This window comes from Oncorhynchus keta, chromosome 21, assembly GCF_023373465.1.
Source record: "Oncorhynchus keta strain PuntledgeMale-10-30-2019 chromosome 21, Oket_V2, whole genome shotgun sequence".
Lineage (NCBI taxonomy): Eukaryota > Metazoa > Chordata > Actinopteri > Salmoniformes > Salmonidae > Oncorhynchus > Oncorhynchus keta.
The window spans coordinates 12,104,036-12,164,983 of NC_068441.1; the positions used below are offsets into that span (position 1 = coordinate 12,104,036).

Below are 60,948 nucleotides of genomic sequence, written 5' to 3' on the forward strand. Positions count from 1 at the left end.
TGGACACATATGGTGCTCTATTTAAAGTCAATTGGGAGAAAACTGAAATAATGCCCATTTCTAATTATACTTCTCAAGCTTAGAAAGTACATTTAAGTGGAAATAGACAAAGACACATATGAAATACCTGGATGTCCTGATGCCATGCAATCTGGAGGAGGCATATAAAATCAATTACTTTCCTTTAATAGATAAGATTGAATTCAATGTTCAGAGATGGAGATCTCTCTCAATATCTATGTTACATGTAGGTAGAGTCAACACAATAAAAATGTCTATATTACCAAGATTGATATATTTATTCCATGCCCTGACAGTTTCAATTTCATCCAACCTTTTGAATAAATGAAATGGCCTGGGGGTCCTGGACTACCTCATATGAACATGTATTACTGTGCTACACATCTGCATTCACTTAAACAATGGACAGCAGACTATCCTGGTGCATGGAGGAGTATTGTAACAAAACATGTAATAACTTGTGATTATTTAAGATAATTCATAGGACTGTAATGTAATGTCACATTTTGGTCAGAGATGCAGAAAGCTCAAAGGAACCGTTTTATTGCACATGCTGTGGTCCTGTCATAAACGGACACCATTGTGGGATCATGTATGAGCTGTCATTTCCTTGTGTCTAGGAATTTATATCCATTTCTGTCCGTTGGGAAATGTAAATATTGGTGATCAATATCAGAGAAGGTTTTGTAATCTAGGTCTAATTGCTGCAAAGAAAATGTATATCCATGAAATAGTAAGCCTCATATTCACCCTCAATAAGAAACTGGAGGACTGAACTATCTGGCTACATACTGTTGGATTTTGTATATTATAAAGCGAAATAAAAACCAGATGTGTTTGACGAAATTTGGAAACCATATGTTGATCACCTCGGGGAATGTGTTGTATAGTGTGCGTTTTGTTTTTGTGTTTTTGTGTTTTTGTGTTGTGAGGTGCTGTGGAAAAACATATATTTTTTTAAACTGATACTCTTGGTTTAGGTTGAATGAGATATCCTGTGCTGTAGCTGTGTGTGTATTGAGCTACAGTAACTGCCTGTGTATTATTCAGTATGCATTTGCATGTATTGTATCTCTGCAGTACTGCTCACATAGATGACTACAGTAAAACCCCAGAATGGTCAACTGTTTATATTTTACACCATTGCTATCGGATACTGGGAGCTTCACGCAGTGACGGGACATTGTGTCTGTGTGATTATGTGCAGGTGACTATGCCCAGCTGAGACTGAGGATTCCCTACCTGGATGCAGGGGTGTATGAGGTTCCCATCATAGTGTCGGACTCTGGGAACCCGCCCCTCTCTAACAGGTCTATGATAAAGGTCAAGGTGTGTCCGTGTGACGACAACGGAGACTGTACTACCACCGGAGCTGTAGCTGCCGCTGGACTGGGGACCGGAGCGATCATAGCCATACTCATCTGTATCATCATACTGCTTAGTGAGTATAATACACACTTATACACACACACACACACACACACCTGTGCTGTAGGTGTCGTTGACTGTGTCAACATACTACTCCCAGCCCTCCTCTGTCTACCCTGCTGATGTGCTGTGTGTGTTGCAGCAATGGTACTGGTGTTTGTGATGTGGATGAAGCGGAGGGAGAAGGAGCGTCAGGCCAAGCCCCTGTTGATTGACCCAGAGGACGACGTCAGAGACAACATCCTGAAATACGATGAGGAGGGAGGAGGAGAGGAGGACCAGGTCAGTGATATACACATGCACTAGGACTTCGTTTAACAACGCAGCCATACTTATAGCCTGATGATGACCACACCGAGGATGATGAAGCCAACGATGATGATGACGACAACGATGATGAAGATGTAATGTTTAAAAAATACTGTGATTGGACTCAGACACTTTCTCCACCATTCTTACACTTACACTGAGTTGTCTGGGGTTGCAGGACTATGACCTAAGCCAGCTGCAGCAGCCCGAGGCTCTGGACCACATCATCTGTAAACCAACGGGGGTGCGCAGGGTGGACGAGAGGCCTGTCATCGCTGAGTCCCAGTACCCCATCAGACCTAGCCTGCCTCATCCCGGAGATATTGGAGACTTCATCAACGACGTATGTTAACTATTAGACATTGTTCATCTCAAAAGATCATACAAGTGTGTTAATGTTCACGTCCCTGTACTTAACAGTGATATATTTTCAAAAGTTTTCAAACACAGTAGCAAGGCACAGTAGAAGTATTTTGCCTTCCTCTCCTCAGTATTAACTAACCCTCTATGTGTTTCTCTCTCAGGGTCTGAGGGCAGCAGACAACGACCCCACAGCCCCGCCCTATGACTCCCTGCTGGTGTTTGACTATGAGGGCAGCGGCTCCACGGCCGGCTCTGTCAGCTCCCTCAACTCCTCAAGCTCAGGGGACCAGGACTACGACTACCTGAACGACTGGGGCCCCCGCTTCAAGAAGCTGGCTGACCTCTACGGCGGAGGAGACGACGACTGAGAAAGGGGTGGGGTACGGAGGGGGTCCGGGGGGAGGGTTTGGGGTCAGATGCTCCTCGAAACCACAGGCAGGGCCCAAGCAGTACCACATTAGATATTTCCATAGTAGACCAGTGAGGACAGAACGGACGTTAGAGACTGTTCTAGAACACGGCCTGTGACCTCACCAGGTTCTGCTGCTACTCTATTCTGGCTTTTTTAGTGGCAAGTTTTTAGTGTGTTTTGTTTCTCACTCTACTGAATTTCAAGCTATCTGGGGACACAAGGCACTTCTGAGAAACAGGAGTGATGACGCTCGTTTGGCTTGGATGGTAAAAAGGAACAGGACAAACCCGTCTCTTTTTGGCCTAACACTGAACAGAGTGTACAGAAAGACACTTTCTCTCTCAACTTGAATTTCATTAGAACAGAAGCACTGTCGTTTTATAAAGTGCCTTTTGTGGTGTGTTTTGTATTGGACTCCTGCTATCTCAGGGTTGTTTGCCATTGGAGTGGTTTCGAGCGGCACACTCCCTTGTAACCTCCATGCCCCCAACCTTCATGTGGCTCCCTCTCCTCTTCTCTCTGGTGTAGAAAGAACTACTGTACCCAGCAGCAACACAGAGAAGTGAACCTCACAACGAGGGCTGGCTGCAGGTTAAGATCAGTTGAACTCTGACCTTTTGGAGCATTTTGGGGAAGTACTACTAAAGCAACCCTCTGTCAGTGAGACCTGATACACACTAGGGTGATCGAAGACTTTCCCAAGCATCATCCGGTCAACACAACAACACACTGACATTGGGTGTGTGAGTGTATGTGGTTGTTTTTATAAATGTGGGGGTTTTCTAACAAACAGAGAATGCCTGCCTTTCCTCTGTGAACTCAGTCTAGGAGCATTTACGTTTGGACGCTTGCCTGCCCTGTACGGTTTTGTGTTGCTTTCCACACTGTAAAACTTATATAGGCATGATGTGAGTAGTGAGACAGTATGAGACAGTACGACTTTAAATGGCTTGGAAAGAAGGCACTGAAAAAGAAGTGTTTAATAAGGATATTTTTGCCCTGAACATTCCCATTTTTTAGGTCAACTAAACTATTAAAAGGTGCATGATTTTTTTCCAAAATGTTTGACTCGACGCACTTGTTCTTATGTGGTGAGAATGTTAAAAAAAAATAGTAAGCTGAAAATATATGAATATACTCTGTAAAAAGACATTCAAAAAAGAAAATGCTGTAAGATACCTATTTTTTGAAGTATTAACAACCAAAAGGTTGATGCTCTTCAATGGGCTGAATGACATTTTGGCCCGGCCATTTCAAATGTGTGCGCGTGTTTCTTTTCTAATTTTGGTCAAGATGCTGTATGTAGGTTTCTTTCAGTTTATCTTTTTTTCACACACAAAAAAATTGATGGTTCTTTTTTAAGAATTAAGAAAGCTTTGTTATAGTTCCGTTTTTTTAATATGTCAAATGCAGCCCTCCCTCTTCTCATGTGTCTTTGACGCATTCCTGTCGGCCTCTGAAGTTGGAACTGTTCAAGGGGTTAAACAGCCATGCCTGCTGATAGTTGTTCTATTATTCAGTGTATCTGAATTATTTTCTTCATTGATCTGGATATGTGCTTTAGAAAATAAATGAGACATGTTTTAAAAATGTGGCACCTTACTTATTTCTACCCTGTTCAACCATCAGTGTTCTTCACTCCCGACTTTCTGAGTTTACACCCTCCTGGAATATACTCTTGATACTATTTTTATCTTAAACTTGGCCATTGGTTATTTTGCACCCTCGCTGAATGACCGACTGTACTATTCTCTGTTTGTGTTTTTGCTGGATGACAAGGCCTGACGGTTCTAACTCCCTGTACACTGCAGAGCTGGGTCACAACGTGTATTTGTGTCCATCCCTGTGATTTCAATTAGTCAGCTGAGGCCCCAAAAAGTGGCGGGGGAATGGAAGGATTTTAATCCTCCCCGGCTGTGTGTCTATCAATTAGCCACACCATTAATCCCCAGGACCTAATCTCATTAGATAGAGAGCCTTTAATGAGACACCCAGAGAGAGAAATGATATATATATTTATATATTTTTTTTGTTTTAACCTGTTTTAGACCCAGGTCCACTCAGAACCAACCCTGGAGAAAGAGAGAGAGAAATTTAATAAGGATTTCCTTCCATTCATACGGTGAAGCACAGCAACCATACTAACAAGAAGATTCCATCACCTATGAATGGCATTGCTTTTGCACAAGTAACTATTAAAAAGTAATAATTGTCTTCAGATGATGATGCAAATGGAGAGTTACTTCGGTTTCTTCAAGGGTCAAGCTACTTTGATATATTGGCAAACAGTTCCTGTGGCCCTGTCCTGCACACTTTGAGTCCCACAATCACACCGGCGTGATTTAGTGCTTTCAACCCCTTAAACAGTGTGTGTTTGAGTTACAGACTTATTTTTTTTTGTATTGGTTTTGTCTATTTGTGTTCTTCTGCTTCAGCTGATACCAACCATTAGTATGTGTGATTAACAGGGGGTGAGCTGGAGCGGATTGTGAGATAAGGGCGGATCTCGAAAACGCTTCTTCTCACAAAAATGTCTGTAAAATCCATACGGTTTGAGCGACATACTATTATGAGCCCACTATGAATAGCGGAGACTCTCACAAATGCGCATGTTTGCTCAATGTTTTGTTCGAGGACGTTCACAAGTCAAACAAGTCATTAGAAAGTAAGGTTTCTTCTACATAGAATATCATAGGAAATCCCAGGACATAGTGTCTACAATGCTGACGTAGTTTCTGTCACAAACACCACACAGTTGTCACTAAGTAGTTGGATATTCATTTTCTACTGAGCAAACCATTTCTGTACTTACAGCATTCTTATAAATTCATTTTCTATTTGGTTTTTGCTCGACGTTTGTGACTCGTTTCAAGAAAATAGGTGTATGTCGCAGGTCACTACTTCACAGGAGAGCCGTTTTTTTATAAAAATGCATGTGACCTTTCATGTGCCTTAATAACAAACTAGTATGGCATATGTAAATACTAATACAATTGTTAAATTACGAGCCTAGTTGGTTTAGCCACAGAAAAGTCAGCAACCTTCCCCCTCGCCATGATTGGCTGAGATAATGAGTGGAGTGGACATGCCGAGAGATGAGTTTGGATTGGTCTGCCATAGAGCATACTTCTGTCTATTTTAGCTGGTCAGTATGTGTAGGAACTCCTGTTTAACGCAACTTTTTATAAAAATGTATCACGTAGTAAAACTGGATAAGTGTTGCTCTCCACTTTCTGGAGGAATCTGAAATCTGTGGAATTTGAGTATCATAGCTAAGGAGATGGAGAAAACACCTGTCTCTGGATTACATCTTCAAACTAAGGGCAACCATGGCATCCGTGACAGGGAGATGCGTCCACCCTTGATGTATATGTGTAAGATAGTCTAGCTAGCTACATTTTCAGATATTACATGCTTCTAATTTTGACAGAAAGTGGTTTAATTTCAAGTTAAAGTGTACTGGTAGCTAGCTAACGTTATCTGGCTGGCTCGCTAGCTAACGTTACATGTATGATCTTATTATTCGTATTGCAGAGCCATTTGCTTTGCTAGTTTTAGTCTAATGTTAGCTAGCTAACATTGAACCTGGTTGGTTAGCTACCTGCAGATTCATGCAGGGTAGTAACATCATGAGTTGGGATGATGGTAAATTGTTTACCTAGCTAGCTCGCTACATGTCTTAACAAAAGACTCCACTATGCAAGTAACCATTTCAGGTTTGTTCGTAAATTCAGTCTGGCCATCTACTCCGATTTCAGAGCACTCTCATCTGAGTGTGCCAGAGTGCAGAATAACTGATGAATTTACGAATGCTCAACACCCATTGAATATGGCCGGTGTCAGCGAACGCCGTCAAAAAAGCATAATGAAATTGCTGCCAGCAGCACAGTTAGTCACTAGGACAAGTAAAATGGTCAGAGTTTGGGTGGGGGCTGAAGCTTAAGAGGGTGTGAACGATGCTGAATGGGTGTGGGCAAAAAGCTCTCCAGTAGGTGTACCAAAAATTCAAAGGCCATTTTCTCGAAAGTGAGGTTACAAGTTTGTCAACTTTCAAAGCAGAATTACTTTCCCATTATTCCTCAAATGTAGTGTATGATATACCATTTTGTAGCTCTGTGTGTCTGCTTTTATCCAATGTAAAAAAACACCATTTCAAATTTTGCTACATAAGACCAAATCAAGGCAGTCGGTCACATTTGTCAATAAAACTCATGAATGCCACTGTTAATGTTAAATTGTTTCGTGTTCTACTTTTAGCCCTAGTTGTCCTGAAAATAAAATGGTAAAACACTTCATTGTGAGGCTAAATATAATGGCTAGACATGCAGATAAATTAATGTAGTGAAAGAAATCAGATTTTTTTATTGGGAGTCCCTATGACTAATAAGGTTTAAAGAGTTAAAGAGAGAGTAAAGCAAACTTGATGTGGCTTATTGATCAATTGTGTATAGGCTACTGAGCAATAGTTTAGCAGTTGGCCATCGGCCAGCCCCTTATGTGTTGTAAATAAAGTTTTCCTTTTCAAATGCGCTCAGCCCAGCTCTTTAATTTCCTCCCCATAAAGGCCTCGTCTCTTGGGCCGGCAGAGGGAACAATCCAATCTGAGAAAGACCTGGACCGCTGGGTGTTGGTGGTGCCCTGGTAACTGACTGTTTACAATTTAGTGCTGATGGGGCTGCTCCGGTCCCTTGTATACCGGGTCTGTTGTGCTGACACAGTGGGGCACTCCTGCTATTTTAAGATCAGGTCGTGAATGAGATCAAGGCTGCGATTCAATCAGATTAAGCGTTAATCGACAATAGCAGACACCCGCATAGCTGGTGTTTTGGCGGTGTCGGCGGTGTAACTGCATTAAGAGCTGTCAAATCGGTGAGCGGCTGCTCGTGTGTTTATCACGAAGCTACACCCCTCCCACTCGTGTTAGAAGTTCGGAACGAGAAAGTGTAGGCTGTATAGCCTATCGAAATAATGACAGTCAAGTTTAAAATCATTAAACGAAGCAATAAAGATGTATATCAGTTATCGAGGTGTAGAGGCTGTATGGGATTGTTACTAATGCGACTCGCTGCATCCAATGGCAGTGTCCGCAATAGCCTACTGCACAGGGCAGCTTGTGGATTTGACAACTCTAATGCAGTTCGCCAAAACAACCGCTATACAGATTTTGGCAAAAGAGGATCTGATTGAACTGGGCCCCAAAGCAGGAGAATCTGATGTGAATCCTCAGAGTAGAGAGTAAGTCCAGTCTAGTAAGTCCAGTCTAGTTCTGTCCGCATCCCAGTCTACCTCTGGCTGCTCATCTGAAAGGTTTGCAGCGGTGGGGAGAGAGATGGAGCAGAGACCAGATGGCTCTCAACCTGTCAAAATCTGTATTTATGTAAATAACATCTTTCAGATATTAGTTTACCCATCACATACCAAACTACCATAGACTTTGCAAACTTTCCACCAGAATGTGCTTGTGTATCTGTTAGTAGGTCTATCTCTGCAAAGTACCACTGCGTTGCATTAAAACCCCTTGTTGAATTACTGACTTGCAGCATCTACCCTTCCCAATGTGGTGTTAGTGCCTTATCTGGTCCTGTCAGAGTGTGGTGATTGTGAGCAAGCCCACTTTGAAGGGTGAAGCCTTCATCCATGGCTAATGCAGACTGGGGTGTAGAGTATGTCTGCTCTGTCTGCTATTTCCATTCAATCGCATTTCCATTCGTCCAGCATCAGTACTACAGGCATGCAGACCAGGGCTTCACATGAACAATCAATTGGAAGCAGAGTGATTAGTATAAATAAGTCATCAGACACCATGTGTACTAGCATTAACTGTGTATGTGTAAAGATATCACAGTAACATGATGAAGAGTAATGCCAAACCTAACTGACTATGTACCTGCTGACCCCGTTTCCTCGACGGTACACCGTATTTAAAGGGACGGCTTAAGATAAATGTACTGAAAACCCTATTGACTGAAATGAAAACTCCATGAGAAAATCCGTTGGCTATCAAATTAGAAGGGATTTCGGCTGTTACTTTTATTCAGTGCGGGAAAGGTAGCCACACCTGTAGAACACATTACGCGCTTGCAGGTTAGTCTGAATACCAACTACTGAGAAGTGCGCAGCAAAAGTACACCTTTCCTAAGTCTGAATCGGGCCCCCAGGTGATGAGCCTGAGAGACACTGCCTAAGGGACTAGTCAGCAGCATGACACTGATGTGTGTGTGTGTGTGTGTGTGAGTGTGTGATTGTGCGTGTGTATGGCCTGCAGCAGTGGGATGGTCTGAATGAGGCCCATTAAAGAGGCCAACAGGCTATTAACCCCAGATTCAATACTTCACAGGTTCAGCCACAGTTATGAACCCATTCCGGCGGCAGTCATAAACACTGGGCTCATTTCCAGGGCAGAGCAGACCGCTTCACTCGACCCCAATACTCATTAACCCACTCTGGAACAGTAAAAGACATGAATGAGAAAAGACCCCAATAAGTTAGCGTAAATAAAGAACAAGGGCTCTATTCAATATGTATCGCGGAAGTTCAGCGCTAATTGAAATTTAAAGGCAATGTTTAGTGTTGGCGGAGGCTGCATTCACGGTAAACGCTGTATATGTCGGCTCAACCAGAAATGACCTTTACATTTCTATAGCAAAGTCTGTAACGGTCAGGCGATACAGTTTGAATAGAGCCCTAGGTGTTTTTCCTCTTCATGGAGATCAAGGCCAGCTGCTAGATGATCTCTGACTTGTTACTTCAAACGGTAAAGACTCCTCTTAACCTCCCCCTGACCTCTGGTCCTCTAGGACTGAGCCTCCTCTTGATTTGAACCATGGTTAACCTTTAACCATCATGAAGTCAGATAGTTACATACACTTGGGTTGGAGGCATTAAAACTCGTTTTTCAACCACTCCACAAATTTCTTGTTCACAAACTATAGTTTTGGCAAGTCAGTTAGGACATCTACTTTGTGCATGACACAAGTCATTTTTTCAACAATTGTTTACAGACAGATTATTTGACCTATAATTCACTATATCACACTTCCTGTGGGTCAGAAGTTTACATACACTAAGTTGACTGTGCCTTTAAACAGCTTGGAGAATTCCAGAAAATTATATCATGGCGTTAGAAGCTACTGATAGGCTAATTGACATAATTTCAGTCAATTGGAGGTGTACCTGTGGATGTATTTCAAGGCCTACCTTCAAACTCAGTGCCTCTTTGCTTAACATCATGGGAAAATCAAACTAAATCAGCCAAGTCCCCAGGAAAAAATTGTAGACCTCCACAAGTCTGGTTCATCCTTGGGAGCAATTTCCAAACGCCTGAGGGTACCATGTTCATCTGTACAAACAATAGTACGCAAGTATAAACACCATGGGACCACGCAGCCGCCATACCGCTCAGGAAGGAGATGCGTTCTGTCTCCTAGAGATGAACGCACTTTGGTGCGAAAAGTGCAAATCAATCCCAGAACAACAGCAAAGGACCTTGTGAAGATGCTGGAGGAAACAGGTGCAAAAGTATCTATATCCACAGTAAAACGAGTCATATACTGATATAACCTGAAAGGCCGCTCAGCAAGGAAGAAGCCACTGCTCCAAAACAGCCATAAAAAAGCCAGACTACGTTTTGCAACTGCACATGGGGACAAAGATCATACTTTTTGGAGAAATGTCTCTGGTCTGATGAAACAAAAATAGAACCGTTTGGCCATAATGACCATTATGTTTGGAGGAAAAAGGGGGAAGCTTGCAAGTCGAAGAACACCATCCCAACAGTGAAGCACGGGGGTGGCAGCATCATGTTGTGGGGGTGCTTTGCTGCAGGAGGAACTGGTGCACTTCACAAAATAGATGGCATCGTGAGGGAGAAAATTATGTGGATATATTGAAGCAACATCTCAAGACATCAGTCAGGAAGTTAAAACTTGGTCACAAATGTGTCTTTCAAATGGACAATAACCCCAAGCATACTTCCAAAGTTGTGGCAAAATGGTTTAAGGACAACAAAGTCAAGGTACTGGAGTGGCCATCACAAAGCCCTGACCTCAATCCCATAGAAAATTTGTGGGCAGAACTGAAAAAGTGTGCGAGCAAGGAGGCCTACAAACCTGACTCAGTTACACAAGCTCTGTCAGGAAGAATGGGCCAAAATTCACCCAACTTATTGTGGAAAGCTACTTGAAATGTTTGACCAAGTTAAACAATTTAAAGGCAATGCTACCAAATACTAATTGAGTGTATGTAAACTTCTGACCCACTAGGAATGTGATGAAAGAAATAAAAGCTGAATTAAATCATTCTCTCTACTATTATTCTGACATTTCACATTCTTAAAATAAAGTGGTGATCCTAACTCCCCTAAAACCGGGAGTTTTTACTAGGATTAAATGTCAGGAATTGTGAAAAACTGAGTTTAAATGTATTTGGCTGAGGTGTATGTAAACTTCCGACTTCAACTGCGCACTGAATAAAAGTAAGTAAACCGCTGAAAACCCTCCCACTTGATAGCCAACAGGTTTTCTCATGTGGTTTTCATTCACTGGGGTTTTCAGTACATGTATCTTAAGCCATCCCTTTAAATATGATGTACCTTTCATTCGAATTTTGTCGACATACCAGAATACATAGAGAAATCGGGTTCAGAATATAGGGCTCAGTAAGAAAAAGCCATCTAAGTATATGCATATGCATCTCTGTTTCAGCACGAACTGGTAGATTTTAGGGTTAGGAAAGTATGAATCATAAAAAACAGGGTTGAAGGGCCTTTAAGCACTGAATATATTGACTAATCAAAAATACAGTACAATACAATATACAAGTTCAGTCCATGAAACATTGGAAGGTGAAGTATGTGTAAAATAGTCCTACAAATGGTCCCTAATTCTCACTAATCATGGAACTGTATGCCAACGGTCCAGTCGTCGTGAAACTGGCTACGTGTGGTCTGAATTCCATAATGATTCAAATAGGCTACATGTCCCAAATTAACATTAGCCTTATATGATCCACTAATGCTAGCAACCCTCAGGAACAACTACATGTGCGTGACAGAGGAATGAAAGGTAAAAAATTAAGGAAACTAACACTTCATTGACAGTTATGAATGTATGTGGGTATTACTGACCGTGGCTCCCGATGGCTAATATTTAACATGATACAAATTGTAAAATAAAACTGAGAAAAGCCTGGCCATATAATTAAAACGTCCTACAGAAGATGCCTATATTTTGGGTCTCCAAATTGAACCCCCGCAAATGATGAGGGCATACAATAAAAATTCTAAATAAAGGCACAGCTATTTATAGCCTACTTCGCTGTTGAAAATGGGCCGCAATACATGTCGATATGATTTTCTGTTGACTTCCATATGACCAGTTTCACAATCGTCACCAGGGATCAGAAGAAAAAATAAATTACAACCCCCTTTTCCAAACAGATCATTCATTTATCTAGCTCTTATCAATAGCTCTTATCCATTTACAAATGACAGGTCATGGAGAATGCTGTTATTTCTATTGGAGAGAAAAAAATTATGTAGATGCTTTTTCCACTTGGAACCAAGAGGTTCCTCTGGTGTAAAGGTGGTGGAATTATTAGGTAAATAAATCAAGGTTAGAATAGACACACCCTCTGCCACACCTTCATTTCTTTGATCTCCACCTCAAACGCATAACTTGCTGGCACTGGCAATTTCACCATGCTTAAATTCAAGGTCAGAATACGGGTAGAGAGATAAGTGCATAAAAAGGGAATAAAGTTGCATGTAGGAATGCATAACTCAGGTCTGAATTTCCATGCTGGAGAACAGCAGTATGACATCAATTAAAATGTAACAAATAAGAGATGGAAACAAACATGTTATATGACACCTGTCACAGGAGACAGCGTGATGTCACTTCTCCCCCTGGAAGGCTCAAAGTGTTTACCCACCACCTCTAGGTGCACTCGCTGAGATGTCGCTAGGCAACCACAGTCATCGTTCTGCTTCTGACACTCAAGTGGGAGCTTATGTGGACTTAACTCTTGAAAGAGCAGCCATGTCGTGCAGTAGAGGGGGAATTACCAGGGAAAATATTGGATTGGGCCGAAGCACAAAGGGCAGGTGAGCCTGACACACCAGAGCTGTATTCAGATGCCCTGTCTGTCTGGCACGAAGGAAGCAACTAACGCTAGCCGCGTCTATACCTGGAGCTAACATGCGACCTGTGTCCTGATCTCGTCCACATTCTCATTGTGCCCACGTGGAAGTTATGGATACTGTAAACATCACTATTCAATGAAAATCTAGCAAAATGCACAGCAAGGGCCTCCATGATATTATGCTTTTGAGTGACACACAGTGAGCACTAACCCCGCCCTCGGGCTGTTTTAGATTGGAGAGTGGACTGAGTACTGCACTGTTTGAGTTGAGAGGACAAGGGATTCATCAAATCAGAGCGCCAAGTAGGCCTACATTTCATAATGAAGTCCATATTGAGAAGATCTTGCTCTGCTGAGGTTAGCTGAAAACATGTACCCGTCAATAGCACCAGGTCTACTGCCATCTTTGTGGAGATCAACAGCATGACCACTGAACAGAGTAGAAATGGAAATAAAATAGATTAGTATTGAAAGCAGCAACTCTCCATTATATGAATTGTTCTGCATGTTGAAGCTGGTCACAATCAGTGTAACATCAGGCCTATGTCCCAACAGGCATGCAGAATGGTGCTATTGTCCCACAGTTAGCATCTGATGTAGCATCTGTTTCCAATACGTCCGGCACTCTGTGCAGCCCATTCCCTGTCTTTTGATGATAATAGTGGACGACTGAACCGAGCCGGCCCGACATAGAACAGAGGACAGACGGTTAGCAGACGGACACAGTGGCCTAGCTGATGATGATGCACCCAATGTGTTTGGTGCGCTGCTGCTGTATGTTCACGTGGAGATGTCTGTCTGTCTGTCTGTCTGTTCTGTTGAGAATAGAGCTAGGGGACAGATGTTGATGATGATGACAGATGTTGGGTGTACATTTGCTGGTAGACAGCGCCACCGTGTGCATGTCCATTATGGTGGCAAACTTGCAAGATTATGTTATAATACTGTTATTGCATCAAATGGTTGTTTTATTTAACAGAATAGAGTATTCAAAACGATTGTGTGTGTGTTCTACTGAGGATGGGCCTCTGGGAGATAACACTGACAGGAGATGTATGATGTATTTTGGGTGATAAAATCTAAAGAGCATTCCAGAGCATGAGTTAATGTTTCTGCTCTATACCGTACCAGGGAGAGATGGTTCCAGTTTGGAGTCGGAGGGCCAGACACTGGTCTCTACACAATGAAAACTGTTGACACAGCAGATACTGTCTGCTATGTATTATAGGTATCTTTCATGCAAATCTTAACCTTGTGACCCATTCTATATATCTGTTGATCGTCATGTAGGTTGAAAGGGGTGTATCTTGGCTATAAAAGACCTTTGTACTTTTGTCTCGCCACTCTCAACGGATCATCAGAAACGGTGATTCGTCGACCAGCCATTACTACTGCAAAGCTCTCACTATTAATGATTTAGTTTAAGTATAACTCTGACTTGTGTGATAAGTTTGTCTCTCCTCATTTGATAGTAAAGAAATGCACCACCAACTGGAAATGGATCAGGGGAACGAGAGAATATCTCAATTCTATTGGTTCAGTCAGACGATTAGGACTACCTAAATGTCTGTTATGATGTTTTATAAAAATGTGCTACTATGTTAATTCAGTAGAGCATATTGCCATTGACAGCTCTACTATAGCATTGGTTATCCAAGACCTGCAATAACCAAATCTATATTACAATACGCTAAGCAATCTAAGCTGCGGAGGATCTCGGTTTTCTTCATTTTAGGCTCAAAAGACCCCAGGAAGAGTAGCGGCTACCTTCGCAACATCTAATGGGGATCCTAATAAAATACTGAAATACTAAAAGAAGCGCGTCGTCCACTGGTCAATAACCTTTTTAAAAATATATATATTTACCATTTTAATTGAACTCAGGCAATTAATTGTTACCCAGAAATGATTTGATATTGAGATATAAAAAAACAGCTTCATTGGACATTTAAAGCTTCAGTATCTAACTTTTTGGCATTGAAAACAAGTCAAAGAAGCGGTAGATCTGTTCTATGTGTGTTATTTCTATGCTTCCTGTTCTTAAGTTTTGGTTTAAAAACTGAAATAATGCAAACTATTCGAATTTTAGAAAGCAGGAAATGACAGAGAAATTTCAGAATATTACAGCTTTAAACAAGCACCATTTGCCCAAAGATTGTCTATTATATTGATAAGATAGTCAAGTGTCCGCTCTAACAATGGAAATACGTGTGGTCAACGATGGCAGGCAGGCAGGCAGGCAGGTGGAGGCGAGATCAGGTGGGACCATTCTAGCCAATGAGGGGCAGATACAGATACGAAAAGGCCATAGAGGACTCATCTTCGTATCTGTGCCATCATATGCCATTATAGTGTCTACATTTTAAAGTAGTCCATTTTCTCCCAAATCATAGGTATCCCCACCCAGTTGAATATTTATGTTCCAGATCAGTAGATCTACTACGGTTATCAGTCAATTATAAAGTCATCTATATAAGTATTGCATGTACATTCAGAAGTATTCAGACCCTTTGATTTTTTCCACATTTTGTTACGTTACACCCTTATTCTAAAATGGAATAAATAGTTGTTTCCCCCTTATTCAATCGACACGCAAAAATGGGATGATAGATTATTTTGCAAAATAATAAATAAATTAAATGCAACAATTACATAAATATTCAGACCCTTTCATCAGTACTTTGTTGGAGCACCTTTGGCAGCGATGACATATTTGAGTCTTCTTGGATATGAAGCTACAAGCTTGGCACACCTGTAATTGAGGAGGTTCTCTTATTCTTCTCTGCAGATCATTTCAAGCTCTGTCAGATTGTGTGGGGAGCGTCGTTGCAAAGCTATTTTCAGGTCACTCCAGAGATGTTTGATCGGGTTCAAGTCTGGGCTCTGGCTGGGCCACTCAAGGACATTCAGAGACTTGTCCCAAAGCCACTCCTGCGTTGTCTTGGCTGTGTGCTTAGGGTTGTTGTCCTGTTGGAAGGTAAAACTTTTGCCCCAGTCCGAGGTCCTGAGCGCTCTGGAGCAGGTTTTCATCAAGGATCTCTCTGTACTTTGCTCCGTTAACCTTTCTCTGGATCCTGACTTGTCTCCCAATCCTTGACGCTGAAAAACATCCCCACAGCATGATGCTGCCACCACCATGCTTCACCGTTGGGATGGTGCCAGGTTTCCTCCAGACGTGACACTTGGCATTCAGGCCAAAGAGTTCAATCTTGGTTTCATCAGACCAGATCATTTTGTTTCTCATGGTGTGAGTCCTTTAGGTTCCTTTTGGCAAACTCCAACTGGCCTGTCATGTGCCTTTTACTGAGGAGTGGCTTCCGTCTGGCCACTCTACCATAAAGGCCTGATTAGTAGAGTGCTGCAGAGATGGTTGTCCTTCGGGAAGGTTCTCCCATTTCCAGAGGAACTCCGGAGCTCTGTCAGAGTGACAATGGGGTTCTTGGTCACCTCCCTGACCAATGCCCTTCTCCCCCGATTGCTCAGTTTGTCCAGGCGGCCAGCTCTAGGAAGTGTCTTGGTGGTTCCAAACTTCTTCCATTTAAGAATCCTGCTCTCACAACAATCCTACTCAACTGTGGGACCTTATGTACACAGGCGTGTGCCTTTCCAAATCATGTGCAATCAATTGAATATACCACAGGTGGACTCCAATCAAGTTGGAGAAACATCTTAAGGATGATCAATGGAAACAGGGGGGTCTGAATACTTATGCAAATAAGGCATTTCCATCTTTTTATTTAAAAAAAAATGTCTTTGCTTTGTCATTATGGGGTATTGGGTGTAGATTGATGAGGAAATGTTTTTATTTAATGCATTTTAGAATAAGGCTTTCACGTAACAAAATGTGGAAAAAGGGGAAGGGGTCTGAATACTTTCCAAATGCATTGTACATAGGTATTATATGTACATAGGCAGGGAGCTCCTGTACATTTTGTAAATATTTGTATAGTTAATACATTTTTATGGCATTTTTGTTTTTAGGATGAACAGTTAATGTCATCAGAATCCAGCATGGAGTTTAAAGACTAAATCTGGCAAGTAATTTGTTAGTTTGGCTCGCTGTCTAATGTCAGCTGGCTAGCTGGCAATTGTTTTGATTCAAATGCCAGTCATGTGTCCAGAGGTTGAGGATGGAGAGAAGCCCAAAATAAATATGGCTGAGGTGTGCAGTGATGAGGATTGTAAGGAGGACTGAGTTACAAGGCTACTCTTGAATTATTATTGAAATGTGGTGTTCTTTCTGGTGCCACGTGACTGCTGTAGCTTCATCCAAGTCGGTGCTTCATTTTGGTAGTAGTGAAGGACTAGCTAGGTTTACCTACTGTGGAGTCCACAAACTGTGGTGCATGAGTTCCAACTTCATCTAAGTCCTACTACAGTATGGAGAAGCCACACAGACAGCGAGCCACCTTGGTCCTTGATGACACCATGCTGCCTGCCTGCCCCGAGACTCCTACTGTGTATGGAGTCAAGCCACACAGACTGAGCGACCAGTATGGAAGCTTGTCACCAAAAGCACTCACAAACTTCTACAGATGACACCATCCTGCACCGCCTGGTACGCCCGTGGCTCTCCAGAGGGTAGTGAGGACTGCACAACGCATCACCGGGGCAAACTACCTGCCCTCCAGGACACCTACACCACCCGTTGACAGGAAGGCCATAAAGATCATCAAGCTGCCTGTTCAGAAGGCGAGGTCAGTACAGGTGCATCAAAGCTGGGACCGAGAGACTGAAAAACAGCTTCTATCTCAAGGCCATCAGACTGTTAAACAGCCACCACTAACATTGAGTGGCTGCTGCCAACACACTGTCATTGACACTGACCCAACTCCAGCCATTTTAATAATGGGAATTGATGGGAAATTATGTAAATATATCACTAGCCACTTTAAACAATGCTACCTTATATAATGTTACTTACCCTACATTATTCATCTCATAATATGATATACTGTACTCTAATCATCGACTGAAAACACAATCACTAGCCACTTTAACTATGCCACTTTGTTTACTTTGTACACACTCATCTCATATGTATATACTGTACTCGATACCATCTACTGTATGCTGCTCTGTACCATCACTCATTCATATATCCTTATGTACATGTTCCTTGTTGGTTATCACTGCATTGTCGGAACTAGAGACAAGCATTTCGTATTTTTTAACATCTGCTAACCATGTGTATGTGACAAATAAAATTTGTTTGATTTGATGATTTGATTTGATTTGACCGTATTTGCTCGCTTTCCCCTTTGACCACCTCACTCAAGCCATGAACATTCCAACCTTCTTATGACCTTCTTATGACCTTCCATCTCATGTTTTTGATTTCTAAAATGCTTGTCTTTTTGTGTTGCTAAAGTGCTTTTAGATTCTTTATGTAATGAATAGCACTATAAAAAGTTGAATAAATGATTATGATTACTTCAATGGCAATGTCCATGCAAAAACAGGATCACTTTGGGTTCACAGAATGTGTAATTTGCCTATTAAACACAAAACGTTGTTCAAATTGAGAATTAGCACCGCTACAGTTCCAGGCAAACATGAAAAAATGTATTAAACTACTGAAAACACAACCAATAATTTATTTCAACTACCACCAAGCTACTGCAAACCGTAGTTTAATTCATGGTTGAACTACATGTAGTTCACACCTACCCAACACAGCTTATTATGTCAATTGTATTTCTATGGTTGAATTTGCATTGAATCAAATTAATCAGAACCAATCATTTGCCGGGTTGCTGCTGATCAGTGATGTAGCATCGCCCTCTAGTGCATGAATCTGGATCTTAAGATATTTTTATTTTATTTATTTATTTAAACTTTATTTAACGAGGCAAGTCAGTTAAGAACAAATTCTTACTTACAATGACGGCCTACCAAAAGACCTCTTGTGGGGACTGGGGCCTGGGATAATTTTTTAAATAAAAAATACTATATAAATATAGGACAAAACACATCACAACAAGAGAGACCTAAGACAACATAGCAAGGCAGCAACAAATGACAACACAGCATGGTAGCAACACAAAACATGGTAGCAGCACAAAACATGGTACAAACATTATTGGGCACAGACAACAGCACAAAGGTCAAGAAGGTAGAGACAACAATACATCACACAAAGCAGCCACAACTGTCAGTAAGAGTGTCCATGATTGAGTCTTTCAATGAAAAGATTGAGATAAAACTGTCCAGTTTGAGTGTTTGTTGCAGCTCGTTCCAGTTGCTAGCTGCAGCGAACCGAAAAGAGGAGCGACCCAGGGATGTGTGTGCTTTGGGGACCTTTAGCAGAATGTGACTGGCAGAACAGGTGTTGTATGTGGAGGATGAGGCTGCAGTAGATATCTCAGATAGGGGGAGTGAGGCCTAAGAGGGTTTTAAAAATAAGCATAAACCAGTGTGTCTTGCGACGGGTATACAGAGACGACCAGGGGCGGCAGGGTAGCCTAGTGGTTAGAGCATTGGACTAGTAACCGAAAGGTTGGAAGTTCAAATCCCCGAGCTGACAAGGTACAAAATCTGTTGTTCCCCTGAACCCACTAGGCCGTCATTGGAAATAAGAATTTGTTCTTAACTTACTTGCCTAGTAAAATAAAAGTTTACAGAGGAGTGCAGCGATGTGTCCTATAAGGAGCATTGGTGGCAAACCTGAAGGCCCCCTAAAGAACATCTAGCCGCTCGAGAGCACCCTTACATGCCAATCTATAAATTATGTCTTTGTAATCTAGTATGGGTAGGACAGTCATCTGAATCAGGGTTAGTTTGGCAGCTGGTGTGAAAGAGGGATTACGATAGAGGAAACCAAATCTAGATTTAACTTTAGCCTGCAGCTTTGGTATGTGCTGAGAGAAGGACAGTGCACCATCTAGACATACTCCCAAGTACTTGTATAAGATATGGCAAGGAATAAATATTTTTTCCACTTTTATTGAAGGGGTTTATTCTCTTCCAATCCTAAACAAAACCATTGCAGTTAAACACTTTAGGTAAAATATTTACATATGAACAAGTGTCTGTGCAAAATGTACTCAAAATAAGGGAGACATGCTATGCTTCCAATCCCCCTCTTACTTTTATTTCTTCGTAAGAGACAAATATGAAAAAGTATTGAACAATCTGCATCTAAAATCAAAGTGATCTGGAAAAGTAATACTGAGCTCTAGCTAGGGCCTCACTTGACCCATGTCATGAGGATACCTGGACCACCTATTGAGATGTGCCTTTTGTTAAGTAAATCAGGTGTTAAATCAATTCAAGATAAGCTCAAACATAAAACTGAAGAGAAAAAAATCTACTGCGTCAGATTTCAGCAGGAGTCACTAGAGTCACTGCGGTGCTGTTTAAGATCAGATACAAATATATGGCTTATTTTGTCAGGAAGAAAACTCAGTAGACAAGTGGTTACGAACCTTTTTTGGTTACTGAACCACCAACTGAATTTTGCTCTGCCTTAAGTACCCCTGAAGTACCCCTCATGTGCATTTGACCAGTAGGCCTATGGTCTCATGAGTCGTCTCAAGTACCCCCTGTAGATAGACCAAGTACCCCCAGGGGTCTCGTACCTCTGATTGGGAACCACTGCAGTAGACAAGCAGAAAGAGGTCAATAGACTAACTATCACAAAACAAAGAGATTGTTCTTAACAACCATTAGAAACACAGCTGATTCATTCTTTAAAACATGGTTTCATATAAACAGACTTGTAAAATCACTTGGAATGTGTACAACTGTCATTTGCAACTACAAAATGGCCTTCCAAGTCAAATGTATATTAATATAATGCAAATATTTACACTTTAATTACTTTTAGAATTCCATTGTAAGTAAAACATTTATAAAAATCTAGAACATGTGAGAGTCCCAGGAATGCTCTGGGGGAAGGTGGAGTGTAGAGGGAGCAGTCAGGCGTAGAACTAGATGGAGAACAAAAGGAGAACCAGAGTATACAGTGGAGACAAACGTTCCATTCACTTTGGTCAGATCCATTCACTGTGACCTGGAGAAGCATGATATCCATATATCACTGTCCCATCCCTCTTATCCAATTCTAGGGTAGATACCTTTTTGTCTGGGCTCTCTATTTGAGGGAGTTGCTATAGTGGATGCGAGAATGACAGCTCTCCGGTCTGTCTCTATGGGGTGTCTTTTTAAGGAAGCTTCTGTCGATGAAGTGGGAGTGACTGGTCTCTCTCTCATTCTCCAGACAGAAGAGCATGTCCCTGGGGTCGACACGAGTGATGCTCTGGCGGGTAAATTGTCTGGACGCTCCAGAACTAGCACTACCAGACGCAGAGGGATATGACCCAGAGCCCTGAGAGAGGGCGACAGTCAGAACAATAAAGGTAGTTTGAGGGGGGAAAGAGACAAAGGGGCAGAGAGGTGAGAGGGAGTTTGAGGGCAAAATTGAAATAAAAACAAAGCAAGACAAAGAAGAGATTGTGTAAGGCAGCAAGTAAGTGAGCGAGCGAGAATGAAAGACAGCTAATAATGTGAATTAAATACAGAAAGAAACATCACACTGTGAGAGGAGGAGGATACCATGTTCTCCGCTCCAGCGGCTGCAGCCTCCATTTTCCTCATCTTCCTGGGGCCGACAATTGCCAGTGCCATCAGGTTAGCTTCCTTCGATCTCAACTGAAACAGCTCCTGGAGAAACACGTGTGTGAGATACACACACCTACTATGGACACTCCAGAGACACACAGTATTTTGTTATGACAAATTCTCTTATCTTTAACCTCTTTGGCTTTCGGTTTCAACCGCAGCTGCTCAGAGTCTTCCTGACGAGATCGAGACTGAAAGGACACCCAACAGAAAAGAGATCAGAGTGGATCAAGTGGGTCTCCAGAATAAAGTCATTCATTTTCACTTCTCCCCACTAGTGGCCCTGAAAGTCAAATGTAAAAATGGAGCGATAGTGGAATTGGTCTGTGCTTCTGATATAATTCCAGTACCTTTGCTGCCTTTCATCAGAATCGCACTCTCCGGACAATGCCTTCTACCTCATAACTTGGTTTTTTGCTCTGACATTCATTGTCAACTGTGGGAACGTATATATAGACAGGTGTTTGCCTTTCATGCCCAATCAATTGAATTTACCACAGGTGGACTCCAATCAAATTGTAGAAACATCAAGGATGATCAATGGAAACAGGATGCACCTGAGCTCAATTTCGAGTCACATAGTAAAGGGTCTGAATACTTATGGAAATAAGGTATCTGTTTATTTTTTATTTTTAAAAAAAGCTGTTTTAGCTTTGTCATTATTGTGTGTAGGGCCGTGTGAGTATATATAGAGACAGTGCAAAAATACAAATAAAATAAAAGGGTCAAGTAAGATATTCCATGCAGCCATTTTGTTAACTATTTAGTAGTCTTGTGGCTGGAGTCTTTCATTATTTTCTGGGCCTTCCTTTCACACCGCCTGTTGTAGAGATCCTGGATGGCAGGGAACTCGGCCCCAGTGATGTACTGAGCTGTCAGCAGTACCCCTCTGTAGTAGCATGCGATCGAGGGCGGTGCTATTGTCATACCAAGCAAGGATGCAGCCAGTCAAGATGCTCTCAATAGAACAGCTGTAGAACTTAGAGGATTTGATTAGGGCAGGTTCCCCAACTGGCGGCCCATGGGCCAAAGGTGATTTGATTTATTTTGTGTGTGTGTTTGAGGGACTGTAAAAACACCAGCAAATCAGTTCCAAGTGATTTTAATTTTTGTAATCTGTTCCAAAGTATTCCCACACATAACAGAGATACATGTGATCGTATACAAAATGTAAAGTTTTACATTTTTGTTTTAGTCAAATATTACATATGTTTGGGCTTCTTGCTGTCATTTTGCAGTCAACAAATGATTTGTTATGTTCCGGCCCCCTGACCAACCACTCAATGGATTTTAAAAAAATGATTGATGATGCAAACTAGCCACTTTAGAAATTCATCTATGAAAAAGAAACTCCATGATCGCCATCTTGCAAGCTGCTATTATGTTTCAAGAGGATGTGTGCAAGATGTGAATACAGCAGGGACGAGGCAGTGATGAGCCAATGCTCCGTGAGAAAAAGTGTTCTGATTGTATAACATTTTAAAATCCAATTGCAGGGATAACACTGCTATTCCATCGTCACAGTTGGAGAGAGGAGATTATCAGCATTCTGTAGATATACTTTTTATTTCTCAGCTCTCAATTTTGAGCTCAACAGAAACTATTTTACAAACTAGATATTTTATATGGCTATGATCCTTTATTTATGTCACTTGTTAAATCCACTTCAAATAAGTGGATAAGAACTTCAATCAGCATAGATGAAGGGGAGTAGACAGGTTAAAGAAGGATTTTTAAGCCTTGGGACAACTGAGACATGGATTGTGTATGTGTGCCATTCAGAGATTTAAGTGCCTTTAAACGGGGTATGGCGGTAGGTGCCATACCCTCCATCAACTGCTGTTTTCAGCTCTAGCCATAAGTTATGGATGTGATTGAGATCTGGACTCATTGCTGGCGTTTCTTCTTAAACCATTCCAGGTTGCTTTTGATGTATGTTTGGGGTTGTCCTGCTGGAAGATCCATAACCTTCAACAGAGACACCATTTTTGAACACTGAGATGAACATTGCATTCCAAAATAACTTGATAATCTGCTGATTGCATGATGTCTGGCACACATTTAAGGCCCCCCAGTACCAGAGGCAGCAAAGCAACCCCACAACATTATCAAACCTCTCCCATATTTGACTGTAGGGAGGGTGTTATTTTCTTTTAATAATTCATTTGGTCATTGGCAAACATAGGAAGACCCCACTGCTGAAGGAAACACAAGAGACTGATTTAACTTAAACAAGCCTAAATCATAGGGGAAATGTTCTGTGGACCAATGAAACAAAATGCCTATCTTTGGCAATACAGATCAGTGCTGCATTTACTTTCAACCAAATGAATAATTCATTGAAAATAACACCCTCCCTACAATCAAAGATGCAGAGGTTTGATAATGCTGCAGGGTTACTTTGATGCCTCTGGTACTTGAAAGCGCACAAGACATGAAATCAGCAGATTATCTGGTGTTTTGCAGTCCAATGTTCAACTCAGTATCCACAAACTGAGTCTCCATTGAAGGTTGTGGGTCTTACAGAAGGACAACTCCGAACACACATCAAAAAGCACCCATAAATAGTTCAAGAAGAGATGCTGGACTGTTCTGGTGTGACCAGCGAAGAGTCCAGACCTGAATCCCATTCAAAACCTATGGCAAGAGCTGACAACAGCAGTTAATAGGAGCAGTTTTCTGCTGAAAATTGGGTAAAACCTCAAGTAGAAAGGTGCAGCAAGCTCATTGATGGCTACAAGAAGGTTAAGTCTGCAGTCATCTTGGCCAAAGCCTGTGCAACCAAGTACTAGCTCCAGGGTGCCAATCATTTTGTCCATGCCATGTCATTTTCTAAATAAAAATTGTCAACTTAATTTTACAAAAACAAAATTGGTTCTGCAATGTTGAATATTCAATAAGGTGTGATGACGTTTTTTTGAAATGCAAATTTATTTTAGAAGAAATGTATGGAATTATTTAAGAAAAGTGACAGGGTGTTCATATATTTGTCCAGCACTGTATGGAAAGCAGGGAGGGTCCTCTGGAGTGCAGAAAGACACAGACAGAAAGGCAGACATTAGAAACAGTGCAGTAATATGGTAATTGGTTAGAATGGTTGGAGAGTTTGGTGAGAGCAAACTGGTGGTGGTGCTGAAGACTGGGTCATGACTTGGTTTTGTTTATTTATTGGTGCGCAGAAGGATTCCTAACCTTGAGGAAAGACACAAGGTAAGGCTGAGGTGAGAAGTTCAGCTCTCTGCATAACCTGCTGGTGAAGTCCTCGGCTTCAATTTTCCCCTCCTGTTGGAAAAAGATAAACACCATTAGAGTTCCTAAGAAATAGCCAAAAATACAGTATCAATCAAAAGTTTGGACACACCTACTCATTCAAGGGTTTTTCTTTATTTGTACTATTTTCTACATTGTAGAATAATAAAGAAGACATAAAAACTATGAAATAAGACATATGGAATCATGTAGTAACTATAGACTATTTAGACATTTTTAGAAAAATGAACACAAAATAAATGTAACAGATTGGGTTGGTTTTTGCATGAACGACTGAAAAAAATCTGACATTACATAGTGCATCGGACACTTGACGCATGATGCCCCTTCAATGATAGGCCTATGCAATATGGGTAGCCTACATGTGTAGGTCAATCGAGAAATCAGTTTCGAGTTGTCAGAAAACGTTTCGGCTATTCCCTAAACCCAACTAAAACATTGCTCTATTAAAAGGGACATGTTGCAGTGATACGATACTCATTTCATTTCACTCAAACAGCAGGCGTGGCTAATGGAGGCTTGTCGCCAATTGGCTTTGTAATATAACGCACCTGTTTTCACAGATTGTGCACCTGCAGATACATTATAAATTCGAGTTTGGTGTCAGCCTTAGGGGAATGCGGAAACAACGATGACTTGTTTTGAGAATTCGAAATAAGATATTACTGTAACAGCAACAATGAGCACCGGAACACCTTATATTGGAAGTAAAATAAGTCTAATCTCCAAGGCCGGGATTCGTTATGAGGGCGTTTTGTATACAATCGACACGGATAACGCAACGGTGGCTTTGGCAAAGGGTGAGCTTTCCCTCAATTGAGGAGTTTCAGCATTAGGTTTCGCCCCGAAATTTTATGCTCCACGTTTGGAATGAACTACTCTGGCACGCTGCGTTTGGACCTACAGGTCCTACATGCCTTGGGTAACAATCCTGCTTCCAAAGGTACATTGTCTTTTTTTCCCCCCACACAGTTAAATCATTCGGGACAGAACGACGGCCTACAGACAGACCAGTGCCACCCAAAGATGACATTTATGAATACATAATTTTCAGAGGGAGTGACATCAAGGACATAACGGTCTGTGAGCCGCTTAAACCACACCATGGTTTACCTCAGGACCCTGCAATTGTACAGGTAGGAGAAGAGGGCTAGTACATTAACTCAAAGAAAAAACACTTCACAGAATTGGCCTCCATGTATTTGATGAAGCGCACAGCCATCATAAGACTTAAGCATTTTTTTTTTTTTTTCCTTTTTGTAGTCATCCATTGGGAGCTCCCTGTCCACATACCCATCCCAGGCCCCATACAGTCCCTACCGTAGTATGGTGCCTTCCTACAACCAACTGGCTGCTAGCTCTCTACTCAACCAGCAGTATGCTGCTTCCCTGGGTCTAGGTGAGTGAAACTGTCTTGGAGACCCTTGTAAACACACAGCCACCTTCATGATGTACTGTATTTCAAGATTGTCTTAATAGCCCCTAAACTGCTGAGGCCCTTATGATTAACTGTTACATAGCACATTTTTCTTTAACTTTGTCTCCATGTAGTGTCTTATCTCAAGAATTCTGGGAAATATCCATGTCTCAACCTCTTTCTCCATGTATTCCGTGGCCTTCCTTAGGAGCGGGACTTCACAGCCTTCCAGCAAGACGAGGCCCGATGGTAGAGCAGGCTGTCCAGACTGTACCAGCTGAGAATGCTGCCGAAAAAAGGGTCCAGTCAGCCCCCCAGCAGCAAGGCAGAGAGTCTGGTTGGCCTTCCCAGCACTCTGGCAGAGATGGCCCTCTGTCTCAGAGTGCTGCTTCCAGTGGTAAGCTCAGACAACTGGCATCAGGGCTTCTTGTACAGCGTGGGACATAGTTGGAATACTCACCAGGAACACCTTTGTAGTCATTAGTTGGCTTCCGTTGCGAAACATTTAATCTCTTGCAAAACGTAATGAAACTAACTTTACTATATGAACCAAATGGCAGGAAACAGAAAATGACCAGTGGGACCTGAATTTGTTATAGAAACAGGTTTCATTGCAAAATATTTTGATTAAAAGGTTTTCCGTTGCTAATTGATTTGCGATGGTATTGAACTAATGCATGAAGTGTTTTTACTCCTGCTTTATGCATTCTCATCAATTGAGGGAAATGAAACTTGCACTTGTCCTATGAGTAATGTGACGGCATGGCACTTATTGGAATTGCTGTCATGACCTTAAACTAGACGTTGTGGTACCCCCCCTCATCCCTTGTCCATTTTTAGGTCAAGCACTGCGTGGCACAGCCCAGGAACAAAGGCAAGGCAATGATGAGAACTGCAGACCACAGAGACGAAGACAAGGTAATTAGCAATGTCATTGTCTATTGTAGCGATTTTCTTTTATATTTTAATGTCTTAATGTCTAAATGTATCGACATGTTCACAGGCAATCGTAGGGCAAGGAACCGTGGGAGAGGTCAGCTTCTTGTAGGAAACTCAAAAGCTAGTACCTTACAATTTGAGTCTGACTTTGATTTTGAAACTGCCAATGCTCAGTTCCACAAAGATGAACTCGAGAAGGAGCTTCAGGAAAAGTTGACCATTAAAGGTACCTGCATACAAAGTGAATTCTCAAGATTCCAAATTTGAAACCCAACTGATGCTCAGTGAAATACTGCATGTATAACATTGGTTGTCAATCTAAACACTAAGTTGCTTAACTGTAGAGAAATATAATGCCAATTTAACCACACCTAAAATTATTATAGGAGTTGGTAGCCTTTCTCTTTTAATTCCTGTTCTCATTCAGACCCAGAGGAGGAGTCTGGGGTTAGTGAGGGCCAGAATACTGAGGGCACAGTGGAGGATCCTCCTGGGGAGAAGTTCTACTATGACAAAACAAAGTGCTTCTTTGACAATGTCTCCTCTGAGATGAAGTCTAGGTAAAAAAAAAAACATATATGTACCTTATTAAAATGTTAAATAGTAGTGAATTAACAGGCGGTCTGATTCTGTCCCGCCCTGTCATTCAGTAGGACCACCTGGGCAGAGGAGAGGAAGCTGAATGTGGAGACGTTTGGCGTTCCGGGCCGATTCCTGAGGGGCAGAGGATTCCGAGGGGACAATCGTGGGAGAGGAGCTGGGAGGGCCAACCAGCGCCCTATGCCCAAAGTAGACAGTGCAAGGGTGTGAACAGGTGTGCAGTTACCTACCGCTTACTTACTGTAATAATGTTAGCTTTTATTTGCGTTTTAGTTTCCTAGGTGCTTTCCTACTACCATCACTTGGCATCAGTATTTTTGTTTTATATTTGACTGGTATTTATGTAAGAGTTGATACTGAAGTGTCCTGTGATTCCTTCCCTTCCTCTTGAAAGACTTGTTCTTGGCCCTGGAGCCCTTCAATCCAAATGACGGTTAAGATTTTTAAGTTGCCATTTCTTTTCATTTCTCATTTGTGCCTTGTCAAAGTTGTGTACGGAACTTCACTATTTGAGCAGGAATTCCAATTGTGTACATGTTTGTGTTCAGAATCCATTTTCATTCATGGTAGTGCAATTTCTGTACATATTGGAACATGATTTTGCCTTGTTAAAAAAAACTGCAGGCATAATTCTTCAGGAAATGTTTACTTGGATTGGACCAAAGCGATGTACCTTAATTATTTATTTTCTATGTTTTCTTGTAAATAAAATAAGTTGGCATGTCTATGGACGTGCCAAGTATGTACACATGGCCCTTAAAGGGAGTTTTTTCCCCCACATGGTAAAATTATGGAAATTAGTTATAGTTGTACAAAAGCAAAACTTTTTTTTCTCTGTACTGAATGTAATTGCAAATGTGGGACACCTGTATAGTTACTAAACCAGTAATAAACTACATGATAAATTGCTTGTGGCCTGATTAATAAACTTGGTGAACTCAACATTGAAATCTCAAATTTACATATTTTGATATGGTTTTCCAACTGCTGTTGTAGAATTAACCCTTAGTGTAGGTGTGTGCAGATAACCCAGTTTGTCACTCGCTCAGGTCAAGGGTCTTGTACCTGGTGATGGCAGCCACGTTTTGTAATTGTGCACTTGTTCTAAAGGTTCATAGTGGAAAACACAGCATATGGGTATGAAATCAAGACCAAGCTAAAATGAGGCCTGCGTACTCTGTATAATTGAAGTGGATCATTTTAAGTGACCAGAGATTAATGCATACGGTATATATTGAGCTGCCATTGAAGAGATGGCAAATACTGTTCACCTTGATCTTAGGTCTTACAAAGCACTGGCCTAAAACCTGTACAATTGGTGAGGGATAGTGATTCATCCCCAAAAGTTTGTTTATTGCCCCAATAACTGTAGCTCCATTCGACTTGTTGCATTCCTCCAATGTGATCCCAACTAATTTGTTTGCTCATTTACTTTAGGCAGCATATTGTGTACCTTGGCATTAAATTCCCTTGTCAACAGTTAACTAAAGTTGCACCTTACTATATTGTCAAGCCATACAAAACAATGCTTGTACATAGGTTGAGTATTACCTCAGTTCCTGTTTCCTCAATGATTGAGTGAAGCAGGACAGCTCCAGAGATGGAGATGTTGACATCTACATCTCCACGAGACAATCTCCAGCAGCAGGAAGAGTCTGATATAAAAGTTCATCGAAGTCTTTTCCAATAAATTAAAAGCAGTACCACACATGGAGGTGACTGACTCATGGTCCCATCGGGTGACAGTTGCTTGTCCCTTCTCTGGTGGCAGTTGGGCGGGAAAGAACCGTGAGGGGTTGTACAAGGAGAACGCATTGGCTTGCATACACAGCAGGCTCCACCAGGTTCCCAGTGAAACCTTATGTAAGAACTGTTGCTCAACACATTGAGGGACATTTCACAGATGACATTGAGTTGAACTTTTGTCAGATTTGTTTTTTTGTCTGTTCTCAAGGATTTAGTTGTCACGAACTTAAGGTGTGTTTTTAAATGGCATATTAAGGGTCCATTACCCATTTTCCAAGCAGCTCAAATTGGAAGGGTCCTCTATAGGGCTCTTGGTCCAGGTCAGAGGCTGCAATGTTGGCCCAACAGACACACGTCCAGTCCTCTCTCAGATATGTGACGTTATCATTCTGGTCCTTCACGTGGATCCTCAGGTTCCCGTAGCCTGTCATCGGTGGTTCACCTGTCCATTACGAAGTGAAGTTAATGTACAAATACCATAGTGGGTGAAATGATATATCTTGCATTTTGGCACAGAATAAAACTCATTAAACAACTCTGATCACCTGCATTGATTGTATTCATGTTTTTACCATTGTCAACTGCATAGAGTATGACTGTGTATACATAGTTGATCATGAAAGGTGACTCCAGTCTCTTCGCTGAAGTGACATTACATTACATTACATTTAAGTCATTTAGCAGACGCTCTTATCCAGAGCGACTTACAAATTAGTGACGAGACCTGTATGAGGTTCCACTGTCATCCAGTCATCCGATCACCACCCTTCACATACCTGAAGGCAGAAGTGTGGAAGCATAGGTCAAGAAAAATCAGTGACTGATTCATGACTGATAGTTGTCAGCACCATAAAAGTATAACAAATGTCAATGGATAGGTCAAACTACTCTTACAAAAAAAAGATGGAAATGACTTATGCCTAGCATCATGGTCAATGGCAGTAAGCATCTCTACAGGGTGTCCAATCTCTGTTTTCTCTTCCACCATGACATCTTGGACAGAGTCCAGAAACACTGGTGAGTTGTTGGTATCCTCTACTTCAATGCATTTCTTAGAAGTGGGCTTTGGTCCGTCTCCTGACTCAGCATCGCTTGACACTACCATGCTGTGTGTAACTCACCTCCGGTGGTGTCAACAATCCAAAGCCCTGAGGCTGTTCTCTCCTTTACTATAATGAACAAAAATATAAACACAACATGCAACATTTCAAAGACTTTGCTGAGAGTTCATATAAGGATCTATGGATTTCACATGACTGGGAATGCAGATATGCATCTGTTGGTCACGGATAATCTTTAAAAAAAGGTAGGGGCGTGGATCAGAAAACCAGTCAGTATCTGGTGTGACAACCATTTGCCTGGTGCAGTGTGACACGTCCTTCACATAGAGTTGATCAGGATGTTGATTGTGTCCTGTGGAATGTTGTCCCACTCCTCTTCAATGGCTGTGCGAAGTTGCTGGATATTGGCTGGACTCACTGTCATACATGTCAATCCAGAGTATCCCAGTATCCCAGTATCCCATGTTCAATCGGTGACATGTCTGGTGAGTATGCAGGTTATGGAAGAACTGGGACATTTTCAGCTTTCAGGAATTGTGTACAGATCCTTGCGACATGGGGACGTGCATTATCATGCTGAAACATGAAGTGATGGTGGCGGATGATAGCATGACAATGGGCCTCAGGATCTCGTCAAGGTATCTCTGTGCATTCAAATTGCCATCGATAAAATGCAATGATGTTTCTTGCCCGTAGCTCTGTTCAAAACGTTGACATCAGCAAACCGTATAGCCACACAACACCACACATGTGGTCTGCGGTTGTGAGGCCGGATGGACGTACTGCAAAATTCTCCAAAATGACGTTGGAGGCAGCTTATGGTAAAGAACTAAACTTTCAATTCTCTGGTGGACATTCCTGCAATCAGCATGCCATTCACTGTATCACAATTCCAGTGTGTTAGAAGTTTACATACACTAAGTTGACTGTGCCTTTAAACAGCTTGGAAAAGTCCAGAAAATTATGTCACGGCTTTAGAAGCTTCTGATGCTGAGGCTAAGATTCTGAGGCTAATTGACATCATTTGAGTCAATTGGAGGTGTACCTGCAGATGTATTTCAAGGCCTACCTTCAAACCCAGTGCCTCTTTGCTTGACATCATGGGAAAATCAAAAGAAATCAGCCAAGACCTCAGAAGAACAATTGTAGACCTCCACAAGTCTGGTTCATCCTTGGGAGCAATTTCCAAACGCCTGAGGGTACCACGTTCATCTGTACAAAAAATAGTACGCAAGTATAAACACCATGGGACCACGCAGCCATCATAACGCTCATGAAGGAAAAGTGTTCTGTCTCATAGAGATGAACGTACTTTGGTGCGAAAAGTGCAAATCAATCCTAGAACAACAGCAAAGGACCTTGTGAAAATGCTGGAGGGAACAGGTACAAATTATCTATATCCACAGTAAAACAAGTCCTGTATCGACGTAACCTGAAAGGCCGCTCAGCAAGGAAAAAGCCACTGCTCCAAAACCGCCATAAAAAAACAGACTGACATCAGTCAGGAAGTTAAAGCTTGGTTGCAAATGGATCTTCCAAATGGACAATGACCCCAAGCATACTTCCAAAGTTGTGGCAAAATGGCTTAAGGATAACAAAGTCAAGGTATTAATGTGGCCATCACAAAGCCCTGACCTCAGTCCTAAAGAAAATGTGTGGGCAGATCTGAAAAAGCATGTGTGAGCAAGGAGCCCTACAAACCTGACTCAGTTACACCAGCTCTGTAAGGAGGAATGGGCAAAAATTCACCCAACTTATTGTGGGAAGCGTGTGGAAGGCTACCCAAAATGTTTCACCCAAGTTAAACAATCTAAAGGCAGTGCTACCAAATACTGATTAAGTGTATGTAAACTTCTGACCCACTGAGAATGTGATGACAGAAATAAAAGCTGAAATAAATCATTCTCTCTACTATTATTCTGATATTTCATATTCTTAAAGTAAAGTTGTGATCCTAACTGACCTAAAACAGGGAATTTTTACTCTGATTAAATGTCAGGAATTGTGAAAAACTGAGTTTAAATATATTTGGCTAAGGTGTATGTAAACTTCCGACTTCAACTGTATATATATATATATATATATATACATATATACATATAAACACAGTGCATTCGGAAAGTATTCAGACCCCTTGACTTTTTCCACATGTTGTTACGTTACAGCCTTATTCTAAAACTGATTTTTTTTTCAATTCCCCTCATCAATCTACACACAATACACCACAATGGCAAAGCAAAACATATTTAAATATATTTTTGCAAAAACAAAACAATATCTGAAATATCACATTTACATAAGTATTCAGATCCTCTCCTCAGTACCTTGTTGAAGCACCTTTTGCAGCAAATACATCCTCGATTCTTCTTGGCAGTGGTGGAAAAAGTACTCATTTGTCATATTTGAGTAAAAGTAACGATACCTTAATAGAAAATGACTCAAGTAAAAGTGAAAGTCACCCAGTAAAATAATAAAGTAATCCAGTAAAATACTACTTGAGTAAAAGTCTAAAAGTATTTGGTTTGAAATATACTTAACTGTCAAAAGTCAAAGTAAAAGTAATAACCATTTCAAATTCCTTATTTTAAGCAAACCAGACAGGACAATGTTCTTTTCTTTTTTAAATGACAGATCGCCAGGGGCACACTCAGACATAATTTACAAACAAAGCATTTGTATTTAGTGAGTCCACCAGATCGGAGGCAGTAGGGATGGCCAGGGATGTTGTCAGCGCAAACTGGCCCTAACCAGAATAGAAAGAGGAGTGGGAGGCCCCGGTGCACAACTGAGCAAGAGGACAAGTACATTAGAGTGTCTAATTTGAGAAACAGACTGTATATATATATATATATATATATATATATATATATACATATACATGTTCTCAACTGGCAGATTCATTAAATAGTACCCGCAAAACACCATTCTCAACGTCATCCCAGAGTCGCCTCTTCACTGTTGACGTTGAGACTGGTGTTTCCAGCTACAATAGTCATTTACAACATTAACAATGTCTACACTGTATTTCTGATCAGTTTGATGTTATTTTAATAGACAAAAAAAATAGCTTTTCTTTCAAAAACAAGGACATTTCTGAGTGACCCCAAGTGACCCCAAACGGCAGGGTATATTTTTGCATTCATTGAAAGCATTAATTGAACTCCACTCAATATACTCTGAACATTTCATGACTCATGGACCAAGAATATTGTCTGAAGTTTCATAATTATATTTGTTTGTTAAAATGGGAAAATATGGGATTTTTTTTATTTCTTGAAAAGTTTATGTTTTGGAGATAATAGGTTTTCATCCAGGATGAATGTGTTTGGGGATGGATGTGTGCTCATGTCAGTTCAATAGAGTGGTGAAAAAGTTGAACAGCATTCCTTCCTATGCATATATTTTTCAGATAAAATCTGCCTAAGGTAATGCATGTCAAGCTTTCTCACATTCAATGAGCTTGTTTTGTATATGCACATTTGCATTGATGTTTTGGGTGAAAAAGAATACCTCTTTTTTTAAAGCAGAGGGATTAAGTCTAACAGGTCCTGGTGACCTGTGAACAGTGCACATCTAGCCTACAAGCAAGCTCAGTACCAGGGTTCATAAATGACTTTGCCTCCCAAAATGTCTAGCTTCACAGGGGAGCCACTGGAACAAACACTGGATGTTTGAACATGTTATTAGAAGTCAGGTGATTGGGATCTGGAGAGTGAGCTGCGTTCAGGGGATCTAGGTGTTTGAGAGTGTGAGCTGGAAAGTGGGCTTGAAAGTGAGCTGCATTCAGGGGATCTAGGTGTCTGAGAGTGTGAGCTGGAAAGTGGGCTTGAAAGTGAGCTGCATTCAGGGGATCTAGGTGTTTGAGGGTGTGAGTTGAAAGCAGATGTTACAGTATTGTGTGAAAATGTTATGTGAAAGTATTTTTACTGTATGTCATTATCACACACTATTTAGTTCAGGTCTCTGCACCCCATCACTGTGAGGTATTGTTTGATTTGTGACACACGTCTTTCGGAGCTCTGGGTTTCCTGTGATTTTACGCCTCCCGTGTCTCACAGATGACGCCTTTTGCCTATTCCCTGTCTGTACTTTAGCCTATCAGATTTCCTGTTATCTACCTATTGCCTGATCTCCCAGACGAGCTTTTTCCTTGCCTGTACTGTTTCCTTTTTGGACCCCCTGTGTATGACCTTCTGCCTGCCCCTGGACCCAGCTGCCTGCCTCTGGACCCAGCTGCCTGCCCCTGGACCCAGCTACCTGCCCCTGGACCCAGCTGCCTGCCCCTGGACCCAGCTACCTGCCTCCTCCTGTGTATTGACCTTCTGCCTGCCCCTGGACCCAGCTGCCTGCCCCTGGACCCAGCTACCTGCCCCTGGACCCAGCTGCCTGCCCCTGGACCCAGCTACCTGCCTCCTCCTGTGGTCCTTTGCAATAAACACCTGCAACGCCCTGCGCTTGAAACCAGCTCTCTGTCTCCCCTCCTGTTCATTACAAATACCTCCACACACACACAAAAAAGGAACAAAAATAATTGTTTGCAGGAAACAAATGTTATTTTTTTTTATTCCTATTCATAGTTAAAATAAATAAACCTTAAGTCAGAGAATAAGAGGAGACTAAGTGAAAGAGACAACAAATTAAAGCACCACTAAGCACTATGTACAATATGTCCTTATTTGTGGCAGGTGTTTTGGGTTGGTTGAACATTTTAGGGAATATGGGAACTAAGGGCCATATTTACAAAGCATGGCAAAGTTGTGCAATGTTTCTCTCTAAAGAAGAAAAAGTTCTCACATAAAAAAAATATTAATTCTCTAGATCTTTATTTCATAAATTATTCAACCTTTATTTCAACCTGGTTAATACAGATTATTACTTTTTTACTTCCACTCAGTTGTTCCGATCTGTAGTATAGTAAAGCCTGCTTACACACAAAAATGTCCTTCCCAAAACAGTACCACACATTGCCAGATCTTAATAGGATGCTAAATGAGGAAATAAAAAGGAATGTCTTGTCATCTACATTCCAGAAGTATAAATAGGGACAAGCTTGGAGAAGAGTTGGCTTTATATGTACAGTTCAGGCAAAACAAAATGAACAGTAAAGAAAAGGCTGTGGAAAGTGGCAGTTGTCTTGCCAGTCCATGGAAGTGTGTGTCCAGTTTAAGTGATACTTGTAAGCATCAGTAAGTCCAAAATGTTACTGAATATTGGAAGTGAAGGAAGGCGCCAAGGAAGAGAGGATAGACCGATTCTTCTCCTCATCTTTCCCTGGGGGTGATCCCATCAGCAAGACTGTGTCGACATGCACATCTGCATCATCTGATTGGATGACTTGGGTGTCCCGTCCGTCCTCATTGGTGTTCTGGCTGTTGGTGGAGGAGGTGGAGGCCACGCGGAACTTCCCATCACAACCGTCAGTGTAGTGGAGAGAGCGTCCCTGGTTGATTACCTTATCGTTGTTGTTGTTTCCATGAACTACTGTAGGTAAAATTAAGGGGATATTAGACAAAAGATTCTCAGTGCTACGCTCAATATTGCAGTTAGTGTTGCCAGCTAGTATAGGGGAGGATAAAAGCCTTGACTCTCTGCCAAATACTACACTATCAACATAGGACGGCCTCAGACTGGCGTCTCCCCTCCACTCACCTTTACCTGGCAGAGGGGAGGCCAGCACCCCCTCATCCCCTCCAGAGCAGAGGAAGACATCCAGTGCTTCCTGGTCAGAGATGTCCATGAGGTCCATCTGCTCCAGCATGTCCACATTAACCTCCATGGACGAGACACTGCCAATGGGAGCTAACAACAACCCAAGAGACAACCGTGAGGTTGATTAGAGGCATATAATGTCAGTTTCACTTCTCATAGGAAATGTTTAGCAACATTGAGAAACTTTCACGTGTGTATATTGAACAAAAATATAAATGCAACATGCAGCAATGTCAAAGATTTTACTGAATTACAGTTCATATAATCAGATCAGTCCATTGAAATTGATAAGGCCCCAATCTATGGATTTCACATGGCTGTGCAGGGGTACAGGCCCAGCGAATCAGAATGAGTTTTTCCCCACAAAATGGCTTTATTACAGACAGAAATACCACCCCCTCCCCTCAGACGATCACACAGGTGAAGGAGCCGGATGTGGAGGTCCTGAGCTGGCGTGGTTACATGCGGTTGTGAGGCCGGTTGGACGTACTGCCAAATTCTCTAAAACAACATTGGAGGCGGATTATGGTAGAGAAATAAACATTAAATGATCTTGCATCAGCATGCCAATTGCACACTCCCTCAAAACTTGAGTCATCTGCGGCATTGTGTTGTGTAACAAAGATGCACATTTTAGAGTGACCTTTTATTGTCCCCAGCACAAGGTGCACCTGTATAATTATCATGCCATTTAATCAGCTTTTTTTTAGGCCACACCTGTCAGGTAAGGATGGATTATCTTGGCTAAAGGAGAAATGCTCACTAACAGGGATGTTAACAATTTGTGCACAAAATGTGAGAGAAATAAGCTTTTGTGCATATGGAACATTTCTGGGATACTTATTTATTTTTGTTCAGTGTAATATGGCGAGTGATAGAAAGCGAGTACTTGAATTGTGCGGACTTGGATATAGGGTTATGGATAGGGTTTGGGTTGAGCCATGGTTTGGACATTAATCTAGGGTTATGGATAGGGTTTGGGTTGAGCCATGGTTTGGACATTAATCTAGGGTTATGGATAGGGTTTGGGTTGAGCCATGGTTTTGACATTAATCTAGGTTTAGTATTAGGGTTTAGCCAGGGTGTGGACATGAATCTAGTGTTAGGGTAATGGCTAAGGTAAGGGTTGAGCTTGGGTATGGACATGTGTGATGCTGACTGCGCTCACGTCTCTTATAGTCATGAATCTGCAAGTGGGCAGAGGACAGGTAGACATCCACATCGGGCTGAAAGACCTCCTCAAAGAAGCGCTGTCGCTCTCTCAGTTTCATCTGCTGGGCTGCGTCCATTCCTGGGACCCTCTGAGCATGTTCGGTCTCCGCTGGCACAGAGAACAACAGAACATATCTGTCAGAAACCCTGGTCAAACAGGTCTGCAAGATCAACACTCCCCAAAGCTGCAAGAAACAATGTGAATGCCAGAAAGGGGTAACACTGAACCATAGGAACAAGAAATGACAGGAAAACCCAGCCTTTACTGTAATCTCAGGTTTTGGGGCAGTGAATTTTGGGCTTTTCATGTCCTCTAGCAGACTTGTTTTCCTTGGTACCACTCAGTAGCAGACACTTTTAGCATAATGTAGATAGAGCATGCATATGCGACATTTCTTACTAATGCTTTACGGTGAAATATGATTACATGATTGATCCTGTAAAACATATCATACATTCTCTCCTTTGTTTTATTCATGAAACAACAAGTTTTAGGAACTCAGTTGGGGTATCAACTTACTATTGAGAGTAAGAATAGTAGAATAAACTGGGTGCAATTTAGAAATGTGGTTTTGCATCAGCAGTTGTGCATTTTCTCATGTTATGTCAGACACTGACAGTCAATCAATTAGCCATGTCAGCTAACAATGTTTAGATTGGTAAATTAGACTAGCCAGCCATCTAAACTTGTAGTAATCATTGCCGAATCCCGACCAAGAACACGAGAAGTGAGCAAGCTACAGTGCATTCGGAAAGTATTCAGACCACTTCCCTTTTTCCATATTTTGTTACGTTACAGCCTTATTCTAAAATGGATTAAATACAATGTTTTCCTCATCAATCTACACACTATAACCCATAATGACAAAGTGAAAAACATTTTCTTTTTCAAATGTATTAAAAATAACAAACAGAAATACGTTATTTACATTCAGACCCTTTTGCTATGAGGCTCAAAATTGAGCTCAGGTGCATCCTGTTTCCACTGATCATCCTTTAGATGTTTCTACAACTTGATTGGAGTCCACCTGTGGTAAATTAAATTGATTGGACATGATTTGGAAAAGCATACACCTGTCTATATAAGGTCCCACAGTTGACAGCGCATGTCAGAGCAAAAACCAGGGCTTGAGGTAGAAGGAATTGTCCTTAGAGCTCCGAGACAGGATTTTGTCGAGGCACAGATCTGGGGAAGGGTACCAAAGAATGTCTGTAAAATTGAAGGTTCCCAAGAACACAGTGGCCTCCATCATTCTTAAATGAAAGAAGTTTGGAACCAACAAGATACTTCCTAGAGCTGGCCGCGCAATCAAACTGAGTAATCATGGAAGAAAGGCCTTGGTCAGGGAAGTGACAAAGAACCCGATTGTCACTCTGACAAAGCTCTAGAGTTATAGTTTCTCTGTGGAGATGGGAGAAACTTTCAGAAGGACAACCATATCTGCAGCACTCCACCAATCAATCCTTATGGTAGAGTGGCCAGACGGAAGCCTCTCCTCAGTAAAAGGCACATGACAGCCCGCTTGGAGTTTGCTAAAAGGCATCTAAAGACTCTCAGACCATGAGAAACAAGATTCTCTGGTCGGATAAAACAAAGATTGAACTCTATGGCCTCAATGCCAAGGATCACGTCTGGAGGAAACCTGGCACCATCCCTATGGTGAAGCATGGTGGTGGCAACATCATGCTGTGGGGATGTTTTTCAGCGGCAGGGACTGGGAGACTAGTCAGAATCAAGGGAAAGATGAACAGAGCAAAGTACAGAGAGATCCGTGATTAAAACCTGCTCCAGAGCGCTCAGGACCACCCAGGGGGCAGGCTTCTCCCCCATACCTGAACCTGGCTTCACCAACACTTGTCACAAGTAAGGAGAGAGAAATGTTCACTTAAGGTTTAGGGTAGGGGTGTTATGGTGACGGTAATACGTGACCTTCTCCAAAACTGCGCTCTGATGGTGCATATGGTTATTAGTAGAGTACCAAACTTGCTAACTGCCGGTTGCTAATGTTCTGGTACTCAGCACTCTGTCTCTCTAATCACACTGACATCAATGCAAATGTAATTAAAAATCTAATCAAACACTTCATGAGTGCCCATGAGCTCATATTGCGCAACATTTCTATAGGCGCGATAAAACAGTTTTTATGGCCTCTTTTAAAAAGAGGATCCAATCAGCTTTCTATAGGCCAGGCCTACTATATTTATTTCTCAACTTTCCAAATATTAAGCACATTGCTTCAATTTACAACAGGAGTATAGCCTACATGGCTGGCATGAAAATAAACCACGGGGAAAATCTCACCTATTCCGACAGGTGCATGATAATGGTCCATTCTAAATCATAACACATTTCACACATATATTATTTAGTATATGTAAAGACAAGATTCAAATAGTCTGGTGAGTGACGATATTATCACTTGTGAATGATGTATTATCACTTAATGATGCCCTGCATGTGCAGTAAGGTTTACCTTCCAACAAGACAATGACCCAAAGCACACAGCCAAGACAACGCAGAAGTGGCTTTGGGACAAATCTCTGAATGTCCCTGAGTGGCCCAGCCAGAGCCCAGACTTGAACTGTGCAGCAACGCTCCCCATCCAACCTGACAGAGCTTGAGAGGATCTGCAGAGAAGAATGGGAGAAAAATACAGGTGTGCCAAGCTTGTAGCATCATACCCAAGAAGACTCGAGGCTGTAATAGCTGCTTATTAATGTGCTTCAACAAAGTACTGAGTAACGGGTCTGAATACTTATGTAAATGTGATATTTCAGTTTTACATTTTTAATAAATTAGCAACAATTTCTATAAACCTGTTTTTGCATTGCTTTATGCAATGTTGTGTAGATTGATGAGGGGGAATACCAATTTAATCCATTTCAGAATGAGGATGTAACCTAACAAAATGTGGAAGAAGTCAAGGGGTCTGAATTCTTTCCGAAGGCACTGTATATACAGGGTCAGTTCGAATAGCATATGTACAATGTTCAGGGATACTGGAGTGATAGAGGTACAGTAGATAATGTATGAATAAGGGTATGTGATAAACAGAGTAGCAGCAACATATATGATGATTGTATGTGAGTGGTTGTGTAGAGTCATCATAAATGTGTGTGTGTGTGTGTGTATCAGTGTGCTTGAGTGTGTAGATTCTTGTGAGTGTGCATAGAGAGTGCAAAAATAGAACAACAGTCAACTCAGATAGATTAACAAAATGGCTACACGGGCTATTTAGCAGTCTTGTGGCTTGGGGATAGAAGCAGTTCAGGAGCCTGTTGGTGTCAGACTTGATGCACTGGTAGAGTTTGCTGTGTGGAACCAGATGGAATACTCTATTGCTTGGATTTCTGGAATCTTTAACAAATTTCCCAGGCCTTCCTTTCACACTGTCTGATAGAGGTCCTGGATGGCACGGAGCTCGGCCCAAGTGACGTACTGGGCTGTCCGCACCACCACCTGTAGCACCATACGATCAAGGGCAGTGTTGTTGCCATACCAAACAGTGATGCAGCCTGTCAAGATGCTCTCATTGGTGCAGCTGTACTTTTTGAGGATTTGAGGGCCCACGCCAAACATTTTCAACCTCTTGAGGGGGAAGAGGTGATTTGGACACTGAGGAACCTGTAGCTCTCGGCTCGCTCCACTGCAGCCCAGTTGATGTGGATGGGGGCGTGCTCACCCCTCCGTTTCCTGGACTCCATGATCAGCTCCTTTGTTTTACTGACATTGAGGGAGAGGTTGTTGTCCTGGCACTAAGAATAAACCCCTGTGGAGTCCCCGTGTTGAGGATCAGCGTTGCAGAGGTAATGTTGCCTTCCCTCACCACCTGGGGTCGATCCGTCAGAAAGTCCAGGAACCAGTTGCAGAGGGAGGTGTTCAATCCCAGGGTCCTAAACTTGGTGACGTGCTTGGAGGGGACAATGGTGTTGAATGCTAAGCTGTAGTCTGAAATGTACATACACTTAGGTTGGAGCCATTAAAACTAATTTTTCTACCACTCCACAAATTTCTTGTTAACAAACTATAGTTTTGGCAAGTCGGAAGGACATCTACTTTGTGCATGACACAAGTCATTGTTTTCAGACAGATTATTTCACTTATACAGTGGAGCAAAAAAGTATTTAGTCAGCCACCAATTGTGCTAGTTCTCCCACTTAAAAATCTGACATGCGAGGTAGGACGCCAGGTGGCGCCGCTAGAGGGGGGGAGGGGGTGCTACTGTCACGCCCTGATCGGTTTCAATTGTTTTTGTGATTGTCTCCACCCCCCTCCAGTTGTCGCCCATCTTCCCCATTATCCTCTGTGTATACAGTGGGGCAAAAAAGTATTCTAAACTTTTGTTATTGACCAAATACTTATTTTCCACCATAATTTGCAAATGAATTCATTAAAAATCCTACAATGTGATTTTCTAGATTTTCTTTTCTCATTTGTCTGTCATAGTTGAAGTGTACCTATGATGAAAATTACAGGCCTCTCTCATCTTTTTAAGTGGGAGAACTTGCACAATTGGTGGCTGACTAAATACTTTTTTGCCTTCAATGTAATTCACTGTATCACAATTACAGTGGGAAAGAAGTGTACATACACTAAGTTGACTGTGCCTTTAAACAGCTTGGAAAATTCCAGAAAATTATGTCAGGGCTTTAGAAGCTTCTGATAGGCTAATTGACATCATTTGAGTCAATTGGAGGTGTACCTGCGGATGTATTTCAAGGCCTACCTTCTCAAACTCAGTGCGTCTTTGGTTGACATCATGGGAAAATCAAATGAAATCAGCCAAGACCTCAGAAGAACAATTGTAGACCTCCACAAGTCTGGTTCATCCTTGGGAGCAATTTCCAAACGCCTGAAGGTACGACGCTCATCTGTACAAACAATAGTGCGCAAGTATAAACACCATGGGACCACGCAGCCGTCATACCTCTCAGGAAGGAGACGTGTTCTGTCTCCTAGAGATGAACGTACTTTCAAAGGAACTTGTGAAGATGCTGGAGGAAACAGGTACAAAGTATCTATATCCACAGTAAAAGAAGTCCTATAACGACAGCAAGGAAGAAGCCACTGCTCCAAAACCGCCATAAAAAAGCCAGACTACGGTTTGCAACTCCACATGGGGACAAAGATAATACTTTTTGGAGAAATGTCCTCTGGTCTGATGAATCAAAAATAGAATTGTTTGGCCATAATGACCACCGTTATGTTTGGAGGAAAAAGGGGGGGGCTTGTATAAGCCGATGAACACCATCCCAACCATGAAGCACGGGGGTGGCAGCATCATGTTGTGGGGGTGCTTTACTGAAGGAGGGACTTGTGCACTTCACAAAATAGACAGCATCAATGGGAAGGAAAATGATGTGGATATATTGAAGCAACATCTCAAGACATCAGCCAGGAAGTTAAAGCTTGGTCGCAAATGGGTCTTCCAAATGGACAATGACCCCAAGCATATTTCCAATGTCGTGGCAAATTGGCTTAAGGATAACAAAGTCAAGGTATTGGAGTGGCCATCACAAAGCCCAGACCTTAGTCCGTCAGAAAATTTGTGGACAGAACTGAAAAAGTGTGTGCGAGCATGGAGCCCTACAAACCTGACTCAGTTACACCAGATCTGTCAGGAGGAATGGGCCAAAATTCACCCAACTTATTGTGGGACGCTTGTGGAAGGAAATGTTTGACCCAAGTTAAACAATTTAAAGGCAATGCTACCAAATACTAATTGAGTTTATGTAAACTTCTGACCCACTGGGAATGTGATGGCAGAAATAAAAGCTGAAATAAATCATTATCTCTGCTATTCTACTATAATTCTGACATTTCACATTCTTAAAATAAATTGATGATACTAACTGACCTAAGACAGGGAATGTTTACTAGGATTAAATGTTAGGAATTGTGAAAAACTGAGTTTAAATGTATTTGGCTGAGGTGTATGTAAACTTCCAACTTCAACTGTAAGTATTCCTCTTATCTAGGTGGGTGATGGCAGTGTGGAGTGTAATTGAGATTGTATATGGATCTGTTGGGGTGGCAAATTGGAGTGGGTTTAGGGTATGATGGAGTTGATATGTACCATAGACAGCCTTTCAGAGCACTTCATGATTACAGATGTGTGCTACAGGGCACTTGTTATAGTGGCATGAAGCCTTAGAGTTCTCGGGAGCAGGAATGATGGTGGTCAGCTTAAGACGTGGGGATTACAGACCCGGACAAATAGAGGTTCAAAGTGACTGTGAATATGCCTGCCAGATGTTCTGCGCGTTCTCTGAGAATTCGGACCTGTATACCATCCAGCCCTGCTGTTTTGCAAGTGTTGCAAGATCAGTCAGTCCTCTGGGTTGGTGGGGGCTCTCACGCATGGCATGGTTGTTATTGTTGAAGTGTGCATAAAATGCATTGAGTTCGTCTGGTAGAGAGACTTCATTGGGCAGGTCCACACCGTAGGCAGATCTCCACCATCAGTAGGGGGGCCAGTAAAATGTTTTGCTGCGAGGTGTGGGGCCACTCAACCAAATCTCGCATAGGGCCCCCAAAATGCTAGAGCCGGCCCATTCTACATAAAGCTAATGCTTTTACTGTTGCAGACCCATACATTTCCTGACCAGTGTGGATGGCTTGAGAAATCAAAACATACAATATTCACACAGTACCACAGTGTACTGTATTAATCGCTCAGCACCCACCAATTGCTTTGCAAATGTCAACTGTCAATTCCCTAAGTTAATCTTGTTTGGGATACAATGCAATCACATTTCCCACCTCATCAGCACCATTGTAATAAAGCAAAGTGCTGCTAGAGCCAGGGGAGGGGACAGCACACAAGTGTGATACGCAGGATACAGGAAAGAGAAATGCAGGAACCCAGAATAACCTGAGGAATGCCAGTGTGTTTATGACTCAGAGTAAATCAGGTTACATCACCTTTTATGGTGGGCTCCCTGAACACATCACGTATACAGACTGACAAGACATATTCTCCCACTGTCAACATAAAACTCAATCTGTAAACACAGTCACTAACGGATTAGCGATGGAATATGGACATCATAAAGTGACATGTACACACATTTGAGCAGACAGCAGATTGATATACATTGGAGATTTCAACACAGCTCTGTAAAAGTGTTGCCCTCGCTCTGTCCTCTCACCACATCCATGTATTGACCCCCTACTCTGAAAAAAGTGTCTAGGGATTTAGGCATAATGAGAAGCTACAGGCAGGGATTGGGTTAATTGGATGAGGTTTTTAAATTGGGAATAATGTAAATATTATCTGGCTTGTGCAGTGAACACTGATCACACACAGGCAGAGGGGCGGCAGGGTAGCCTAGTGGTTAGAGCGTTGGACTAGTAACTGGAAGGTTGCAAGTTCAAACTCCCGAGCTGACAAGGTACAAATCTGACGTTCTGCCCCTGAACAGGCAGTTAACCTGCTGTTCCCAGGCCGTCATTGAAAATAAGAATTTGTTCTTGCCTGAATTTGACTTGCCTGGTTAAATAAAGGTAAAATAAAATAAAAAATAAATAAATAAATAAAAATATTAGCAGCACAGTACTTAGGCTCTGAGCAGCTGAGGACAGAGAGGGATCAGGATAGAAACAATGACAATGACAAGGGAAAGAGGAACTAGACCTCTGACCACAGGACTGCAAGCTCCAAATGGGATTGTATTTTCACATCGTCTTCAGAAAATGTTTTTTTTTTATCCTTGCTGAGTCATGACAAGGAATCACATGAAGCAGTGTTGCTTCTGTTTGTGTTGTGACCATGCTTCTCAGTAAGAAAATGGTACAGTATAATGATAATACCAATAGTGTTCCTCGTTTTCCTTTGTATGCAGAATGATTCAAGCCCATCTGAAAAGGGCAACAGACTCCCCCCAGTCCAGTCTGCTGTGTCAGCCCCAGCCTCCCTGTTGGTCCTGTGGAGTCCTCTGTCTAGTGATAGCAGGAGGCAGGCCTGTCACAGCAACTTCCTGTCTCCTTCAGTCTGACAGCCCTGTCCTGGGGCTTCGGGTCAGCTGGGGAGGAGAGGGGAGACGCCCCCTGGGCCTGTCTGTCTGTTTGTCTGCACCACTGGGCATTCGTGGGTAAACACTAAGACACTGAGCCGTGTGATGGAGAGCCTCTGACACCAGCCCAAGAAAACTCTCAGAGCTCCAGAGGCACAAAACCAAAATGACACAGCAAAAATACAGAGCTGATGAGATGTCTACTGCGTCCTGCCAAACATTAAATGAGTTGTGGCGGTTCATAACATTGGTATTCTGTGTGCTCTATGGGTTACAAGTTTGCAGTCATGGAATTAGGCCACAACTGTGCTTCATCTTAGATTCTATCGCTCTGTGTATGTACACGACATAACTCATTACATTGAGCAACATGATTTCATCCGTCACTTCTATTTCCTAACATAACTTGCAGTGGTGTGCAGGCTAACAGCTATCTGACCAACTAAGCTAAACTGAGGCATGTAACAAGCCGATATAATTAGAAATATGTCTTTCCCTCCTTAAGCAGTCTCTACTCTCCTCTCCTTTCTTGTCTTCTCTTCTCTTATCATCCCCTTTTCTCTCCCCTCGTGGTTCATTGTTAACATCAAGTGATGAAAAATCATTACCCGGCATTGAGAACATTTTTCATTGTCATTTCCAACTCTGTATTTTCTAAAGGTCAAGTCTCCCAGAGCTGTTTATGTAACCAACAGAGAGAGAAGGATAGTGTCACTCTTTTTACTCCCCCGCAGAAAGCAAAGCATGGTGTGAGTGATGGAGTTACGATTACGTCATGAAGTCGTACGACAGAGCCCACTGAAACACTCTCACCATGCAGGCTGCTCTTTTTTCAGCCACAATCTGGGAGATCATGTGAACTCATGCTGTGGGTCTACAGACATATACAATAGAAAACTCAACGGAAATCTAATAGGTCATCTGATTTCTCAATTTTCTCAATGCTAGGCTGAAAAATAAGCCTATTGTGATGTTTACTGCATCACTAGTGTGTACGGAACCCAAACGCATCACAAAGTGATGTCATAAAGTTATTACCTGTAATGCATCATTGGTTTCTATGGAGACCTACAGATGCTGGATCTTAACTTGATCACTCTTTTGTCGCTCATTGGGATCAAGGCTTGCAATCAAAAATCATTTTCTCTCTAACTTGCTCAAATGCTAAGCCTAGGTCCGATTACTGCAACATTCAAATGTACAAAAATGTACCTGAAATGCAGCCATACACATAGACAACCCAAATTGTATATAGCTTAATAACACAAAATAGACATTGGTCTCCACGACATAAAAGTGTCTAGTGGATCCTAAGGGTAGATTCTTCCAGAGTCAACTACAACTCCAACCTCCTCACGGTCATGGCCTCACAACTGCCAATCCTGCTCCTCACCATCATTCATGAGGACCAGCAAAGGTCCCCAGGAATCTCTATTGGGCTGGCAGCTGCTTGGTGTGCCATCTCCATCACCTGCCCCTTCGGACGACAAAAGAACCAAGACCACTGAGGAGAAACCATCTGGCAGCCCTGACAGTGTACATGAAGTGGAGAGAGTTTCTTCAGCGAGAAGTTCCATGACGCCTGACATCACAACCAAAGCTGAGACAACCGGCGCTTAACAGCAATACAGACAACTGCATCTCTACGGCAACATAAACACATGATCCGACCCCAATCTCTGTTACATCTAGTAATTTGAACCCTTGTCATTTATAAATTAATGCATATTGTCGTTATAAGATAAGTGTAAGATAAGAGAGGCACAACAATACAAACTGTATGTTAGCTCAAGCTCTTAACATTTGTCCAAAAAAAGAAACCTCAATGGATCAGGATCTCTTTACTATGTCCCCCCCGTCAGGTAGAGATGGCAGTCAACAAGGTCACTGGGGAGGTCTGCATGCTCAGACCAGAGCTGCTCACTGTAAGCATGGGGAAAGAGAGTGACTCCTTTTTCTCTTCTCACAGTCTTACACAACCAGATAACCAGACACTGTGTTCTCTCATAACGGCACAGTGGAAGCCATGCTGACAAAGCAAGATGCCAGACAGAATTGAGGCCAGGCATCTGAGGAGGATGTCCAACATGAACTTGAATTCGTTTTGATTTCTGAGATATCAAAACATGCCAGGGTGCATCTCAAAATTCTGGTGAAATTACCAATATCTTAGAGCTCTTTTTTTTTAAATGTCTTAGATGTAAAGTCCCCTGTTTTGGGGACCTGCGTGGTTATGGTTCTGGTCCCAACCGACATTTCACTTATATATTGATATGTGGTCACCATAGATCAAAATGGCTTGCAATGATCAGTAACCCTAATTCTCACAGGTGTATGTTTCTTCTGCCTGTGTGAAGTCCATCAACTCCTGGCTGAACACTACCTCACAGCATATGCCTGGAATCCTTACATTGTAATATGGTTTCGCCACTGTAGCACATTCAGAGATCGATTTATATCCAGTAATCTAATGGAATTTATGGATTTTAAAGAAAACACACCTTCTGTTTGTCATAGACGAACATGATAAATATGAGATAAAAGGCAAGTTCAGGAAGCCATGTTCTTTGAGACTTTTAGAAAATTTGCAAATTTTCTCTCAAAATAAATATATGAGGTGTAATCTAATAGTCATTTTATAAATTGATTATACCATATTTAGAAGTAATTTTAAGTCTTATTCCTAAACTCAGCAAAAAAGAAATGTCCTCTCACTGTCAACTGCGTTTATTTTCAGCAAACTTAACATGTGTAAATATTTGTAGGAACATAACATGATTCAGCAACTGAGACATAAACTGAACAAGTTCCATTAGACATGTGACTAACAGAAATTGAATAATGTGTCCCTGAACAAAGGGAAAGTCAAAATGAAAAGTAACAGTCAGTATATGGTGTGGTCACCAGCTGCATTAAGTACTGCAGTGCATCTCCTCCTCATGGACTGCACCATATTTGCCAGTTATTGCTGTGAGATGTTACCCCACTCTTCCACCAAGGCACCTGCAAGTTCACAGACATTTCTGGGGGGAATGGCCCTCGCCCTCACCCTCCGATCCAACAGGTCCCAGACGTGCTCAATGGGATTGAGATCCACGCTCTTCGCTGGCCATGGCAGAACACTGACATTCCTGTCTTGCAGGAAATCATGCACAGAATGAGCAGTATGGCGGGTGGCATTGTCATGCTGGAGGGTCATGTCAGGATGAGCCTGCAGGAAGGGTACAACATGAGGGAGGATGTCTTCTCTGTAATGCACAGTGTTGAGATTGCCTGCAATGACAACAAGCTCAGTCCGATGATGCTGTGACAAACCGCCCCAGACCATGACGGACCCTCCACCTCCAAATCAATACCGCTCCAGAGTACAGGCCTCGGTGTAACACTCATTCCTTCGATGATAAATGCGAATCCGACCATCCCCCCCTGGCGAGACAAAACCGCGACTCATCAGTGAAGAGCACTTTTTGCCAGTCCTGTCTGGTCCGGCGACGGTGGGTTTGTGCCCATATGCCACGCTGTTGCCGGTGATGTCTGGTGAGGATCTTTCTTACAACAGGCCTACAAGCCCTCAGTCCAGCCTCTCCCAGCCTATTGCGGACAGTCTGAGCACTGACGTGTCTTCTTGGTGTAACTCGGGCAGTTGTTGTTGCCATGCTCTACCTGTCCCGCAGGTGTGATGTTCGGATGTACCGATCCCGTGCAGATGTTGTTACACGTGGTCTGCCACTGCGAAGACAATCAGCTGTCCATCCTGTCTCCCTGTAGCGCTGTCTTGTGCGTCTCACAGTTCGGACATTGCAATTTATTGCCCTAACCACATCTACAGTCCTCATGCCTCCTTGCAGCATGCCTAAGGCACGTTCACACAGATGACCAGGTGTTTTTCAGAGACAGTAGAAAGGCCTCTTAAATGTCCTAATTTTTCATAACTGTGACCTTAATTGCTGTAAGCTGTTAGTGTCTTAACAAACGTTCCACAGGTGCATGTTCATTAATTGTTTATGGTTCATTGAACAAGCATGGGAAACAGTGTTTCAACCCTTTACAATGAAGATCTGTTAAATGATTTTGATTTTGATGAATTATCTTTGAAAGACGGGGTCCTGAAAAAGGGCCGGTTCTTTTTTTGTTGCTGAGTTTAGTTTGTTGAATAGGAAATACATCATATAAAATGTAACATTCTCATATTTTTATCATATTTGTACTGTGTGTACAAAAGTGACTACACCTCAGTCATTTATAAATATTTTTTACCAGAATGTGGGATTTGAACCTTTCTTGGAGTATGCAGAATGACTCGTTATTGTTTATGGCCCTCTCATGATAAATAATTACTTTTGGGGATTAAATAGAATACATTTTTGATTACATTTATTTAAATTTAAGAGGTTTATAAAGGTCCAATGCAGCTGTTTTTAATCACAAAATCAAATCATTTCTGTGTAACAATTAAGTACCTTCCTGCAAGAACCTTGCTAGGACTGTCTGGGAGTAGTCTGAGTGGGGAAGGGAAAACTGCTGTTATTGGCAGAGAGGTTTGAAGAAAACAATGCATTGGTCTGTTAGCTAATTTACAGCCTGGTGATGTCACCAGGCAGACCAAAACTCCATCCCACCAAAACAGGCTGACATTTCAGGCGATCTTTTCAAACAGCTTTTACACTAAATGTCCTTTGTCATAATTTTTGAAGTGTCTGACTATTATTCCTATCTCATAGTGTGGAAGAATTTTTGACTGCACAGGCTTAAAAAAAAATCTAATGCAATGGTATATCTTAGCGCTGGCAATAGCACGATAGGTGTGGGTGTGTCAAAAATATTTTGGGTAATCTCACAGTGGGATTTATGGGCGCAATAGCTGATAGCCCAAAAGTGCTGGGTTTTGATGAATAAATAAGTTGTAGGTGTGTTGAGGATTGGCCCTTCACTGGTCACTCAGAACATGCTCCATGGCTAAATATGTGCTTGCTTGAAGTTGTGTATTTACAGTCTTTTGTTATCAGCTCCAATTGGAATGTTTCTCTGTTATACACTGAATGTACAAAACATTAGGAACACCTTCCTAAAATTGAGTTGCACCGCCTTTTGCCCTCAGAACAGCCTAAATTTGTTGGGGCGGGAACTCTACAAGTTGTCGAAAGTGTGCCACAGGGATGCTGGCCCATGTTGACTCCAATGCTTCCCATAGTTGTGTCAAGTTGGCTGGATTGCCTTTGGGTGGTGGACCATTCTTTATAAACACGGGAAACTGTTTAGAGTGAAAAACCCAGCAGAGTTGCAGTTCTTGCCACACTCAAACCACCCTGGCACTTACTACCATACCTCTTTCAAAGGCACTTACATCTGTGTCTTGCCCATTCAGCCTCTGAATGGTACACATACACAATCCATGTCTCAATTGTTTTCAGTCTTAAACATCTTTCTTTAAGCTGTCTCCTCCCCTTCATCTACGCTGATTGAAGTGGATTTAACAGGTGACATCAATAAAGGATCATAGCCTTCATAGCTTATGTCATGGAAAGAGCAGTTGTTCCTAATGTCTTGTACACTCAGTGGAAATAGCCAACCGAAACTAAATGTAAGCCTATCCCATGTTTGCTAAATATGTTGAACATGTTTGCAGTCCATATTGTTGTAAGAAAAATATTGGAAATAGTTGGGGGAAAAAATTTCAAGCACAGCATTGCACTGATACACGCCTACTGTACTCTAAATTGCAATTATGTCTGACAACTAACAGAAACCTGCTGCGCGCGTGCGCCATCGTGCATAAATGTATTGTGTCCCTCCACACCGATCGCGACACGCAGGTTAAAATATCAAAACAAACTCTGAACCAATTATATTAATTTGGGGACAGGTCGAAAAGCATTAAACATTTATGGCAATTTAGCTAGCTAGCTTGCACTTGCTAGCTAATTTGTCCTATTTTAGCTAGCTGTTGCTGTTGCTAGCTAATTTGTCCTGGGATATAAACATTGAGTTGTTATTTTACCTGAAATGCACAAGGTCCTTTACTCCACCAATTAATCCACACATAAAACAGTCAACCGAATTGTTTATAGTCATCTCTCCTCCTTCCAGGCATTTTCTTCTCTTGACTTTATATTGCGATTGGCAACTTTCATAAATTACGTTCATTACCGCCACCGACCTATTTCGTCTTTGTCACCCACGTGTGTATAACCAATGAGGAGATGGCACGTGGGTACCTGCTTCTATAAACCAATGAGGAGGTGTGAGAGGCAGGACTTGCAGCGCGATCTGCGCCAGAAATAGAACTGACTTCTATTTTAACCCTAGGTAACGCTGGTGCGCGCAATCATTTAATAATTTAGATTTCTCCATTTATTTTGCGACGCGAGCAGTGTAGTTGGCCTGTGAGCCATGGACATGCTAAGCGTTGACATTAAGCACAATTAAATTCACGTATGACAAGACCTAAAAATATGATGAATAATTATAATAAAATTAAACTTGTTTTAAATAACCTATGTCTAAATACAGCGACAGGCACCATAATTGCTCCCCATGGGCATATGATATTGAGACAGGCTATAGAGGGTTTTATGAATATCTAAAAGCTGGGGGGAAAAGCCATTATAAAGCGGAATGTCTACTCACCGTTCTACTGCTTCCAACGGTTTCTGTCTCATATCATGGAGACTGCATTCACGGTAAATGCTGCATATGTCGGCTCAATCGTAAATTACCATTTCAATTGCTTCAGCTATACAAATGGAATATGACCCGTCACGTCAGTGCAATAGATCCTACAACCTGCTTGACATTGATGCATTGATGTATTTTTCTTGGGACCTGGCTTATACATGAGCTAAAGGGAGAGTAGTTAAAGATGCTTTTCTTCCTATTCCATTTAGTGACCATCTAGTCACCTTAAATCAATAAGGTATGGGAAATTCACAACGGACCTTTTTAACCTCTGATCAGTTCCCTAGGTCACACAATGATGTGATCACAAATGTCCTGGATTGATGAGATCACTTTTCCGGTCAGTCATTCTCCAATCCCTACCCAAACCCCCCCAGTTCACACCACAAGCGATCCAGTGTGACAGCCAGCAGGCAACACAGAGTGGCTATTCAGGAGGGAGGAAGAGGAGGGAGGGCAATGAGAGAGGACTGGGACAAAAAGGATGAAGGCAGATTGTCTGATTTTCTTAAGACAGGTTTTTCCACCGTTTTTACTCACTCCCTCCCTCCGTCTCAGTGAATGCAGTGGGAGTTGTGGGAGGGACAGAGTGTAGGATTAGGGCTCAGTACCAGCTGGACGTGTGAAATTTGTCGGATTCAGACAGAGCCGGACATGTCAGCGTGCCCACTCTACCTTCCCACACAAAGACAAACACAGATCTGACAGTAAAAACAAAAGAAATGCAAAAGCGGGGATGTGAGGGAATGGGCCTGGGCCTGATTCTGAAGACTTGATGCGAGTGAGAGGAAGTTATTTTACTCAATGGGCATGTAGGGAAGGGTAGAAAGGGGTATCCCATTACATCAACAACGCACTGTCCCTCCCTGTATTCATCCTCACATTAGACCTTAGTGCTGAGAGGGTGATGACCGGAAGAGCCTCAGAACAACAAACTGTGTTTGGGAACAAAACATGGATGATTAGCTTTCCAGATGATCCAGATGCTTTTGGGTTTTAGATCTTTCACCCGGGCAGCTGGTTTGTGGTCCTGCTAGAGCAGCTCTGAAACTAAAACCCTTATGGGAATGGTCACTTCCTTCTGTGCAAACTGAGTATAGACTAGTTTGCTAGACTCTCATTTTGAGGGAATTCTCTGCCACAGAGCAAATTAAACCAATGTTAAACCAAAACCACAGGCATCATTCTCATATTTCCCAGCATGCTCTATTGCAGGTAGATTATTTAAATTCTTTCAATAACCATATTTTTGATTTATTAATCTTATGCTATTTATGTACAGTATAACATACATTTTAATAAACTAATCCAATATATTACTTGGATTTATTGCACCCATTACTGAACTAGTTGTTCCAGTTTACATGCTTTAGGTAGTCTCATATCTTAGTCATTCCAACCTGGCAGTCATTCTAAATTTGGAAAGAAAATTCAAAATGTTGGAATTACACATCACTCTGCAAGTCTCTCGCCCTCTCTCTTTCTCTCTCCCTCCCTTCACCAGGCAGTGACTCCTGACCAGATGCATCAGGACCAAATAGACGTGATGTAATGCTGTTTGGGGAGATGAGACTGACCTTTTAATGTTGCTGAGGGGGTGGGAGGGCGACAGGAAACATTTTATTTTAACATGGACCATCTCATCACTTGTTCTGGAGTTTGAGAGGAGTCAAGTCAGGAGGGAAAGTGGACAGAACACAGAGAGGAGTGAGAAAGGTCAGATAAAGAGTAAATGTTTCAATAGAAGTACAAAGAAGGTGGGAGAAAGAAGGAATGTATTTTTTAAATGTTTTATTTCACCCTTATTTTACCAGGTAAATTGACTGAGAACTGGGGATGATTAGGTGGCCATGATGGTATGAGGGCCAGATTGGGAATTTAGCCAAGACACCAGGGTTAACAGCCCTACTCTTATGGTAAGTGCCATGGAATCTTTAGTGACCACAGAGAGTCAAGACACCGGTTTAACATCCCATCCGAAAGACGGCACCCTACACAGGGTAATGTCCCCAATCACAGCCCTGGGGCATTGAGATATTTTGGGGGGGACCAGAGGAAAGAGTGCCTCCTACTAGTAATCCAACACCACTTCCAGCAGCTTCTGATCTCCCATCCAGGGACGGACCAGGACCAACTCTACTTAGCTTCAGAGGAAAGCCAGCAGTAGGATTTAAAAGAGAAGCAAAAGGAATTGGTGTGGAATAGACAGGGAGAGCCAAGAGAAGAAATGTGACAACTCTGATTGGGGCTCATTAGCTGAGGATGTCTTGCTGTTTTGACAGGATGTATTTTCTGCTGCTCTCATCATCACATTCCACTCTCAGCAGTCTAGTAGCTGGCTAAAGCAGGCACTGGAGATCACCAGCTGGCCATGACTGCCTGTAACTGGAAATTCACTGGATAAACTGCTGAGAATCAGGGGTCAACATTTAAACAGTTTAGAAAAACTAGCTTTACCATCAGATTATATGAAGCCCTGTGCAATTACTTAGTTAATGGAAGAGGTTTTGTAGGTGGTAAACTGACCTCGGTGGCAGGCAGCAGCCTCCCTTTCATAAAACAAGATGCCTCGCTTTACACTGCTTATTTTGGTTGTTTTTTTTGTATCTTCCTGCTCTCTGCCGGAAACTCCCATTTGGGCTTGGTTCCAATTGCAAAGAGAGTGAATTATTGATGGTGAAAGTGGAGCAGTGTGTGTGTTTGTTTGGATTGGGTGTGTGGGATAAGCTTTTTGCAATGGGTTGAATCACAGCCTGGCACCACCACATATCTCACTCAGTAAACACCAAAATGACATTATGAACCCCCTCCTTCCCCCAGCACAAACATACACACCCCGAACAGACAATAGGACCGTTTATGTGTCAGTCAGCCTCAATCTCCTGTCCTAGTGCCCTCTGTGGTCCATGAGCAGACTACTGGTCCACAATGGACCCAAGCAGCTGACATCTGAGAAATGTCTCCATTAGACGACACTCACTCACCATGAATGTGCAGGTTTAGCCAGGAGTGTTGTGGGAGTGGATGTATGTGTCGGTCAACTGAGCTCCCTCCATCGTGAGTTGAAGACTCCTAGTCATAATCACATGATAACTCATTACCAGCCCTTTGGCAATACATAAACTGTCCAATTGTTCATCTTCCCTGGTGTTCCTGGAACCTATTTGTTGCGGATCCTCTTTTTGTGATGAATAGTTCAGATTGCTATTTTCATATCAGTGGGGAGTGTCACTGAAATGTTTGGCTAAACCCAAAAGAATAGTTCTGGCCTTGCACTGATCTATCATTTCTCAAATCTTGTGCTGTCACGAGCCTGCCCAGCTAGCAAATAACGTTCTGAGAACCATATGTTTCTTAGAGCTTGTTGAGAGCTTGGTTGTCCTATGGTTATTTAGCATACAACCTTTTCACAATGTTCTGGGAATGGTGCAGGATACCCAGCTACCACAATGTTCTGAGAACAATGGGTGGCAATTTAGGTACTTCAGCATAATGTTTTCTACAGGTCATGTGCTTTGAACATTAAAACAACGTTACATGAAAACCACAAGAAAACATTAATGTTCTAAGAAGGTTATAATAATATTATTTAAAAACATACACAACCATTCAAAAGTTTGGGGTCTCATAGAAATGTCCTTGTTATTGAAAGAAAAATGCTTTTTTGTCCATTAAAATAACATCAAATTGGTCAGAAATACAGTGTAGACATTGTTAATGTTGTAAATGACTGTTGTAGCTGGAAACGGCAAATTTCTTAAATGGAATATCAACATAGTCGTACAGAGGCCCATTATCAGCAACCATCACTCCTATGTTCCAATGGCATGTTGTGTTAGCTAATCCAAGATGATAATTTTAAAAGGCTAATTGATCATAAGAAATCCCTTTTGCAATATGTTAGCACAGCTGAAAACTGTTGTTCTGATTAAAGAAGCAATAAAACTGTCTTTCTTTAGACTATTTGAGTATCTGGAGCATCAGCATTTGTGGGTTCAATTACAGGCTCAAAATGGCCAGAAACAAATAACTTTCTCCTGAAACTCGTCAGTCTATTCTTGTTCTGAGAAATGAAGGCTATTCCATGCGAGAAATTGCCAAGAAACTGAATATCTGGTACAATGCTGTGTACTACACCCTTCACAGAGCAGCGCAAACTGGCTCCCGTGGTCAGTTAAAAATAAAAAAAACTCTATCCTGTTAAGTATGTTCAGGTCTGTTGGCCACGCCCAGTAATTGGCCACACCTGATCTTTTTAATGAGTGCTTGTTTCCTTTGAAGTAGGGTCTGTTTGAAAAGACTAAAATGAACAGCTTCGTATAAGTAAAAAACAAAACATGGCATGCTAGCTCCATCCTGGTGGCACAGTGGACTAATGTCATGGATAGAGAACAGAATATCGTAGGCTCGAATTTCCCCGACGCCGTGCCACAATAGAACATTTATTAATTATTCCCTAAGCAAATTCATTTCCTGGAGTTCAAAAAGTTCACTGGACAGAGGTTGCTCTCTGGTTTTGTGATGAATTTTGTGGTTGAATTTATTCTGCCACTGTGTCTTCTTATTGTCTTGGCCTTAGGCCTATGTATCACAGTGTCAAAGCATATGAACTAACAGGTTATAGAGCAAAAAATGAAATTATCACAACACAGGTTGTAAAATGGCCTTTTCTTCTGGCTTGGCTTCCGCAGTGATTTTACCCACACATCACTACTGATGGCTTCATTCCCAGAACCAATGGGAAAACAACAACTTACGTTTACACAACTTCCAAGGAATGCTAGCTGGGTGAGTAGTAGTTAGTAATTATCCTGCCATAGGTCCATGGTGAACAGCAAAGACCTGAAACCAATCCACTATGTACTTCCCATACAATGAATAATGGGAGTGATACCTGTGTTGATGTGGGAGAGGTTTAAGAGCTTTGTGTTTCCAGCATATATTGACAGATTTATGAATAATGAATAATAACTGTATTGTTGTATTTAATTAACTACAATATGCCTATAGGCATTCACATGCACCTGGTCTGAATCCGGGGTTGTTTTTTTCACCAAGCAGAGGGTGGGATTTTTTTTATTTCACCATTTAGGCCAGTTGAGAACAAGTTATCATTTACAACTGCGACCTGGCCAAGATAAAGCAAAAGCAGTGCGACAAAAACAACAACACAGAGTTACACATGGAATAAACAAACAGTCAATAACACAATAGAAAAATATGTATACAGTGTGTGCAAAGGAGGTAAGGCAATAAATCGGCCATATTGGCGAAGTGATCACAAGTTAGCAAATTAACACTGGAGTGATAGATGTTCAGATGAGGATGTGCAAGTAGAAATACTGGGGTGCAAAAGAGCAGAAAAACAAATATGGGATGAGGTAGGTAGTTGGTTGGATGGGCTATTTACAGATGGGCTGTGTACAGGTGCAAGGATCGGTAAGCTGCTCTGACAGCTGATGCTTAAAGATAGTGAGGGAGATATAAGTCTCCAACCAGTGATTTTTGCAATTAGTTCCAGTCATTGGCAGCAGAGAACAGAAAGGAAAGGCGCCCAATGTAGGTGTTGGCTTTGGGGATGACCAGTGAGATATACCTGCTGGAGTGTGTGCTACAGGTGGATGTTGCTATGTTGACCAGTGAGCTGAGATAAGGCCGAGCTTTACCTAGCAAAGACTTATAGATGACCTGGAGCCAGTGGGTTTGGTGACGAATATGTAGCGAGGACCAGCCAACGAGAGCATACAGTGGTGGGTAGTATATGGGGCTTTGGTGACAAAACGGATGGCACTGTGATAGACTGCATCCAATTTGCTGAGTAGAGTATTGGAAGCTATTTTGTATATGACATCGACAAAGTCGAGGATCGGTAGGATAGTCAGTTTTACGGATGTTGGAAGATTTGTTCAAAGCGAATTAAGAGGACTTGGTCTTTGACCTGAGGGCTGCATAGATTAAAGGATATGAGTGGAAATACACATGTGCACATATATTAATACATATAGATACACCCCCCCCCATACCAATCAAGTTGTTCTCTCGCCTAACCTCGTCCCCAGGCTAATTGCTACTAAATAGCATTAGAAAAATAAATATCTGGCTGATCAAGTTGTTGGTCAGCCATGCTTAGGGACAAACTACAGTATCTACACTGCAGCAGTAGCAGTCAAAGTGAAATTAGTACAGGTGAACTAAAAACAGACTTGTGTTGTGACCATCTCTCCATCCTACAGTGGGCTATGTCACTATGAGGACAGTACCAGGCTGTGTCTGCCTCGGTGGGAGGCTGGCTCCGTTTTAAAGGAGCACTCTGGCAGCAACCATCCTGTCTGTGACCATTCAATACCAACTGCGCACTCACTTCATAATTCTCAGCCCGTCATCTAACTTTTCAACAGTGTGACAACAGCTGTTCAGTCCTCCAAGCCAACCCAAACTGCTCCAGACATAACATTCCCACACAATTCAGTCCATACAGGCAGGGCGCTGGGCACCGGGACTGGTCAACGCAACAGATGGAAGATGTCTTCTCTCACAGTCATGTTCTGATCCAATTTAGCCCCAGACGCCACTGACTGACTGACAAATGAAATTACCCCTATCTGGGTTTCTCTGTGAGAGCACCGTCTGTAGGACAGTCTATAGCCCTATGTCACTGCAGTAAATCTGTTCCCATAAGAGATAGACACACAATCTCATTAGGAGTTAGAGATTTATGTCAGTGAAACCAATGGATGCCTTTGTGGCCCCCAAACCAAAATGAGAATATATCCCTTTAAGAACCCTCAGCGGCTTGAGTAGAGTCCCACTGATTACAGCGGGACAGTATATACGGTGATGATTCAACATTCTTGTCTTTATTTGGTCAGGAAAGCATGTACAGTATGCCAGCCTTAGTAACGTCAAAACAGCAGGTCCTTACTACATCGGCTGAACATTCAAAGCCGCCAACACCGACACTGACACATTTAAATGCTCAAACACCACCAACATCAACAACAACAACATCAAACACAACAGGAATCAGTATTTCACCCATAATTACTTCAACAGGTTATGTTGATTGTGGCTTGATTTATGTTTCTCTTCCCTAAATATTGAATGTGTTTGTCTGTCTGTAAAGGCTAAAGCAGATAACCAAATATGGACAATCATTTTTTTTATGTATCTTTCTGTTCAGGAATAGGGGGATTACAGTAAATGAACCTATGTAGAAAGTTAATAAAAACAGTACAGTACAGAATAAATTACAAAAATGATCTGTAATAACTTACGGTGTATTCACACAGTGACACAGTCTTTCCAACTCCTACACATTCAAGCAGTTGTTGAGAGAGCTAAATAAGCTGTAAAGTTACTCACAGGGTAGACGCTTGTTGTGGAGGTTTGCCCCAGATGAGCTCATGGTGCTCGCAGATTCGGACAGAGAGCTGCAGAATCAGATAAGATGTACTGTTGAGGAGGACTGGAGGGTCAGTTCACACAGTCAGGCACAGAGATGCGATGAGGTGGGGAACAATCAGCCCTCCAGAGCTTTAGCAGGACAGCTCATCGCCCTCCTCCTCTCCTGGGACAGAGAGACAGAGTCAAAGCACTCCCAAGAAAGTCACTGGCTCTCTCAAGCACACGCTCTCTCTTCTACAGGACCCTTCTCCCTTAGTGTACTCAATCAGTCAACTAAAGTATTTGGATGAGGACAGCAAGTTATGGCTTATGGAGCATACCAAGTGGTTATTCACAGAGGGAGGAGCTTGGTGTGAGGGGGGTGGATAGGCTATAGCGCTGGGTCTTTTATGTAACAGTGGAAAATACCAAGTGAGTAGACAGACACTCGCTTTTATTTTTGTCGTCCTCGCCCTCTCCGGCTCTTCTTTCTCCTCTGTGTCCCTCTCACTTCAAGGGTCAATTGATGTGCACAAAATGTAATGCGGCAGGATACGAGATCTTCTTGCCATTAATGGAATAGCATTGATGTTATTGAACAAATCAAAGGCTCATCCTTTTGACCGAGCACACACTGTTCTTCAGAGGAATAGTTGATTTCAGCGGCTTTATGTATAATTCCGTTCATGGCATAGGTTCCATTTTTTTCACAAAGAAATGTAATTAGAAGCCAATACCTCTAAAATATCCTGTTGTGTTTAGCTCGACTGCAAAATATTTATGATAGGAATATACTTCAAATAAATCTTTGTAGCCGTAAAAGAATACATTATACAAAGTACACAAAACATTAGGAACACCTTCCTAATATTGAGTTCCACCCCCTTTTGTCCTCAGAATAGCCTCAATTGAAAGTGTTACACAGGGATGCTGGCCCATGTTGAAGCCAATGATTCCCATATTTGTGTCAAGTTGTCTGAATATCCTTTTGGTGGTGTACCATTCTTGAGACAGACGGGAAACTGTTGAGTGTGAAAAACCCAGCAGAGTTGCAGTTCTTGACACAAACTGGTGTGCCTGGTATCTACTACCATACCCTGTTCAAAGGCACTTAAATCTTTCACCATGCCCATTCACCCTCTGAATTAGTACACAATCAATGTCTCAATTGTCTCAAGGCTTAAAAGTCCTTCATTAACCTATCTTCTCCCCTTTATCTACAGTAATTTAATAGGATTTAACAAGTGACATCAATAAGGAATCATAGCTTTCACCTGGTCAGTCTATGTCATGGAAAGAGCAAGTGTTGCTAATGTTAATTGCAATGCAGTTTTGATATCGTACTATATACTGATAATTCAAAAAGTATCATGTAAAAGTAGGTATTTTTGATGTAAGGGTAGTACAGTCCCAGCAAATGTATATGTTGCCTGGGACAATGTTAATGATAATTCATGATTGCCTGCAAGTACATAAATAATGATCACTCAGCAAAACAGCGTTATGTGAATATCAACATTATTGACACCATCTAGTGGTGAAAATATATACGCTTTCTTTTCCTTGCAACCTGAGCTGTTGGAAATAGATCATTATTATACCAGCATCCAAATAGCTCATAAAAA

At 42.0% G+C, this 60,948-nt stretch overlaps 3 protein-coding genes and 2 long non-coding RNA genes across 9 annotated transcripts in view; 2 read left to right on the forward strand and 3 right to left on the reverse strand.

Moving 5' to 3' along the window:
• Positions 1-4,136, forward strand: part of LOC118399846 (cadherin-4-like) — a 244,939-nt gene extending 240,803 nt beyond the window's left edge. For both annotated transcript variants that reach the window (XM_052473342.1, XM_052473341.1), the window contains 4 exons: positions 1,229-1,462; positions 1,592-1,731; positions 1,937-2,101; positions 2,283-4,136. In XM_052473342.1, coding sequence (XP_052329302.1) covers positions 1,229-1,462; positions 1,592-1,731; positions 1,937-2,101; positions 2,283-2,489 — 746 coding nt within the window. In that variant the 3' untranslated portion in view covers positions 2,490-4,136. The remainder of the gene's footprint in view (positions 1-1,228; positions 1,463-1,591; positions 1,732-1,936; positions 2,102-2,282) is intronic.
• A 14,604-nt stretch (positions 4,137-18,740) lies between these two features.
• On the reverse strand, positions 18,741-21,740 carry LOC118399749 (uncharacterized). Of its 2 annotated transcripts, XR_004828894.2 has the most exons (5): positions 21,646-21,740; positions 21,430-21,486; positions 21,230-21,337; positions 20,752-21,002; positions 18,741-20,604 (listed from the first exon to the last, which is right to left on the reverse strand). It is a non-coding gene; the product is annotated as an uncharacterized LOC118399749 (long non-coding RNA). The 2 variants fall into 2 exon arrangements; XR_004828893.2 differs by having other exon boundaries at positions 19,172-21,002; positions 21,646-21,738.
• A 2,467-nt stretch (positions 21,741-24,207) lies between these two features.
• On the reverse strand, positions 24,208-25,007 carry LOC118400127 (uncharacterized). Its single transcript, XR_004828970.2, has 3 exons — positions 24,860-25,007; positions 24,488-24,577; positions 24,208-24,317 (listed from the first exon to the last, which is right to left on the reverse strand). It is a non-coding gene; the product is annotated as an uncharacterized LOC118400127 (long non-coding RNA).
• Positions 25,008-25,145: 138 nt separating this feature from the next.
• Positions 25,146-28,463, forward strand: LOC118400126 (protein LSM14 homolog B-like). 2 transcript variants are annotated; one of them, XM_035796649.2, is made up of 8 exons: positions 25,146-25,365; positions 25,538-25,701; positions 25,829-25,964; positions 26,191-26,379; positions 26,823-26,900; positions 26,986-27,147; positions 27,349-27,481; positions 27,575-28,463. In XM_035796649.2, the coding sequence occupies exons 1-8, from the start codon at positions 25,245-25,247 to the stop codon at positions 27,729-27,731; spliced, it is 1,140 nt and encodes a 379-aa protein (XP_035652542.1). In that variant the 5' UTR covers positions 25,146-25,244; the 3' UTR covers positions 27,732-28,463. The 2 variants fall into 2 exon arrangements, with proteins under 2 accessions (XP_035652542.1, XP_035652541.1); XM_035796648.2 differs by having other exon boundaries at positions 25,158-25,365; positions 27,572-28,463.
• A 6,410-nt stretch (positions 28,464-34,873) lies between these two features.
• Positions 34,874-59,630, reverse strand: LOC118400128 (dysbindin-like). Of its 2 annotated transcripts, none has more exons than XM_035796651.1 (4): positions 59,303-59,630; positions 37,206-37,358; positions 35,984-36,127; positions 34,874-35,809 (listed from the first exon to the last, which is right to left on the reverse strand). In XM_035796651.1, exons 1-4 carry the CDS (start codon positions 59,343-59,345, stop codon positions 35,529-35,531), a joined length of 621 nt encoding a protein of 206 aa, XP_035652544.1. In that variant the 5' UTR covers positions 59,346-59,630; the 3' UTR covers positions 34,874-35,528. The 2 variants fall into 2 exon arrangements, with proteins under 2 accessions (XP_035652544.1, XP_035652543.1); XM_035796650.2 differs by having other exon boundaries at positions 35,978-36,127; positions 59,303-59,629.
• Between the last annotated feature and the right edge of the window lie 1,318 nt (positions 59,631-60,948).

Coding starts and splice junctions, on each gene's coding strand:
- LOC118400126 (XM_035796648.2), top strand. CDS start 25,245: ATGAGCACCGGAACACCTTATATTGGAAGTAAAATAAGTCTAATCTCC. Junction 26,380..26,822: donor TCAGAGTGCTGCTTCCAGTG/GTAAGCTCAGAC, acceptor GTCCATTTTTAG/GTCAAGCACTGCGTGGCACA. Junction 27,148..27,348: donor GGAAAAGTTGACCATTAAAG/GTACCTGCATAC, acceptor GTTCTCATTCAG/ACCCAGAGGAGGAGTCTGGG.
- LOC118400128 (XM_035796650.2), bottom strand. CDS start 59,345: ATGAGCTCATCTGGGGCAAACCTCCACAACAAGCGTCTACCCT. Junction 37,359..59,302: donor CCACAACAAGCGTCTACCCT/GTGAGTAACTTT, acceptor TCTCTGTGCCAG/CGGAGACCGAACATGCTCAG. Junction 35,810..35,977: donor CTCCCCTCTGCCAGGTAAAG/GTGAGTGGAGGG, acceptor TTTTACCTACAG/TAGTTCATGGAAACAACAAC.